The following is a 72,089-nucleotide window of genomic DNA, read 5'->3' on the forward strand; positions in this document are numbered from 1 at the left end:
ACTGATATTCCTACATTCTTTATGTGATCACCAGCTAATCCAGGGCCCCTCAAGCTGATGAAAAATCAGTCCTCTACTCGTTTTTCTTTTTCTCTTTCCATCCTCTTTCTCTTTTTCTTTCTCTTTCTTTCTTCCTTTCTTTCTTTTTCTTTCTTTCTTTCTTTCTTTTTCTTTCTTTCTGTTCTTTCTTTCCTTTCTTTCTATTCCTTCCTTCCTTCCTTCCTTCCTTCCTTCCTTCCTTCCTTCCTTCCTTCCTTCCTTTCTTTCTTTCTTTCTTTCTTTCTTTCTTTCTTTCTTTCTTTTCTTTCTTTTTCCTTTCTTTTCCTCTTTCTTCTTTTTCTCTCTCTTTCTCTCTTCTTTTTTTCTCTCTTTCTTTGCTTTTCCTTCCTTCCTTTCTTTCTTGCTTTCTGCTTTCCCTTCCCTTCCCTTCCCTTCCCTTCCTTCCTTTCTCTCTTTCTTTCTTCTTCTTCTTTTTTTTTTTTTTTTTCCAGAGTCTTACTCTATTGCTGAGGCTGGAGTGCAGTGTTGCTATCACAGCTCACTGCAGCCTCAACCTCTGGGGCTCAAGCTATCTTATCTTAGCCTCCCAAGGAGCTGGGGCTACAGGCATACACCACCATGCCCAGCTAATTTTTTTCTTATTTTTCTGTAGAGATGGGGTCATCTTATATTGCCTAGGCTGGTCTTGAACTCCTGGGGAAAGTGATCCTCCTGCCTGAGCCTCCCAAAGTGTTAGGATTACAGATATGAGCCATTACGCCCAACTAGCCCCCAATTCTTGACTTTGCCATGGATGGGCTGATACTTTTATAAATAAAAAAGGTAATAAAAGTAAAATATAAAAAGGACAAGCTTATTTTTTTATATCTGGATCATTAGACATAAAATTACCAGGTCCAATTTTGATAAACATTCATAAATGCTTCCTCCTAATATCCGTACTCCATCAATTACCTACTAGTCATACACATGGGTTCTCTTCCATGATCCACACCTTAACCGGCATAAATCTACCTCTTTGTTTTGGGTCCAGAAGTACCTTTTCTGATTGGGGATACAGTTGAAAAGAAATCACATAAATTATTAAGAGAAAAATAATACCTCAAGATTTTTTTGCCACGTATTTAGCATTAAAGTTAAGATTCTCTGACCACTGTACTCTACCCCAAACCGCACCTATCCCCACCACACACACACACACACACACACACACACACACACACAGACACACACACACACATACACACTCTCTCTCTCTCTTTTAAAATTATAAACTGGGCAAATTACTGAAACTCTGGGAAACATCATCTGTAAAATATGATTGGACATCACATCTATGAAAGTTCATAAGTACATGAGGATTTCATAAGAAAATGTCCATAAAGTGTCTGACTTTTCATAGGTGATTGGGAATGGAGGCTGTAGCTATTACCATAAAGATACAGGCTCAAGGAAAAATGAAGTTAGGGGTGAAGGGCTCTGAAATCCATTTCAGGAAATAGGTTTTCAAAGCAAGAAAGATGAGACCTGCTTGGTATGTCTTTGGGTCTTTATCACAGAGCTCTAAGTTCTTGCTAAGTGTAATCGAATTAATCTTGCTCATACTTACGGAGGTGTCTTGTGCTAAGCATAATGTGAGCTATTAGACCATTAACTACCAGCAGCCTCCCACTCTGTGACTCAGATACCTATCTGCTAGACTTCTTTACCACTTGAGAGTTAAACAAGTCCCTGGTATTTATGGTTTTTAAAGCACTTTTGGATGCTGGAGGATTAAACGCACTGTAAGAATGTCTAGCTTGCAATAATAATATCATAGCTTATTCTTGCAATGTTAAATACTCCAACCTACAGGATTTTCAGTATAATCTAGGCAAACAAATCTTTAAACTATCTTTCTTGTTAACTAAAAAATGACACAAATTTAAATTAATAACTGATATAGCAATAAAACTGCTAAAAGATAGGATTCATTGTACATTAAGCTCTAGATTCTTTATTTAGGCTAGGAATGATTATGTGATAATAGGATAAATGCTTTGCTAAAAAAACTAAAATACTCTGTATATCACAGAGGCATATTACATTTGTAGGGCATTAATTTACCTCATTATGCAATAAAATTTTTCTTTCTAAGTGAAATCTCAAGAAGAAATCAATTTGCTGAATGGAACTCAAGATATGTTAACCTTGGATAAGAATCAGCATTTGGCATAAGTTCCATGTCATCCAAATAGCTTTCTCTTGACCTTTAAAAAGAGGAAATGATTCTAGAGAAATCCTAGCACATCTTGGCAAAAATTCAAGCATACTATTCTACTCACTCAAGATGTTTTCCTTGAAAGAATCATGGCCTATCCCTAACACCTAAGGGCAATGAATAGTTTCAACAGAGTTGTGCTGCTCTAAGTCAAAATAGTTTATCGCTATGTCAAGAAAATATATTAAATTTTTATAATTTAGTAATGACTCTACAGTTACTGATTTAAAAACCAAACAAAATTTCATTTACATATTCTTTGACTACTAAGAAGACTACCTCTGGTTCCATTGTAGTAGCCTGTCGAGATGGCCATGGAAGTCACTTTAGTACAATCTACTTAGTTGTCCAAGTCAAAAGCCAAGACTTAGCTCATCCTTCTGTTTCTTTCCTTCATCCTCTCCACATCCAATCTATCACTCCATCCTGCCAGTTTATCTGCCCAATTATATCTCAAACCCATACATTTTTGTCTATCTTTATCAAAATCTCAGTCTCAGCCCTCATCATCTTTTTCCTGCCTGGAAGGTGCAATTGCTTCCTAATTGGGCTCCCAGCTTTCTGTCTTACCCTGTTATGGTCTATTCTTCATATAGCCTAGAAGGATATTTTTAAAATGTACATCAGATCGTATTGCTCCACTGATAAAGCTTCAGGTGACATTCTACCACATTAGAATAAAAATCTATGTCATTCTCTGGGTCAGGTCCACTTCTGCTTTTTATTTCATACCACTCTTCTCCCTTTTCACCATGATCTATCCAGGTGGGCCTGTTGCTTTTACTTCAGATACTCAAAAGTTGTTTCCGATTTATTTCCCACTGTTATTCATGTTGATGGAATACATTTCCCCCCAATTTTTGCAAGGATGGCTCCTTCTTATCAAGCAGGTCTTACCTCCAATGTTTTCTTCTCAGGAATGTCTCTGACCATCCTATATGTTGTGATCATTTCCAGTTACTTTCTATTCCATTATTTTCTTTGCATGACTTAACACTAAAAAATACCTGATAGCCCGGTTGGTTGGTTTGTGGTTTATTTCCCTGGACCAGAGGCTTCATGAGAATCGTGATTGGATCTGCCTTGTCACTCTGAATCTCTAGAGCCAGCACTGTGCCTGGCACTCAGGAGACCCTCAATAAATATTTGTTGAATGTCCTCCTTGACTAAAGCATGTGGATTCTGATAGGCAAAGTGCTGGCTGATGAAAGGGCTTTCTGACCTGTCCAAAATAGAAATATGAAAGGACAAATATTCAGCCTATTTGCATCATCTTAATAAGCCGTCATCAAAGACCTCTTTTAAACAAGCGAATTCATTTAGAAATGATTGGTTTGTTAAGCCCTTTGAACTACCTCTAGAGGCTTATGATTGACTGATGACATTTCACGCACCTTTAGAGAGATGTTCTTAATGTTACTACATTCTCTTGTGGACTATTTCAGCAATACGTTACTATTTGCCATTTTTTATTTTCACCCCATAAAGTACATAAATCAAAAAGAATGTTGCTATCATGGATGATAGACATTTTATCAATTTTTGCTGCCAGGATTAAAAATAATGTTTGGACTGTTCCCCCAAGAGATATTTAATTCTCTTGATAAATTAATGGCTGGCCCCTGACAGAATAAATGAAACTCTTCTTAATCTATGCAATTAAGGAAATTGGCTCATATATATGCTTGCTTCAGGATGCTAAAAACATAGGCAGTACATGGCCAGAAACATAGATTACAATCAGGAAGGCAACCTGGAATACTGGCAGCCAAATTCACTCCATTTGCCTTAAAATGTTTAAATACAGCTGATGTAAAATGGAAACTTCATATAGAGAAGGTGGTAGGAGAAACGTGTCACCCCAAGGTAGATGACATGAAGAAAATGAAACAGCAAAAATGCATTTCAATTTAAGATCTTCAAGTGGATTAAGTAGACTAGAACATATTTTGGATATACACATTTCATTTATTCTTAATTAGAAATCCCTTTGAGATACTGTTTCATCTAGGCCTCCATCAGCATTTTCTCCTGTCCCTTTCTTTATTTTTCTATGACTTCATCTGGGACATTCCTCCAAAGGTCAACCTCCTCACCAGAATGATCCACAAAATTTTTAAATGTCAGGGATCAATGACGGTGGGTGGGAGGGGAGGTGGCGGGAGGAGGTAGGGAAAGTGTGTAGATGCACCTGGGACTTGTCAGCTCAACAGGGGTGTGGGAGGAATGGAAAGGCAGGCTCAAAGAGGTGGAGAGAAGAGCAAAGGGCAGAATCTAGAGTTGGTGACTTCTGGGGCCAGAGGAAGCTGCAGCCTGACGTAGAGCTATGTGGAGCATACCCTTTACGCCTCCTTTCCAAGGGAGGCTGGCGAGATGCAGGTCTCACTAATGAGAAAGACAGTGCCAGAGTACATGGCAGGGGATGCAGCGGACACAGAAGGATGGAACAGACATGGGGATTTTCTAGCAAGGCACATTTGGAGTGTGCTTACCTCAGGGCACACTCTGAGCCTTCATGCAATTAGCGTGATGAAAAGAAAATTAGGAAACAGCCTAAAGGAAGTTTTATCTAATTGCCACTCCTGTCTTATCCCCTGTTCTTTGTAATACATAGAATTTGTTTGGTTGTTCTCCAGAATCTCTATTCTCCAGAATCCTGTAAGTATCTTTGTGCTATCAATGTCCATCTGATGTATTTATCCTCCTACTTCAGTTCCCACTGTCCCTCTGGCCTCTCCTTCCAAACTATTCATACTGTTGTTGGATGAATGACTGATACGTTCGCATTACCTCTTTCAGGAGTCTGTGTATTAACTACCATTAGATCCTTAAGTTAAAAAAATGTGGGAAAGTGAAAATGTAATGGGACATAATGGAACATAAGTAATACAGTCTACTTACTGTTGTTTACAAATACAGTGGTCATTTTCAAATGATTCATATTTATCCGGCATGAACCTAAAGTCTATTTTTAAAAAAAGGCATTGCAAGAAATGTCCATTTATTTTATTTAAATCAAACTCAATAATATGAAGCCTCCATCCCTGTTGAAAAATGAGATAGTCACTCTTAGACATTGCTACTCCTGTCCCCATTCTCTGACCTGACTCCTGATCAAGTCAGACCAAATACTTGGAAATGTATGTGATGCCCAGAAAGCAGAGTCATGGCCGTGAGCTGCAGGTGTCTTCCCTGTCCAGACTGGCTGCAGGCACATCTGCTGCTTCTTAGCCACACATGTGGCTGGGAAAATTTGCTGAGTCCCAACCATGCTCCTACTCCTCCTCGGGACACAGCAAGGGAGCAATGCAGGGAGAGACCCATGAGTGCAGAGTCAGGCTTCCCATCTGAAACATGCTGGTCATGGAGACCTCACTAGAGGGTATCTTTTCAGCAAAGACTGAAGGAAGTGAAGGGGAATCACATAGCGTGGTGGACTAAGAGCCTGCAAGCATGGCCGAGTGTGGTGGATCACACCTGTAATCCCACCACTTTGGGAGGATGAGGCGGGCAGATCATGAGGTCAGGAGTTCGAGACCAGCCTGGCCAACATAGTGAAACCCCGTTTCTACTAAAAATAAAATAAAATAAAAAATTAGCAGGGTGTGGTGGCGGGCACCTGTAATCCCGCCTACTTGAGAGGCTGAGGCAAGAAGAATCACTGGAACCCAGGAGATGGAGGTTGCAGTGAGCCGAGATTGCACCACTGCACTCCAGCCCAGGTGACAGCACGAGACCCCACCTCCAAAAAATAATAATAATAATTCAAAATAAATAAATAAGTAAAGCGCTAAAAGCCATAGGCTCTCAACCAAAGGGGAGATTCCTCCTCCCAGGGACCATGTTCAACTGTGTAGGTGTGTGTTTGGTTGTCACAATAACTGGTAAGGGGTGAGGGACAACAGAGGCACTCTTGTTGGTAAATAGGTGACAGAAGCAAGGAACCTCAAAATCCTGGGATGCACAGGACAGCCACAAACAATGAAAAACTCAAGAAGAATCCAACAAAAAATGCCAGTAACATCCTTGTTGAGAAACGGGAAGCAGAAAGCGCAAGTGAAAAGCCATGAGGCTAGAGTACTCCCATGCATCCCCATGCACATTTTTTGTTAACCTAAAACAGGACTCTTGTGGTCTCCACCCCCTCACACCTTCTCCAACCGTGCTTCAGCTCAGCAGCTCAGACCCAGTTTGCGCTGTGTGTCTGCCCCTTGGTTATGTGTGCATTTTATCCCAGCACTTGGAGTGCAACAGGGCTCAGGAGCTCCATGATGAGAGCACGCGTGCTTATCCTTCAGACTTGTGGGTCAGTTTGTTGGTGGTGATTCATTTACATAAAGTAGGAAAATCACTGGGATTTCCTACAGTGTGAGACCAAAGGTCCTGGGTACTTTGCTCACATGCAAAAATCGCTCTTTATCTGGAGAGTTATTTTGTAATGAAAATAAAATAAAATATAAAACAAAATAAAATAGGGGAAGTTCTGCAATAGGCAATACTCCCCAAGGATTTCATCCACTTTGCTGGGAATGCTGGAGGAAAACAGCTAACACTTTTCATAGGTAACTTAGACTCTCATTGATCAATTTATGGACTATATTTGTGAAGAAATGAAACATTTTGCATTTTCCATTTCCATATATATATATATTCATATTTTTTTTGACAGGGTCTTGCTCTGTCTCCCAGGCTGGAGTGCGGTGGCACGATCTCAGCTCACTGTAACCTCTGCCTCCTGGGTTCAAGTGATTCTCCTGCCTCACCCTTCCGAGTAGCTGGGATTACAGGCACGTGCCTCCACATCCAGCTAGTTTTTGTATTCTTTAGTAGAGAAGGGGTTTCAACGTATTGCCCAGTAGACTGGAACTCCTGGCCTCTAGTGAACTGCCCAGCTTGGCCTCCCAAAGTGCTTGGATTACAGGCATGAGATACCATGCTGGACCCATAATTTCTTTGACAATGAAATCATCTGGCATAATTGTTTTACAGTTCAGATCCTCGCTATAATTTTTTTTCTTTCTCATTTTAGTATAAGCTTCTAAAATCGTAGGATAAAAATATTAGGCTATACTTTAATAAATTTAACTTTTTTAAACAATTTCCTGGTGGCTTTAAAAATCCATTTAATAGAATCCTCCTGTGTGTTTGAGCTACTTTTTCTCCATACAATGAAATTGTACATGCTTATTAATAATTCTGTTGTTTTGCCACCTTTGAAGAAAAACATTAAGCATTACATTTTTATCCCACATTTTTATTTTATTTTATTGAATAGGATTCCAGAAGAGGCATCAAAAAATATTTGCCTCCAATTATGGTCAGAGTGCATTGCCTCACAAGGCCCACTAGCTAGCAAGCCATGCTATAACCTAACTCCAGCAACAGATTGCGATAAAGAGAGCTACCCTGGTTGACTGGATCATTGCTCCCTTAACAAGACTACTTTGTTGTAAATAAGGGAGCAAGGCCAGAATGAAGGCGTGAGTTGAAGTAGGACTCTCATACCTTCTCTCTGACCATTTCCTCACTCAAAGATATTTTCTGTCCTTTGGTAATTCTTTAGTAACTCTTGCAGAACTGGTTGAACAGAACTACACTTCACCAAATTTCTTTTCTAGCCCTGAAGGACATAACAATACATCTTCTCTAGCATGGAAGAAGGGCCAGACCTGCCTTTACTCTTTGCATAGTTAACCTAAGCTGAATTTATAATCAGTTCCTAGGATGGAATATTTAATGCTCACTGATATCCTAGGCAACAACTGTTCAAGGCACTTTTCAGCAGACTCTGAGAGACACCTGTAAATGCTTCCATGAATGATTTGGGTCACTCTGGACCTGGAAATCTAAACTGTGTCCTAATGTTTCCTATTCATATTGATTATAGCCACGTGGACACCATCAGAGAAGCTACATTCTTTCAAAAATTTAAATGTTCCTATAAGAGGGAATAGAAAAATGGATGTTTTATTTATTGTGTAACCCACTTCTTTTACCTGCGGGTTTTCATTTCATCCCTGGAGTAAGTTGTCAATGGTTTGCAGTGGAATGAGGAAATATGTAGTATTCTTTCTGCAGCATTTGTGCATCGTTCAACCTGTGGCATGTTTTGAGATTTGACATGATATCCAATATTGCCAAAGAGAAACCGCTAAGATATGACTGTGTCATTATCCTAAACATTGAGGGAAAACAGTTTCAATTAGGTCAGAAGTTCTTCAATAATACCCCCTAATTATCTCCACTTTTGAAGTTTCATTGCAATTAACTCAAACACTTATTATGGTGTTCATTCTCGTTTCTTTCTTATACCTGTACTGTTTAATTTTATGCTTGATCTTCTGAACTGGATTAAAACTCCTTTGAGGATTTTATCATTTCTGTTTTTCCACACCACCTGCAGTAGGAGGAAACTACTGCACATGCCCATGAAACGTGGATTAAATAAATAAAATCAAAATTAGCCATGAACCTACCCAGTATTGTTACTATTTCAAGAATTGTGAAGGATGATCATTACTAATAATTGAAGGTAGAAGACTTGCAGGTAGAATAGCCTGCTTAGGTAATATAAACTTTGTTGAGTTGCTCAGCTTCTAAATAAAATGCAACACACACTATTTTCATGAGCAAGAAGACTTTTTCCCCCAAAATGCTCACAAAAATCCATAAACATTATCCATTATCAAAATAAATGTTCCCTAGCTAGAACGTGGATCTCATTACGGCACATATCATTCTTCCTCTAGATAGAAATTAAATGTATCTATAATGTTCATATGTCAGTGCTTTACATGTGGTAAGTACACAATAAATGTTTAATTTATTTTCTAGAAATTTCTCATATTATGGCAATAAATTAAATGAATAATTTAATTTCTTTTTTCTCTCTTACTAGAATACATGCAGACTTTAGGGCTCAATGTATGGCCTTTTATAGTGATAATAAACTGGATTATCCAAGTGTAGCATGCCACCTGTGTGGAGAAAAAACAACCAATGACTTGGGACCTTGATGAAATCTTGCTTCTTCCCCAATCCCAGGATCTGAGTGGTGTGACCTATGCAAATTACCATAAGAACAGCTGGAGCATCATGGAAAACTGGCAATAAGTCCATGAGTATGGCAAACCCAGGGCTCAGAGAACTAGCCTTGGAGAGGAGATGAGTCCCAAAAAGAAGACATGTTGACCCTAATTACTCTGTCTATGATCTGAGATCTGACCTAAGTAGGTTTCATCTGACCACATTGGCAAGGACCCCAGCTTTAGGAGTCTCTGGACACCAAAGACAATTCTGTTGCAATTACAGAGATTGTCAGGGGTCCATTTGAGCTAAAATAGGGCCCTAGTCTGGGGTCTAGAGTAAGGGGTATGGGGTTCACCGTGCCATACACTGATTCTAGTAGCAGCTAACACCACCCAAGGTTATTTGGCATTCAAAATAGTGCACAAGCACAGTTGAGTATGTGGCCTCAGCCCCAAAGGTGAAGGTTAGTAGGTGATGCTACTGTTCAGTGACATCAAGTTATTGGGATATGACTCTTAATAATATCACATGGTAGCCTGTGATCAAGGACTGGGCTAAGCTGAGCAGGCAGTGCTTAAGTATAGGTAGTCTCAGTGCTTAAGTATAGGAAAAGCCAGCCCACTCAATCCTAGGTCTCTAAACCTGATCATATCTCAATACCTAGTGTTTCCTCTCAGCATTGCTCTTCCGTCCTTAAACAATCCTTGAATGGCCATCAGTATGTTATTTCTAAATCACCCTGCCTATGTGAAATGATTTCTCTCAGTGGCTAGCTTCTCAGCTTACCCCTAAAGTTTCCTAAAGGGTCGTAGCCACTAAATACCAGTAAGTCAACCTTGTCATAGATACGGTCATTTTCATGGCATATGTGAGAAATTGACACACAGAGATGATATGTGGCTTGTCACAGAAAAATTAGTTCCAGGACTAGCAATACAGTAAGGCCTCTAACGTGCTCTATCATGCAATGTTGCATTTTTTTTCCATTTCCAAAATGATTTTTTGCTTTGTCTATTTAAAAACCTCTTATTCTAAACTAGGTTCTTTCACTGTTTGTTTGATTCTTAATAAACTCTATCTGTAGCCAGCTTCAGGCTAAGTTTTCCCTGTAAAGGAGCAAAAGAAGTAATCACAATATTGGGATTTTTTTAATGAGAGAATCACCAAGCCAACCTAATTAAAGAAGGTCAATTAAACATAGCACTAAACCATCTGAAGTACAAAGAGCAATTTTCTGTTTAGAAATTCAGGATACAGCAATTACCTGGTTAATTTGACATGTAACCAGGATACAGATTCCCAAAGCACAATCCTGTTTCTTAGACTTTCAAGTAGTGTGGTTACTTTACACTCATTTTAACAAGCATTCGTTTGTGGGTTAAAATTTCTTTTGTAGGTTGCTTTGGAAACCACGTAGTTGAGTGAGATTCAAAAATCAGTTTAATGTAGTCTGCCTCCATCCTGTTGTTATCCTACCAAACCCATCTCTTGGTTAATTCTTGATTTAGCATCCAACTGGGAAGACGGTTAAAATTAATGTCCTTCAGAAGAAAGCAGTCAAGTAAAATCATTCTCAATTAATCCAGAAAAGCTTCAGTTTCTCATTAAGTGGTTCTCAGAATTTAGGGTTAAAATACTACCTGGAGATGTGAAAATTATATTAATTAGCAGGCTTTCCAGAAATTCAGTTGGTAAAAGGTGAGGTCCAAGAATCTGCATTTTAGTAAGAAGACACTAGTGATTTCTAGGTGCTGCACAGACTATATCTGGAAATATTCATCCTTTATAAAATGATGTATTAAACACCCTCCAAAACCTCTTTGTGCACCTACTTGTCCCAATACAATATAACTTAAATTTGATAGTCTTCTGTAGTAGAGAACCCAAGGATCAAAAGGCTATTCAGTTCTACCTACTGCTTTGTGATTTATCTTACAGAGCTAAATAGAAGGACGACATCTTGAAACTACATCACCTTAAGTTTATTCCTCCCTACCCAGACCAAAGTCCAGAGCCTGTATATTTGAAACCTAATCTCCTTAATCATGTGCGTCTCTTGACTTAAGGTTTTTATTTACTACTTTTCTATGTCCCTACAGAATTGATTACTGGGTGAACCATTTCTGGCTCTCTCCAAACATTGATTTCTGTGTGTTGTATAGAGTTAGACAGACCCGTCAGGAGTTTCAAGGATATTATACAGGTGGCTGCGTAACAGTTAGAGTTAACAGAGATGTGAAAGTATGTCCCACAGGGAACAGAGGTTTTCTTTTTTCAAAAACAGAGGATTGATGTAAACAGAACATTAGCGAAGCTTCTATTCTTCAGCAGGATTTCATTAAAAAAAAAGAGAGAGAGAGTGCACATATTTTTAGGTTGAGGCCTTCTGCCTCTTGATCGTGCAACAGAGATATATGAAAAATAAACCGATTCCTTTTCAGAGCCTAACAATAGTCAATATGATGAATTGAATAAATGCTACCCCAAGGACTGCTTTTTAGCCTGCTGCTCTTTTTTCATTCTAGCAAAAAAAATGCCTGCCCTCAAAGCAGAGCCCAGGTCAACCTTCACAAACTGGCATGAACTCCAAGCCCATCCCCTGAGCACAGAGAGTCCTGACTTAGTGCATTTGAAATGCAGGCCCATTGTGATGCTCATCTAACCCCTGAAACTGGGTCACTGATAGCTCTGCTAATACCCAAACAGCATTCAGTTCTGGGGTATCTCAGTGCTTAATGTTAGTGGTCTGGAACTCTCCAAGGCAGAGTTTCATAACTCCAAGCAAATTATTTTCCTACTGTGTCTGTAAATCTCTGAAACAAGCCACAAATTCAAAGAGCCCCTGGAATCACCCTTTGTTCTGGAATCCCTGAATTCCTAGGCCTTCTGAGTAACCACTACAGATTCTTCTTGAGCCCAAAGTGGTGTCTTAGAATGGCAAAGACACCAAGATTTTCACCGCCATATGAATATGCTCCTAACCAAAACAGGCCAGTCATACCTGTTCATATGACATTTAACTACCCATCACCCCAAATCATAGACCTATGAGGTCTCAGATGACATTAAACCCAAGAATAATCTATTGCTATTTAAATTGGATCATACGTAGCTCAAGGATTACCTGGTAATTGTACCAGGGAGGTACCTAAGCCCATAAGATTTAAGTGAGGCACAATTTTCTGCAACACAAAATTTGCTTTAAAAAGTATGAAAGAGTGGCTGTGCACAGTGGCTGACGCCTGTAATCCCAGCATTTCGAGAGGCTGAGGCTGGCAGATCACGAGGTCAGGAGATCGAGACCATCCTGGCTAACACGGTGAAACTCCATCTCTACTAAAAATATAAAAAATTAGCCAGGCACGGTGGCAGGCACCTGTAGTCCCAGCTCCTTGGGAGGCTGAGGCAGGAGAGTTGCTTGAACCCGGGATTTGGAGGTTGCAGTGAGCCCCGAGATTGCACCACTGCACTCCAGCCTGGGCAACAGAGTGAGACTACATCTCAAAAAAAAAAAAAAAAAAAAAAGTAGGAAAGAGGCCACGTGTGGTGGTTCACGCCTGTAATCCCAGCACTCTGGGAGGCCGAGGCAGGTGGATCATCTGAGGTCGGGAGTCTGAGACCAGCCTGGCCAACATGGTGAAACTCTGTCTCTACCAAAAATATAAAAAATTAGCTGGGCGTGGGTGGTGTGTGCCTTTAATCCTAGCTACTCTGGAGGCTGAGGCAGGAGAGTTTCTTTAACCCGGGAGGTGGAGGTTGCAGTCTGCCAAGATCGCGCCACTGCACTCCAGCCTGGGCAACAGAGTGAGACTCCATCTCAAAATAAATAAATAAATAAAAGTTAAAAGTACAGAAGAAAAGTACATTTTTATATTTATATTTAAATATTATGGAGTAGGGCACACAATTTGACTGGACTTTGTAACACAAAAATAAGATTCCAAAGAAAATTTTTGCTTGCATTGGTCTCTCAGGGCACTACCTCTTAAATACCTTAGGGAATATGTTCATTCTCTTCTGTCATTGAGGCATGTGTTTGGAAAAGTTGGGAACCACTATGCCAATATCCTCATTTCATAGAATAGAGAAAGTGAAGCCATGATTTGTTCGAAGTCAACAATCAACTGGTATCAGAACTAGCTATGTTTCCTTTGCATAGACTTCACTTGTATTATTTCTTGCTCAGTCTCCCTTGTTACATCATAAATCCTAGGAAGGTCATTTTTTTTTAGATTCTGTTAAGGTTTACATGCAAATAATTCCAATAAAGATATAAGACTGACATACTTTTTAAAGTCATGTATAATTAATATGTCTAATTATTTTCTTGAGTATTTTCACAGGAAAAGGGAGAGACAGAATTTCATAGTGGTCTGGGAGTGAACATACCTTTCTTAAGAATGTGTGTATGTGTGTGTGTGCTGTGCACGTGTGTAAGTGTAAATGTGAGTCTAGATTTCTGAGTTTTGCAGTAGAAATGCATTAGAGTAAGAGAAATATAGCATAAAATAAGGGGAAGCCAAAGCACTGAATACGCATTTCCCTATTTGCAATTGTGCACAATATTATAGCAGTTGTTATAACCCAAATATTGCGTACCTAACCTCGGCCTTTTCCTTGGAAAAATCATACCGTCTTGAGTGTTTCCATCACTCATGTGAAAATACAGCTAAACATCTTTCCACTTGCAGCTGCTCGAAGTAATGGATTATGCCTTTGAACTTGCCAGTAAACTTCACGGTCCTGGTATAAATATCAAACTTGTCAAACTTGCTTTCCATGGAAGCCCTATAATGAAAGGCTTATCTGTTTGGGGGGTAAGTTAATGCCTCAATGTTGCCTCAAAGCAAGAGCCTGAGAAAATTTAGGTTGTAGAGAAGTTCCTGCCAGCTATCAGGGTCATCTCTGGCCAGCCCTAGAGGCTGGTTTCACTAAAGTTTGGATCCTGCCACTCTTCTGGCTTCCACAAAGCCTGGCACTTTCCCTGTGAACTCTATGCCTTCCTCTCCTCTCCCCTTCCCTTTGAATCAGCACATCAGAGGATCAAAGGGGTCCACATGCAAGAGCTACCATAGAAAAAAGTTAGGAGGGTATCATGGGATTTCACCAGGGACCTAAGGGGTGCTTAATGCTGCCAGGCGAATAGTTGAACAAATACGGCTCAGCCAGCTCATTACCAGGCCTCAGGTGGCAGTCTGTGAGGGCCAAGGGCAATTTCTCTGAATCTGGGTTGTAAGGGAATAGCTAACAGTTTTCTTCTTTCTGGGAAATATAGATTAAAAAAAGAGAGAGAAAAAACCCTGAAACAAAATATCTGCAATCTGATAATGACAAAACCACATTTCAGTGTCAAATTGCAGAGGGTGAAAGAGTGTTTTTTAAAAAGAGGAGTTAGAACAGAAATAATATTATTAAAAGTAATAAGAGTGGCTTTGGAGCAATTGCCTTACTGATCTATTCCTTGCAAACGCTTAAGTCTAAATCATGTTTTCATCATGAAAAGCTGGCCTCCCGCGTGGATGGGCTGTTGATTTCTTGGCCATCCCTACTAGGTGCTGACCATTTGAGCAGCATCAAGAGTCTTATTGTACAGGAAGACCAGGGGTCTTTTGTTTTCTCCTTTAGGGTAGTTGAGAAATGATTTTCTAATGAGAACCTTCTGGTCTTCTTTAGACAAGAAACTTTGTGATCTCAGGTTTCCACACTACACCCTAGAAAAGGGCTGTGGGTTTTAATATGCTCTGTGGTACAGAACCCAAGGAAAAACTCAACGAACAATTGCTGGTCATCAGACAAAGCCCCCTGAACAAGTGTTTCTACCTGGCCCCACTAATAAAGATGCCCAGACCTGTTGTTTCTCTTTCTTTTTTCTTTCTTTGTTTCCCCCAACTTCTAGATCTGTGGCCAGCTGTATTGTAGTTAAATTTCAAAATACTCATTTGGCAGCTTTGTATAGTGGTACTATAATGTTTATAAAGCCCACGGTGCTAGTTTGAAAGTGACATGCACAGATACGCACTTTAAAGGGGGCATAAAATGAACAATATGCATTACCAAATGCAATACCCGGTATTAACCACATTCATATGAGTTTTGTATTTACTCCAATAAACCAGTAGTACCAGATGTAAAATTAGCCTGTAAAACTTTCCCTCTACTTTACCATCCACTATTACTACTCTCCAATAGCAACGTACAAAGGTGGCATCTTTCTTTAAAACAAGACGTTTAAGAAAAAGCTGTATAATACATACCACATGCAGCACACATATATTCATTATATACCACACATAGTAATATATATATAAAAATACACAACATATTTCACTATTTGTGATGTGTATATGTATGTATGTGTACACAACATATGTAAAATAGTTACAATAATTTTAATTATTGAGGAAATTGAATGAGGCTCTCTCATTTCCAATTTGACTTGCTCATGCCATATATTAAAGGGGTTTAAAAAGCCCTGTGTCCTTGAAAATTGTTCCCCTGATGTGTATCAATATTCTATTTTTGAAAGAGAACAATGTTTTTAAAGGACATTGGTGGTGTTTGCCCAGCCAGTGCACATTACTCATCCTTGAGATAAAACCATTGGAATTTTCCTTGAGGAAGCCACTTGCAGTTTAAGCCAGTTAACCCATCCCCTCCTCTGTAATCCGGGGCAGCAATGGGCTCAGAAGCCAGGCATGGATAAGCAGGTCACTTGGTCATCACTGTCAGCAGTTATTTGGTCTTGGATGGACATGTGAACCACACCAGGGTCATGAGCTGTGGTACAGACTTTCATTAGAACCTTTGGGAAGAGAAATCACTTTCATTATTAGACTCAAAGCTATGAAGATGCCTGCCTATTGCATGCATCTGGGACTGCAGAGGAGGCCACCCAAGAATGGAGCTTACCCATTGGAAAGCCCGGCTAAAGAATGGAGAGAAACCAGTCCCTGCGTTTATAAGTTGAGAGTTGGCTCCAAGTGTGCCAAAGGCCAGTTCTTCCATGGACTTTTCGGGTAAGTGAGTTGATAAATCCCTTTTGTTGGCTAAGCCATGTTAAGTAAGTTTCTCTCTCTTGCAACTAAAAGTATATTGACTAATACATCTTTATTTCATAAGTTCCAGTTAATTTTCTCAGAATAATCTGCAAGTTAAATATATTATCTTCATTTAACAAATTAAATATCCGAGACTCAGAGGAGAAAACTAAGTTAACTCACTAGTCCAAAACAATTAGTCACAGGAGAGAGACCTGCCTAACTCCAGAACCTAGGTTTTTAATATACATGAATCTAGGGTTTTAAGTGTATCTTTAAATGTGAATATATTTGAAAGGAGAAATAATTTAAGCAAGTTATAAATAATTTAAATCTTAATTAAATGAAAGATCTAAGTGTACTTTTAGTTCAAAAAATGAACTTCAAAGGAAGGGGAATCTGAAAGAAGGCCAGATGTGTGACTGTTCTGATGAGAAACACTTGGAGAAAGCAATCAGTAAGAGGTGACATTCACTGAGGGCACATAAATGAACTGATGTAATCCTCCCCCAAAGCCCATCAGATAGATGCTATTATTATCCCCATTGTGTAGATGGGGAAACCAAGGCACACACAGGTATAATAACATGTTCAAAGTTATGCAGCTTCTAGGTGCAAGCAGCCCTCCACATCTGAATCTTATTTTAATGTACATGGAGAAACAGAAGATGCATTCTTAAATAGAATTTATTACCTGTGCTAGCAAATGCTTGTAAATTACTTTGACAGAAATATTCCTCTAGAAATCTGCAGTCTCTAGAATATGGTTTGATAAACCACCTGATCAAACAAACGATTTTGCCTTTAAGACTTCGTCTTAAGAAAAACTTGCTAGAAGGATATTAAATGTTTCCAACACACACACACACACAAATGACAATTGTGTGAGGTAATGAATGTACTAATTACCCTAATCTGATCACTCACTATACATTATATGAATGGAAACATCATGATCTGTCCCATGAATATGTATAATTATTATTTGTCAATTAAGAAAGTTAAATTAATTATTTTAAAAAGAAAACCACTGTTCTATGGAAATGTATTATAAACCATTATTTTCCACCAACATATCTAGATGGATGGAAATTATAATGACAATAGCTGTCATCACTGAGAAGTTTATTTAGCAGATTCTGAAGTCCTAAGGTCTTTATATTTTAGAAAAAAAAAAAAAAGTGGGAGAAGTATCAAAGACTTTTCTTGCAGCCTAACTGCCAGAGATGTTACTGGAAGTTATTTGATAACTACAGACACAGTGCTGACTCTGGGGTAATCAATATGATTTTCAATAACTATTTAATATGACTCTTGAGAATTTAGGTAAGTTCTGAAAATATAAGAGCAAAAACTGTGTATGAAAAGGTGTATTCGTAGGTGACATATCTGCACTAGTGATCTCCAAACCTTCAGAGGGTTCATTGATAAGGAAGGGGTAAAGGTCACCTAAAATACTTCTCTTTAAGCAACATGGATTTGAGTGGTCCTGTTCTCTGTCCATTTTCAATGGTCTATGGCTTTTAGACAGCTATGAAAAGAGCTTTGTCTAAAGCAGATCTTTAGATGGTCCTATATGACCTCACCCTAATTTCCCAGAGACATTGGGTGACTTTTCCTTTGTGGGGAAGATCAGGCTGAGAATATCTTAAAAGAGGATAAAAAACATGCTGAAGAAATGAAGGGAATGTAATTCTTTCAAAACCTTGCCATAAAGCTACCTCCATGTGCTAAGAATAATTGCGCATTATAGATGCCTGCTACTTTCGGGTCTTTTATGTAAAAATAGTAACTTTCAAGGAGCGTATATAATGGTCATTTTAACCAGCTGGAGCAGGGTTCTTCATATTAAGCCCCGGCTGCCTGACCATGACTTCCTGGGACATAACTGAAAAACAGACTGGTCCAATCCATTGGCTCATGAAAATGCCTATAAATGCATTTTTTATAGACCTTGCTGCTTATGGGAGTGTGTAGGGAGGACATGGCTGAGACTTTACGAAATACCCCATTTAATTACTTGGTAATAGGGTAGAGTCAGTCTCACAAAAGAGGAATCATTACTTTAGAAATGAAAATAGAATTTTCTAGAACTCTCTTCTAAATATTTGGAATAACAACCCAGAGCCCCATATTGCTGTTTTTGCCCTGAAAGATTTTCCAAATATAAGGGAACACACTTCAAAATTCACAATTTTTTAATTTAAATATTTTTTTTTTTTGCAGAGATGACAGTTTCACTATATTGCTAAGGCTGGTTTAAACTCCTAGACTCAAGCGATCCTCCTGCTCCAGCCTCCCAGAGTTCTGGGATTACAGATATGAGCCACCACACCCAGCCCAAAGTTGATAACTTATTTCTCCATTTCATTATGAATGGCCATGTTAAAAACCAGAGTAAAAAAAGAGAGAGAGAAAAAGCAAAGCAGTGCATAATGGAATACAAACGTAGTGTGCTACAAAACAGTTCATTTACATAGACCCTAAATACATCTAAATTGTAATTTTCTTCTTACAAATACAATTTTTATGTTACCTATCAGTATAATAACTTACTATATAAAGTAGAATTCAAATGTTACTTGATAAGTCAAATTTTTATTGCTATTTTTACTCCCCCCAACTGGAAGTACTCATTGCCTATATGGAAAAAAACTATCATTTTGCTATCAGATCTTAGTGTTCGGGTGATATGCATTAATACTAACACTATACTTCACAAACTATAATACAGAATGAAACTCAGAAACAATAAGAGAAAAAAATGGCCATAACTACTCTATGCTATACCTGTATAAGCTTTCGTGTTATCCAGATTTTGGTTCTCCTTCATTTGTGTGGGTAATGAAGAACTGATTGTAATTGCATTCAGTTCATTGATGCTGAATTCAATCTTAGGTCTTAGGTCATTACCTGACTATTACACACTGGCATATGTAATGCTCTCTAGTGCTGCAATGGGTAGTCTTAGGTCTGCTGGAAGTCCGAATTTTTTTAATTTGAGTTTAAGAATTTCCCTAATGTCTTTATGAAATAAAGATTAATAAAACTCTGCCCTACATAAGATAAATCAAGCAAAGATAATTATATTCATTTAAATAATTTTTCATTAGAATAGCCTTTCACAGAAGAAATCAAAAGTACTTAGATTTGGTTACTAATAGGTATATCTAACGAATATATGACAGATAATAAAATATAATTTATATTAAAAAATAAATGTGTTAACATTGATTGCGAAACAATTCTGGCGTATCAAAGCAAACAATATGACAGAAAAGCAATATCCTTGAAATAATTTCTTGCTACCTACATTTTGGTTAGGATGTTTTCTATCTTTTTCCTCTTAAGATTTCTTCACGCATGCTGGAATTTGTTTTCAACTCTAAAATGAACCATTACTTTAATAACAGGATTTTTCTCAAAAAAAGAAACCTTAAAGTATCCACTTTTGAATGTACTAATCATAAAATAAATATGTATCCCTATAATTATACAACCTCTTTTCTTCGGTGTTGCAAAGTTTGAGTCTAATTATTTTTACAATCAAAAGATTAATATTTGTTGAATCATTTTGATGTTTGTCATTATATAGGGCTTCAAAGTAACTTTTCTTCCCTAAACCCACGTTCTCCACCTTTGTGTCTTTAGTACTTTTAAGATTGATGGTATTTCAGGATATACCAAAAATACTAAGATATATAATCTGCATTTCTATTTGGTAAACTGTATTATAATATTACATTTTTTATTCTCCATCATTACCTACTTTTAGAAGTTCTACAAGGTCCCTCAAATGTCAGTCAGAAGATATTGACAGATGTTCATCTCCCTTAAGCTTTCAGAATTCAAGAACAGATTATATTAAGTTCTTTTACCTTTGAACATTTGATGATGAGTTCCAAGAGTTTTAGCAATTTCTATTGTTTTTAGTAGCAGGTAACCTGCTCCATAGAGAATGCATTTTCATTTTGACTCCACATTCTATTATAATGTTAAAAATAAATTTTAGTTGAAAAATTGAATGTTAATCTTTAGCAAAAATTCACCTGCATGCGGAGCCACCATTGCCAGAAATGTAATTAAGGTGACAAGAAAAGGAAAGTCACCTCTACACACAGCTGATCTCACATATGTGCAGTCAAAGATCACTGCTTCACAATTACTCCCTGCCTGGTACTGATAGTAATATGCGACTGAATACCACTAATATTAAATTAAACAAAACAAAACTGTACCTTAGACTAAGGTATTTCTGCTTTCTGAAATTCCCTTAACGTCCCCCACATTTCTTTTTCAGATTCTGAAATTTTCAAGGCCTTTGTATTCTTTGGCAAAGGAATCGTTCTCTCCTACAACCTCCTCTAGTGCATTTTATTTCATGGTTATTTATGCATCTGTCTTATTTATTCGAGTAGACTGTAACTGTTGAAGCATGCATGGAGGACTGTGTTTCTCCAGCCGCTTTTAGTCTGGCTTTCTGTGCCAACATATTCCTGCATAGCTCTGAGAGTTTCACCAAAATTCATTCACTGCAGAGGTATAGGTACTACCATTAGCTATACTTTGTTAAAGTGGCCATCTTACAGAGTTAGCAAACACAGAGATTAGTGAGAGTTCTAATCATGAGTCGCTTCTGCTGTATGTCCGAGGAAATCCATTTTTCTTTCTTCCAGAATAATTATAGTGAGAATGTTCTGCATGCCAAAAATGTTCATTCTTAGATATAAAGACAGGTTATGAAGAAGAGGCAGAATTCATATTCCTCCTTACAGTAGCACACAGCAAATGCTGTTGAATGAGCGATTTAGTATCTGTTGAATGAGCGATCATATAAATTACAGTCTCTGTGTATTCATGATCTATTGCTGCATAACAAATTATCCCAAAACTTAGCAGCTCAAAAAACAGCAAATATTAACTCATACTTTCAGTGGGTCAGGAAACTGGGTGTGCTTTTAGCTAGCTACCTCTGGTGCAAGGTCTCTGATGATGTTGCAGTTACCCTGTCTTCAGGGCTTACAGTCATCTCAAGGCTCAAATGGTCCTGAAGGATCTGCCTTCAAGCTCACTTACATGATATTAGCAGGTTATAGTTGGATTTAGGGCCTTTGTTCCTCATCAAGCTGTGAGGAATCCTCACAGCATTAACAGCTTTGCTTCACCCAGCGTGAGTGATCCAGAGAGAGGGAGCGAGAGAAACTTCAATGGCTCAAGATGGAAGCCACAGTCTATGTTTTTTTTATAACCTAATCTCAGAAGTGACTTTTCACCATTTCTCCCATATTTGATATCTCGGAAAGAGACAGTAGTGTAGCTGACATGCAAGGGGAGGGGAATGAATACTAGGAGATAGGGAATATTGTGGGAGTCTTCTAGAGGCTGCCTATCACAAAGTACATGTGACAAAATATTGCTCTATCATGCTGAATATGATACACTTACCAGAAATGGCTGCATGTAGCTTGGAGGTCAAGAGAAATAAAGGGAAAGTGGCTTAGCACTTCATATCTGTATAGGCTATCATGTAGAACAACTTGTTTTCCACCTTGTTTGACTTCAGAGTGTGTTCTTGTTCAGGCTTATTAAAGATGATTGTTAAGGACAATGATCTACCACTTAAGCTTCACATTGATAGCATCAATTTTATTTATTTATTTTTATTTATTTATTTTTTTAGAGACAGAGTCTCACTCTGTCACCCAGACTGGAGTGGAGCAGTGCAATCTCTGCTCACAGCAACCTCCACCTCCTGGATTCTAGCGATTCTTCTGCCTCAGCCTCCTGAGTAGCCAGGACTCCAGGCATGCACCACTAAGCCTGGTTAATTTTTTGTATCTTTTTTTTTTTTTTTTTTAAGTAGAGAGGGGGTTTCACCCTGTTGCCCAGGCTGGTCTCAAACTCCTGAGCTCAGGCAATCAGTGCTAGGATTACAGGCATAAGCCACCTTGCCAGACCAATAGCATCAATATTTACCAGTGACTTCCATTTTTAAAAGCATATTTTATGAGATGGTATAGTAAAAATTCCAAATACCCAGTGGTACCCAGTGAGATGAATAGAATAGAACAGAATAGAATAGGATAGAATAGAATAGAATAAACAATTGTGTTTCAGTTATTTGCAGTCATTAATTATGGGAAATCATTTGATGTAGTATCTTTTTTAAAAAAATCAAGTAAAAAGAAGAGAATTATTATCTTCTTTTTTACTATTTTTACTTCAACTCTTTTTCTAACAATTTCTTGAGTACAGCTCAATGCAAACGAGGGGGGAAAAACTTCCTACTTCAATTGTTCAGTTTGCTTTTATTAATTGAAATATCAATACAATAGAAACAACTAGAATATTCTTATAGTTGCCACATTTCGTGATATCTTGGAATTAGCCACTGAGCATTCAGGCCTGAAAATGGCTCTTAAAAAGAATGCCTAACAACGCAGAACAGCCAATGGAATGTGTGGAAATCAGGGAGGAGCAAATGCAAGTACCATGGAAGGTTTATCCTCTCTCCTTCCTGAGCAGTACATCTTTCTGGGAACTTTCAGCAATAGCCATGGGTGACAAGAGGAGTCACCCGTATGCAAGGGGAGTGGGTGCCTAGAAAATTAAGGCTGCATGGAGCACAGAGCCTCAGATCATGGCCTCCATCTTAGGTGAGAAAAAAACAGACTCTCGACGAGTTGCTCAAGATCACATGCAAGTTAGTGTTGAAGTTGCCAGCAAGTAGAAGCTCCCTCACTTTCCAGTATCCCCCACAGTACATTGCAATCACCAGCTACCCTGAACACTCCAGCTGTCTCTTTATTTGGCTGCTTTCTGAGTGTCCTCTCTCCGCTTCCCAGATCTGAGTCAGAAAATCTCCAGTAGTTAGGCCTCTGGGTAACACCCACTCCACTCTCTGCCTCTGCTTTTACTTCTGCCAACCATCCCAGACCTAAGAATTTATGAACTCAGTGACAACATAATTCCTTTCAAAAATGCAGACATTGAGCATACATAGATTTATACCCCTGTATCTTCGCAGCAAGCAGGAACCTGTAGCTAATGATTGACTGTTCTGCACTGAATGTGCAGATTACTCCAGTAGAAAGTCATGGAAGACACATTTGGGAAGAGGACAGGCATTTCTGTTCCCTTCTCATAGCACCTTTCTGGCTTTTTTACTGTCTCCTTTTTCATGTTTTTTATCTCTATTGTTCTTTCTACTTATTTGACATTGATTGATAATTTGCTATTGATTGATAATTTGCTATACATATTGGGAAGTGGAGATTCTTGTGCAGCTGATTTGGGAATCCAGCTTCATGGAGATCTTATAGAATAGTCAGTAAGACTCTTGACGCAGAGTGCCTAGGTTCAAATCCAGGCTGAGTCTCCTATTAGCTGTGCAATGATGGTTCTTCTTCCTCTGCTATTGTGAAGACTGCACAAATATGTAAAAGCTTTTAACAGGGCCTGTTAAGAGTTAGCTATTCTAATTGGTCTATTATTGCAAATTACCCTATAAATTTAGACAATCCCTAGGGCTAGGGAGGGACATAGACCTGAGCAGAGTAGATCAATGACTGAGATTAGAACGCTGAATCACAAAATAATCACTACTTTGACTGACTTTACCTAGAAAGGAAGAAATGGCTTTTTGTTTGTTTTGTTCTTCCGTAGGAATGGTGATGTGAAGTAGAAATCAAGGTGCATAATAGAAATATATTTTTAAATTACTGTTGTTATCTGAATTTGTAAATTGTGAAAAGATTACAGTTACTACCCATATAATCACAACAGGGTGGAGTAAGACCTTAACTGGGGATAGAGTAGGAAGTTCAAATGTAGAATAAAAGACGTCTTCAGGGGAGATATAACTTCGCTGAAACCAAGCAAGACTAGGGGGAGACATGAGGCAGATGATCCAGGTGGAGAGTATCCCTTTTGTTCAGCTCAAGAAGTGACAAAGAGATTGGCAATCCCAAAATGGGTATATTCGGCAAGGCTGCAGGTGGTACCTGGAAGGAAGCCTGTTAAGGAGCTAAGACTGGATATGTAAAGAAAGGCTACATCATGAGGGGATTGATAAAGGTGTGTTAAGAAGCTGGGACTTGACTGAAACAATGATCTTGAGTCTTTAGGGGTTGATAGGGTTTGGCTCTGTGTCCCCACCCAAATCTCACTGTGTTTTTGTTTTTTTGTTTTGCTTTTTTTTTGAGATGGAGTCTTGCTCTGTCGCCAGACTGACTGGAGTGCAGTGGTGCGATCTCAGCTCACCGCAACCTCCGTCTCCTGGGTTCAAGGGATTCTTCTGCCTCAGCCTCCCAAGTAGCTGGGATTACAGGTGCATGCCACCACACCAGGCTAATTTTCATATTCTTAGTAGAGACAGGGTCTCACCATGTTGGCCAGGATGGTCTCGATCTCTTGACCTCGTGATCCACCTGCCTCAGCCTCCCAAAGTGCTGGGATTACAGGTGTGAGCTACTGCACCCAGCCCAAATCTCACTTTTAATTGTAATCCCCATAATTCCCACGTGTCAAAGGTGGGACCAGGTGGAGATAATTGGATCATGGGGGCAGTTTCCCCCATGCTCTTCTCATGATAGTGAGTGAGTCTCGTGAGATCTGATGGTTTTATAAGCATCTGGCGTTTCCCCTGCTGGCACTCATTCTCTCTCCTGCCGCTGTGTGAAGAGGTGCCTTCTGCTATGATTGTAAGTTTCCTGAGGCAGCCCAGCCATGAGGAACTGTGAGTCAATTAAACTTATTTTTTATAAATTATACAGTCTCAGGTATTTCCTTTTCCTTATAGCTATGTGAGAACAGACTAATACAGGGATTTAAGCAAAGATTTATAAAGTTACTTCAACTTTAAATATTTAAGTTTTATTTTTAACTGTTTTCCCAGTGGACAACTCTCCTCATTGTCTACATAGATATATAAAATATATATGATTATATATTTATATATAGTGTATTACATATATTTATATATAATATTTTATATATATATTAGCAGGGCATTGTATGGAAGGGGCATAAAATGAAAGAAGGGAAGAGCATCTATGGTAGGTAAAGAGAAAGATTTCCGGGAGTTGTTTTCTTCTTCTTCTTTTTTATTTATATTTTTATTTTTATTTTTATTTTTTTTGGAGACAGATTCTCACTCTGTTGCCTAGGCTGGAGTTCTGTGGCATGATCTCAACTCACTGCAAGCTCCACTCCTGGGTTCACACAATTCTCCTGCTTCAGCCTCTCGAGTACCTGGGACTACAGGTGCCTGCCACCACACCCAGCTAATTTTTTGTATTTTTAGTAGAGACAGGGTTTCACAATGTTAGCCAGGATGGTCTTGATCTCCTGACCTTGTGATCTGCCTGCCTTGACCTCTCAAAGTGCTGGGATTACAGGTGTGAGCCACCACGCCCGGCCCTTCGTTTTCTTCTTTTAATGAAAACAATACAATCTTGTTTTTTGTTTGTTTGTTTGTTTTTCCACCTCTGTTCAACCAGTGCTTTTTGCAAAAATAAAGTGAGCATCCTTTGACTTTTTGAAAGTCAGAGTTTCCAAGGGAGCTATTGCCAAAAGGAACTGAGAGAAAGAGAGCTTGATTCCTTAAGAAAAGAATGTATTGGTAGAGAAAGAAAATAAAGCATTCCACCCATATTCTCCAACAAAAACTTCTTTTCCAGCTTTGACTTGTTTTGCACTCTCTTATCCTTTCTCCCCAGCATACAAACACACATATATATATATATTTTTACATGAAGCATTTGTAAAACATTTGGTTCCAGAGATATTCAAACACATTGAGTAAAGTGATTACCTAATATCTTGATTTTCACTCTCATATTCTATCAGAAGACTTTGTGATTATTCTGTGACGATGAAGAGAAACAGAAGAATTTAAGACCAAAAACTAAGCTGTCTCTTAATCCTTGAACCACTTCTTACTCCATTCTTTTGAATATGCTGGTAAAGAGATGGAAATGGATCCCTTTAGAAAGGGCAAAAATGATTTGTGGAAAACATATAAAGAGGTTGGAATGGACATTCCAAACATCTTTAGTCATTTCATACTTTATGTTCTTTTTAAAAAGGCAGAAAAATCTTCTTTGGAAGAGAATGGACCATTCAAATATGGTCAATAGCCATACGATTTTATTATCAAATTTGAGTGTCTCAGAAAGTGTGAAAACCCATAGGATAGAAGGGGGAGTGGTCAGAATCTTCTTGTTATCTGTAACAGTCTCTCCTCCTTGTCTTCACTGCATGTCAACCCTGAAAGCAGCAAGGGACCCTCATTTTCTCAAGGCAAAAATCTATGAAAATCAATTACTATATTTAATGATCATTTAAGGTGTAAATAATGTCATTGATTTTTTCTTAATATTCTTTATTTTAAATTGTGTTTGTAAAAGTTCTCTCTCATATCTACCTATGTGTTTCTCTGTTTGTAGCTTTCAAAGTTTTCAGTTTAACAAAATTCTCCCAACTCTGAGTCCATAAAGTCTGACATGACTCAACCTTACATCTTCAATCATAATTGTTATGAGGTATCTAACCTACCCTATAGTGCTTTGTAAACACTCTCAAGGGTTTAATGGATAGTTGAATTAACCAGATTATACCTTAAGTATGTTTGAACTGAAGGGAGTAATCCAGTCTTCAAGTGTACATTCCTCCTGTCAAGTCTTTTACCACCTAGACACAATGTCACATGGAACATCAATGTAACCAGTGTATCAACAAGTAAGCATATAATTGCTTTTTCTGAAGCAAAGAGAAAGGACTTGGGACCCTGGCTGTTTGGTTTTGACCTTTTCATCCTCTTTTCTCAAGGACTGTCTTGCAGTTTAAGGCTATTCACGACCCCTTAGGAAAGCACAAATCTGTTTCAACCCATTCGTTTTATTAGTGAGGAATCCATGATCCAAAAGAGTTGATTCTTGTAACATCGCAGAGACAGTGGTTACCAAAACTAAGATTTTCACTCAGGGTTTCTAAAGTCAAATCTTGGCTTTTTCAACTATAAGATCCTGGATGTAGAAACCATGGTTTTTAAAATTTATTTTTAGTCTTCTTGCTCATTCAAATCAAATTGTGAGTATGACATAGGCTATTTATTAATTAGATGGGTGTATTTATCAAATCGGACAGAGCTAAGTGAACCGTTAGTGTTGGGGATTTAAAATTTAAGTAAACAACAAAGGTATGAATGGAATTGGGGGACTGGCCCTAAAGCAAGGAGAGGGGCTGATTATAAAACTCTTGTGCCAATATTTCTCAGAACGGTACTAGCATTGTCTAGATTCATAATGATGCACTATGTTCCCAATAAAATAGTTTCCAAAACATTATCTTGCTCATTCTGAGGTATTTCTTTGTAACATAACTTAATTATACTATCTAAGGTAATAAGAATGCCAATAATGTCAGACATACTCATATCCAAAAATAAATACAAAACATTTTAAACTCAAGTTTACATGCCTTTTGGATTAGCTACTATTTTGGGATTTTTTTTTTTGGATTGTTTCTCCTCATTAACACTGATGATTAAGGACTAATGATAAAATTAGCTGATGGGAGAACATCACATGTCATAATAAATTCTTTCTGTGTTTTGTAACAAAGACTACACTCAAATGTTAACTTGTTGAAAAGTAGAAATTATAGAAAACCGCAATTACATTTCACCAGAAAAGGAATGTAGTCATGTTTTGCACATCTAAATCCAAGTGCTTTAAAAAAGCAGTCATACATAAATATACCAAAAAAATTTTAAACATTGTAATATAAATATTTATTGGCCCAAACAATTGATTTTATCTAACCTTTTCAGGTGTTAGAATTGTAAATATTTTGCAATTACCATGGCACCATTTGGAAATCAATTTGGATTATTACTATTGAGGCCATGTGTTTTGGATTTTCAAGATGAGTTCTGACTTCCAGGGCAGTCCTGATTGCCAATATCCTGTCCTGTTATTAGGCCATGTGTTCCACGAATGTACACAATATTTTTTTAAGGAAAATATTCACTAAGTTCCCAGTTCAGTTGTTTGGATAATAGATCATCATTCCCATTCTCCCATCTTGGAAGTCCACTCAAGCCAGAGTTTATCCCAAAGCTTTGATACTCCTCCAAGGACAGTGAGGAGGACAACCTGAACATTCCAATCCATTGTGGGAGAAATATGAGACATCTATTTCAAACTATAACAACCTCAGAGGCTCAGGATTCCACAGGGTAAGAGCAGCAGACGCAGACCCATTTTCAAACCAAAGCTTGCCCTTTTCTAAAGGTAAGTTGTCAAGCTGACTTTGGTCTTTCACGGACCCAAATCCCTGGGATGGTGCTAGAAGCCATTTGGGTGCTCTAGGAGAGGCTTATTAGTGCTTCCACGCCCCATCCCCCACTTTTGTAGTTAAATTGCATACAAAGACTGCAGAGTCCAAACTCTATGGTTGATGAATGTCATGCAGCTGGAAAGCATAAGAGAGGTCAGAGTTGGTTGCCATTGGGGTAAGGTTGTCCTATTTTCATGTAAGCAAAAAAGATGACTAGGAAAATATGAAACTATTGTTCATGCAGAACTAATGCTAAACTGAAGAAACTTCTTTAATAAATAACAGAACTTGTCAGTGGTAAAAGTCTCATCTGGCAGTTCGCATGACTTTAAACACTGTTTAGCCACCCACATGTCATAAGCAATTATCAGTAGATGAGAAAAATGGTGGCATGTTTTCTTAATGTATGTGTGCGTCTATGTATGTGTGCATGTGCGCGTCCCTATCTTTAATCCATTTAAAAACTAATGAGTATAAATGTACTGTAAGTAAAGCACTTACATTCTTACTTTTAGAAGCAAGGTCTTCTTCTAGGTTGGCCAAGCTGGAGTGTAGTGGCTGCCATTATCCTAATTCACTGCAGCCTCAAACTCCTGGTCTCATGTGATTCTCCCACCTCAGCCTCCCAAGTTGTTGGAATTATAGTTATGAATCACTATGCCTGGCTCCTAAATGAATTCATTTTTAAACATCGCCAGACAACACCAGGGGAAATAAACAATACTAGAGTTCAAATGCTTACTTGATTTGGGGTATTTTCCAGATATGTTAAATTTGCCTTCACCTTGATATATTAGTCCGTTCTCCCTTTGCTATAAAGAAATACCTGAGACTGGGTCATTTATAAAGAAAAGAGGTTTAACTGGCTCATGATTCCACAGGATGTACAGAAAGCATGATGCTGGCATCTGCTTGGCTTCTGGAAAGGCCTCATGTCACTTACAATTGTGGCAGAAGGTGAAGGAGAAACATATATATCACATGTTTGGAATAGGAGCAAGAGGGTAGGGGAAGGTGCTACATACTTTTATACAACAAGATCTCATGATAACTCACTCATTCACCATCATGAGAACAGCACCAAGGAGATGGTGCTAAACCATTCAGGAAGGACCAACTTCATGATCCAACCACCTCCCACCAGAACCCACAACCAAGACTAAGGATTACCATTTGACATGAGATTTGGATGGGGACACAAATCCAAACCCTATCACTTGGTGAGTATCGAGGAGTGGGAATGCCATTGGATGAGATTTTGGTGGATGAACAGTTACTTCCTCCATGAGTTAGCCATTCTCAAAGGTGCTCTAACTGTTACAGAATCCTCAAGTACCCTTTTAACAAGCCTCCCCAAGTGGTCTCATGATCCTAAAGCTCTACGACCCCATTGGCAGAATTTATCTTGGGCTGTGGCTATGCAGCTGGTTACACAGCTGGGAAACTGGACAAAAGAACCGTCAATCAATTCATTTTGGCTATTTCCGTGATTACCAGTAATTGCTCCAGCTGTACTGATGTATAGTGATCAATATTCATTGTAAAGAGGCAAAAGTGGACAGCATGGATGCCCCTTTGTCTTTTTATTTCACACATGTTGTCCTGGCACATATACATATAATGATTCATTCAACTAGCAGCACCTAGCTTCTAATTTCCCCTTGCAGAATGCCACTGTTGACTATCAATGACATTAAAAACAAAGCAAAACAAAACACTCGAACAACTGGGTGCCTTAATTAATGCAAAGAATAGTTTGGAGGATAGATGGATGGATAGAGAGGATGGCAAAATGCCAGTGGTCCAACATCTGCAGTGTTTAGATACTCAAAGTTGCATTCCAGCAGGTCAGTTGAGTCCTTGAATCTACCCAAAAAGCTGGATGGTAAGATGACTAAGAAAGTGAGCTACAGTGAGGACTCCAAGGAATCCCAAATACCATAGGACAATGAGAGATGCCATCTTGTTCTTATCCTTGGGCTTTGGTCAACTGTACTCCTGAAGGAGAACTACCCTCTTTCTGTGTCTCCTTTGTCCGTATTGAACAAGTTCCTTAGAGATGGCTTTCAAAAGTTTGCATGAAGTGTCAGCCTCAAAAATGTAGAGGCCAATTGAGACCATTGCCAGGCCACTCAGAGGTTTCCAATTTTTTTGTTTTTTCTGTTTTGGCAGAGGAGGGGACCAAAACGGGAAGAAGGGCATCTCCTGGGGACCCTGGAAATTGGCCTTGAAATCTGAACCCATTTTTATTCTTTCTTTGAGAAGACCAATGAGTTTTTGCTAACATGATTCTTTGTCTCTTATCTAAGGGCTCTTGGGTCTGTTGAATGAAAGATTAAATTTCTATCAGAACATTTTAAAAATTAGGTGAATGGAAGAATGTGTGAATGATATCAGATATACATATAATCAAAAGTATCTCTCTATAGGTAGAAATATGGAAAGTTTTGGGTTCGAATTTCCTTTTTAAAATAAAACATTAATTTCAGTTAAATGTCATAATTGTATTCTAGAGAGCAAAACACAAATGCTTAGCTATGCCAAATCTCCCTTTTATGAATTGTCTTCACTGTCTAACATTCAGCTGCTAATATATTTTTCTCCCCTAACTGAGCTCTGCTCAACAGCATTAGGTTTGGGCTTTAACTTTTACCTGGACTCAGTATATGTTCTACATCAGTCACTTCATCACCTAAGGCTTCAGTTATTTCGCTAATAACAAAGGTTTAACCTAGCCTTCTCTAGATGCTAGGAGACTTTAGACCAGAAATTACTTATAAGGTGGGGGCATAGTAATTAATTTTGTGTTAAGAGCTCTTGAGACATGGCGCTTTACTTCACACTCTCTCCTCTTCATAATGGATATTTACTTCACACTCTCTCCTCTTCATAATGGATATTTTCTTCCACTATAGAATGGAGGCCATGTAACACCAGGTATTCTCAGCAAATTACCATCTGATTCAATTTAACAAGAATGCAATTGGTTATAAGAGAAATGCATAATATTAATCCTCATTATTACATAAACCTTTCTTTCTTATGACTTACTTTCACATATGTTATCTCATTTTTATTCTCACAATACCTTATAAGCTACTAATTAGGTAATGCTCTACGATTTGCACCCTTACAGAGTTTTTAGGCTTTCAATTACAGGACTGGCCCAGGTTCTACTTGATCCATTTTTCTTAGTTTGGTGTTTTCAGAAAAAGCTGGTGTTTGGCTCTAGTTATGAACTCAAAGAGGAGCAGCAGAGCAGCTTCTGTGAATAAGCCTGGGTGTAGGTCTGGCACGACCTCTTGGGAAATTTGAAGGAAAAAGTAACTTTTTCTCCCCAGATTTTAGCTTCATCAGTTGGAAAATAAAGGCATTTGTCCTGATGATCCAAAACTCCCTTGTAGTGCTTTGTGATTCTTTGGAACTGATGACAGAGCATAATTTAAATTATGTGTATTGGCCAGGTGCGGTGGCTCATGCCTGTAATCCCAACACTTTGGGAGACTGAGGCAGGAGGATCACTTGAGTCCAGGAGTTTGAGACTGGCCTGGGCTTCATAGTGAGATCCTGTGTCCATTTTTAAAAAATAAAAAAATTAACTGGGCATAGTGGTGCATGCCCATAGTCCCAGTTACTGGGGAGGCTAATGTGGGAGGATCACTGAAGCCTGGGAGGTTGAGGCTGCAGTGAGCAGTGATTTTGTCACTGCACTCCAGCCTGGTAAATAGAGTGAGACCTTTTCTCAAAAAATGAATACATAAATTTTCGGTGTTAAAGTTTCAAGTTATTTCAAATACTGATCATATTTCACTTTTAAATTATTAATACTCATGAATTCCATTGTGGCTAAATCCTTGGTGTGTTCCTGGTCCTTGGTTTGATTCATGTTACTCCAGATGGGGTAATAAACAGAAAATCTGGAGTCTGAGCTGGATATACCAGGATGCAGAAAGGTCTTTTGGTTGGAAGACTATTATTAATGTTAACTGGGGACAGGGTATTGCCTTTTAACTCTATGTGAAACACAATGTTAAGGATTTCATACACTTTATCTCATTTAATTCTTTAGATAACTCTCCAATGTGCCCGTCAATATTCCCATTGTAAGGGGAAACTGAAGCTCAGAAAATTTAGATTACTTGTGAAAAACCACACAGTTATTGAGTGATGGATCTAGGGTTCAAACTCATGTGTGACTGATTCTAAAGTCAATATTCTTTTTAATTACCTACCACTGCATACTTAGAAATTGAAAAGCACACACAACTGCACATGTATACACACACATATATACACATATATGTACTCCAGAAAATGTGTCTGCATAAAAGTAAATAAATGCTTAATTGAGAAATGGGTTGCATATATGAATGCAGGCGACAGTGTTCCTGTCTGTCTGGTGACAGACAGTGACCTGGTCTGTACTGGTTTTAAAGGGTCTAAACAAAGTTGTATGACCCTAACCCTTCCCTCCAGGTGCCAATGAGTCTGTATTAGTCTGTTCTCATGCTGGTAATAAAGACATACCAGAGACTGGGTAATTTATAAAGAAAAAGAAGTTTAATGGACGCACAGTTCCACATGGCTGGGGAGGCCTCACAATCATGGCAGAAGGCAAAGAAAAAGCAAATGTATATCTTGCATGGTGGCAGGCAAGAGAGCATGTGCAGAGGAACTGCCTTTTATAAAACCATCAGATCTCATGAGACATATTCACTATCATAAGAACAGCATAGGAAAAACCCACTCCCATGATTTAATTACCTCCTACTGGGTCCCTCCCATGACATGTGGGGATTATGTAAGTTACAATTCAAGATAAGATGTGAGTGGGGATACAGCCAAACCATATTATGCTGCCCCTGGCCTATCCCAAATCTCATGTCCTCAAATTTCAAAACCAATCATGCCTTCCCAACAGTCCCCCAAAGTCATAACTCATTTCAGCATTAACCTAAAAGTCCACAGTCCAAAGTCTCATCTGCGACAGGCTCCCTTCCACTGATGAGCCTGTAAAATCAAGAGCAAGTTAGTTACTTCCTAGATACTATGGGGCAACAGGCATTGGGTAAATACACTCATTCCAAATGGGATAAATTGGCCAAAGCAAAGGGGTTACAGGCTCCATGCAAGTCTGAAATCCAATGAGGCAGTCATTAAACATTAAAGATCCAAAATGATCTCCATTGACTCCATGTCTCACATCTGGTTCAGGCCAATGTAAGAGGTTGGCACCCAGGGCATTGGGCAGCTCTGCCCTTGTGGCTCTGTGGGGTACAGCCCTTTTCCTTGCTGCTTTCATGGCCTGGCATTGAGTGTCTTCAGCTTTTCCAGGCACACAGTGCAAACTGTCAGTGGATCTACCATTCTGGGGTCTAAAGGACAGTGGGCCTCTTCTCACAGCTCGACTAGGCAGTGCCCCAGTGGGGACTCTGTGTGGGGGGTCCAACCCCACATTTCCCTTCTGTACTGCCCTAGCAGAGGTTCTCCATGAGGGCACCACCCCTGCAGCAAAATTTTACCTAGACACCTAGACATTTCCATACATCCTCTGAAAACTAGGTGGAGGTTCTCAAACCTCAATTTTTGGCTTCTGTGCAACTGCAGGCTCAACACCACATGAAAACTGCCAAGGCTTGGGGCTTGCACACTCTGAACTCACTACCTGAGCTGTACTTTGGCCCCTTTTAGCCACAGCTGGAGTGGCTGGGACACAGCATATCAAGTACTTAGGCTGCACACAGCAAGGGGGCCCTGGACCTGGCCCACAAAACCATTTTGGCCTCCCAGTCTGCTGGGCCTGTTATGAGAGGGGCTGCCACAGAGGTCTCTGACATCCCCTGGAGACATTATCCCCATTGTCTTGGTGACTAACATTCAGCTCCTTGTTACTTATGCAGTTTTCTGCAGCAGGCTTGAATGTCTCCCCAGAAAATAGGTTTTTCTACTCTATTGTATCATCAGGCTCCAAGTTTTCCTTACTTTTATGTTCTGCTTTCCCTCAAATGCTTTGCCCCTTAGAAATTTCTTCTTCCAGATACCCTAAATCATCTCTCTTAACTTCAAAGTTCCACAGATCTCTAGGGTAGGGACAAAATGCTGCCAGTAGCTTTGCATAATAAGCATGACCTTTGTGGCAGCTCCCAACAATTTCCTCATCTCCATCTGAGACCACCTCAGCCTGGAATCATTATCAGCATTTTGGTCAAAGCTATTCAAAAAGTCTCCAGGAATTTCCAAACTTTTCCACATCTTCCTGTCTTCTGAGCTCTTCAAATCTCTAGGAAGTTCCAAAGTTTTCCATGTTTTCCTGTCTTCTTCTGAGCCCTCCAAACGGTTCCAATCTCTGCCTGTCACCCAGTTCCAAAGTTGCTTACACGTTTTTGGGTGTCTTTACAACAGTGCCCCACTCTATGTGGTACCAATTTACTGTATTAGTTCATTCTCACACTTCTAATAAAGATATACCTAAGACTAGGTCATTTATAATGAAAAAGAGATTTAATAAACTCACAGTTTCACATGGCTGGTGTATTAGTCCATTTTCATGCTGCTTATAAAGACATACCTGAGACTGGGCAAATTACAGAAGAAAGAGGTTTATTGGACTTATAGTTCCATGTGGCTGGGGAGGCCTCACAATCATGGCAGAAGGTAAAAGGCACATCTCACATGGCAGCATACAAGAGAAGAGAGCTTGTGCAGGCAGACTCCCATTTTTAAAACCATCAGATCTTCTGAGACTTATTCACTATCATGAGGACAGCATGGGAAAGGCCAGGTCCCATGATTCAATTACCTCCCATCAAGTTCCTCCCACAACACATGGGAATTCAAGATGAGATTTTGGTGGGGACACAACCAAATCACATCATTTCAACCTTGGCCGCTCCTAAATCTCATGTCCTCATATTTCAGAACCAATTATGCTTTCCCAACAGTCTCCAAAGTCTTAACTCATTTTAGTATTAACTCAAAAGTCCACAGTCCAAAGTCTCCTCTGAGACAAGGCAAATCCCTTTCACCAATCAGCCTGTAAGGTCAAAAACAAGTTAGCTACTTCCTAGATAAAATGGGCGTATAGGCATTGGGTAAATACAGCCATTCCAAATGGGAGACATTGGCCAAAACAAAGGGGTTACAGGCCCCATGCAAGTCCAAAAATCCAGCAATGCAGTCAAATCTTAAAGCTCCAAAATTATCTCCTTTGACTCCACATCTCACATCCAAGTCATACTGATGCAAGAAGTGAGCTTCCATGGCCTTAGGCAGCTCCACCCCTGTGGTTTTGCAGGTTACAGTCCCCTTCCTGGCTGCTTTCACAGACTGGTGTTCAGTGTCTACAGCTTTTCCAGGTGCACAGTGCAAGCTGTAGGTGGATCTACTATTCTGGGGTCTGGAGGATGGTGGCCCTCTTCTCACAGCTCCACTAGTCAGTGCCCTAGTAGGGACTCTGTGTGGGGGCACCAACCCCACATTTCCCTTCTGCACTGCCCTAGCAGAGGTTCTTAATGAAGACCCCACCCCTGCAGCAAATGCCTGGATGGGCATCCAGGCATTTCCATATATCTTCTGAAATCTAGGCAAAGGTTCCCAAAAAGTCAAGAATTGGGATTTGGGAACCTTTGCCTAGATTTCAGAAGATATATGGAAATGCCTGGATGCCCATCCAGGCATTTGCTGCAGGGGTGGGGTCTTCATTAAGAACCTCTGCTAGGGCAGTGCAGAAGGGAAATGTGGGGTTGGTGCCCCCACACAGAGTCCCTACTAGGGCACTGACTAGTGGAGCTGTGAGAAGTTCTGTGCACTTGTGGACTCAACACCACATGGAATCTGCCAAGGCTTGGGACTTGCACCCTCTGAAGCCATGGCCCAAGCTCTATGTTGTCCCCTTTCAGCCACAACCAGAGCACCTAGGATTCAGGGCACCAAGTACTTAGGCTGCACACAGCATCACAGCATGGGGAGCCTGCTTGGCCAACGAAACCACTTTTTCCTCCTAAGCCTCTAGGTCTGTGATGGGAGAGGCTTCCATGAATACCTCTGACAAGCCCTGAAGACATGCCCCATTGTCTTAAGCATTAACATTCAGCTCCTCATTACTTATGTAAATTTCTGCAGCCAGCTTGAATTTCTCCTCAGAAAATGAGATTTTCATTTCTATCGCATTGTCAGGCTGTAAATTTTCCAAACATTTATGCTCCGCTTCCCTTATAAAACTGAATGCCTTTAACATTACCCAAGTAACCTCTTGAATGCTTTGCTGTTTAGAAATTTCTTCAGATACCCTAATTCATCTCTCTTAAGTTCAAAGTTCTACAAATCTCTAGTGCAGGGGCAAAATGCCACCATTCTCTTTGCTAAACATAACAAGAGTCATCTTTGCTCCAGTTCTCAACAAGTTCCTCATCTCCGTCTGAGACTACCTCAGCCCGGATTTCATCGTCCATATCACTATTAACATTTTGGCCAAAGCCATTCAACAAGTCTCTGGGGAGTTCCAAACTTTCCCATATTTTTCTGTCTTTTCTGAGCCCTCCAAACTGTTCCAACCTCTGACTTTACCCAGTTCCAAAGTCACTTCTAAATTTTCGGGTATCTGTTCAGCAGCACTCCACTCTACTGGTACCAATTTACTGTATTAGTCTATTTTCATACTGCTGATAGAGAAATACCAGAGACAGGACAATTTACAAAATAAAGAGGTTTACTGGACTTACAGTTCCATGTGGCTGGCGAGGCCTCAGAATGATGGCAGAAGGTAAAAGGCACATCTCATATGGCAGCAGACAAGAGAAGCAAGCTTGTGCAGGGAAACTCCCATTTTTTAAATCACCAGATCTTGTGAGAGTTATTCACTATCACGAGAACAGCATGGAAAAGACCTGCCCCCAAGATTCAGTTCCCTCCCACCGGGTCCCTCCCACAACAGGTGGGAATTCAAGATGAGGTTTGCATGGGGACACAGCCAAACCATGTCAGCTGGGGAGGCCTCACATCATGGCAGAAGGTGAAGGAGGAGCAAAGGCATGTCTTACATGGTGGCAGGCAAGAGGGAGTGTGCAGCAAACTGCCCTTTATAAAGCCATCAGATCTCATAAGACTTTTTCACTATCATGAAAACAGCATGGGAAAAACCTGCCCCCATGATTCAATTACCTCCCACCAGTTCCCTCTCAGGACACATGGGGATTATGTGAGCTACAATTCAAGATGGGATTTGGGTGGGTACATAGTCAAACCATATCAGAGTCAAATTAGCTACCAATATCAAGTTTTCATATTTTTTTCCCTGCTACCTGCAATAGAACACAAATACAGAGGTGTGAAAGATATCTAATACATTTTGCAAATATCCACCATTTGTGATAACCAGCTTCCTCTTGTAGTGGTGGGCAGAATGTGAAGCATGTCTCCTTGAACAAGTTGCTTGTAGATGAAAACTGACTTTGTTTGTAATCTGGTGACTTCACTAAAGTAGATGTTCTTTTTCAAATGAGAACCATCTATTTGTTAGAAAAAAACCTGATTTTCCTTAGAATAATATTTTTGCACAAATAGAATGATCACGAGTTGATTATTTGAATAACTAGAGCAGAGCAATAAAATTGTCTTTAAAAGTTTATGCATAGCACCCAAATTCCCCCAGAGTACCTATTCTATACTGAGTGGTTATGAGCCATCGACTGACCAGAAACATATCTACCTTACTGTCTTATGATACAGCTACCATTTCTTTGCTTTAAGAATAAAGACTAGTTTCATTTGGAAGTTATTACCCCTTAGATGACCAAATCCTGACCCAAGATGCCTAATACATACTCTGCCTTTGAAGCATGATAGTTAGTTATTTCCCCATCTGCATATCTTTTTATAAAAACTTCTTAAAAGTCTGTCTAGTTATGACAGAGACCAAGATTCCGCAATGTAAATGTGCCTCATTAATCAACTCGATGATTTGGTGGAGTAATGAACATTTTGCTATTTGACATCTGGTAGTGATTTACAGTAACAGTGACAGGAATTCCTGTTTACAGAAGTGCACATGTATAATATGATTCCTTTTGGTGTATAAAAAGCAATCTCCCTGCTGCTTTTCTTGGAGAAAAAATGGTGGGAGCAAGGGATTTATCAGGGTGGGGTTAAACCTTAAACTTCATGTAGATTTATAAGTAACTAACCAGCTTAGAGCAAAATGTTGTGTGAGCTTTGTAATGTGTAAAATCTGGTGTTTATGTAAGCTCTCAGGCTGGCTCAATACCAGTTACTGTTGAGTGATATCTAAACATAAAATAATTTCTACATAAACTGTGGGTTTGTAAAAATGTAAGCACTATATTTGTGTGTAGTCTGAAAGAAGGTATTCTTTGAAATAGATTATTAGTGTAGGGCATGATTCCACCCACTGTATTTTTGTGAGTTTTTCTTTTCTTTTTTCTTTCTTGGAAGACTGATTTGGGACTTGGGTCTTTACCAAAAAGTCAACATGTACTTATACAAAACTTGATATGTGATACACTGACTAAAATGAAGTTTATGATTTACTTTAAGTCGACCTTGCTACTGTTCAATGAAAGCTTTAAATGAATGCATAATCATTAGGAATGTGTGGCCTTCAACTAAGCTATTAGAGTACAGGCAGTCTTCTCCGTAGGATTATCTTACCTACAACACCGATGCTATTTTAATGATTAAATATATAGGGAAAAAAATCACTGGGCTGGAGGCGGAAAGAAAAATGAGATTAGAAAAGATTTTCAAATCATGAGAATTAAGCATTAATGGGTAGTTGTTTAGACTTAAGAAATGCAATACTGTCTTCTAGAGTGGTAAATGAAATTAGGTATTTATCCCTTTTAACAAATTCCATATGTAATGAATACATATGTCAGTGGGGCAGTTATGATGCTTTTTCGAAGAACTCTTTCAAGACTTCCTTGCATAGTCAAACTTCTTCGCAGTCCTCTTATAAGAGTCACTTCTAGTCATTGAGAGTGGCGTTTGACATCTAGAGAGAGGAAAATCAAAACCAGAAGGCAAAAGTAGGGATGGGGTGGTTGGGTAATATTGGCAAGGAGAGACACCACCCCATACATGACCCTGGATTTGAGGCTAAAAGACAAGCCTGGTGGTTTCTCTCTAATTCCTATCCACATCCTACTAACTGAGGCCAAAGCTAGCAAGACACTTCCTGGTGGTTAGTGCTTTGGAAAGAGAACGGTTTCTTGCTACATCAGTGGTGACTGCTACAGTTGCAATGACAGAATCCCATCTGAAAATGGCTTAAGAAAAGAAAAGTAATATATTATCTCATCAAATGGAAATCTCAAGGGAATGGCTGTCTCGGGGATTTGGGATTTGGAATTCACACATTTTCTTCATGAGTCAGTTTCTTGCCGTCAGCGTTCTCTGCCTTGCCCTGTGTTGTCTTCATCTTCAAGACCTACATAGTGATCCCAATAACTCCAGGTTCACATTCAATACATGCCTTAAAGCCAAGCAAATTTGGGCTTCAGTCCTGCACATGTGTGCTTTTGTGGGCCCAAATATTACAAACATAAGAAGCTCAACTTTAATAAAGACACCGGGGTACTTCCTCACTTATAGTTCCAAGCTGAGCTCTGGCACAATGCAACCTATGACCTAGACATCTCTTGTGACTAAGCCTCTTCAGGCCCCAGGGAAATGCTTCCCTCTATTACCCCAAGACCATGATCAGCTGCTTCCAAAGGCTGTTAGGTATGTGGGTTGTTAGGCTGCTGACCCAAGAGGTGGGCACTGCTTTGTAGTCAGGGGCTATCTGAGCAGCAGATGCACTTAGGTACGAGGGAAGACAAATTCATCAACTTGTCAAATCTTTTCAGAAAGCAGCAATAGAGTACTTCTCCCATAATGAGATATCCTTCTCAGGTGGTGCTGCCTGCTCATTTTATTGCTTCTCTTTGTATTTGCATCCGTAATTCTGGAAGAACACATGACTTAATACAATTCTTAAAATAGTTGGATACAGTGGCTGAGAAATATTTTGCAATATTAAACAATTCAGTTCTTCTTAAATGTGTACATATTTAGGTTCAGATAGAACGTAAATGAAGTAGGATACAAATTCTTTACAAGGATCACTGGATGGACATTGAATGCTAAGATAGTAATAGTTTTATTTCTATGAAAGGTTTGATAAGATTTAAATAGGTTTCAAAAAATAACAAAAGTTAACTTTACATAAGGCTTTTCATTTAAAACTGTATAAAAGTTAATTATAATTTATCTTTTAATTTTGTTAGATATTTTGAATATTTTAGAAAAAATGTGAAAATCACAATACAATTAACTTTGTTAAATTTTAATTTTAACTTATACTTTTTATTAAGATACACACAGCTATGATATACTTTGGTTATAGTTACATATTATCCTCAATCTTTTTAGATCACTAAGAATAACAAGTAATATTTTCTTAATTTCTAGTCATATAAAAATAGCAGAATTAAGCCTATTTTAAAAATTTTACCATTATGAAGGTATGGTTTTGTCAAGATAGCAAACTAGTACATGTTTTATTTAATCATTTATTATGTTGAGGTGTAACTTTAAAATATGTGTAATGTACATGTCTCCATTTGTATCTCTAGCCCAGGCTCTGCAGACATTTAGGGAGGGTCTGAGCAAACCATTTCAACACCAAGCCCAGCAGAAGAAGTGGCCCTAGAAAGCAGTGAAAGAAATTTTGCTCAAACATCAAGTTCTGGAATTGAGTTTCATTTGTATCAATTGGCCTGAGGTAGTCAAATTTCTATTAATTTTTACCTGTCAAAGACCTGCTTAATATTGCAGTGTGACAATAAGTGAGTGGACCGGTAGTTTTAGAGATCTTTAAGTTTTATAGACTAAGAAAAGTGTGAAAATTTCTGACACATGATTTTAGAAAAAAAAATTAATTTGGCTGAAAAGTGAAAATACAGACCTTAAACTATGCTTCCAGACACTACCTGCAGAGATTTATTTTCAGTTACAGAGGTTTTGTTTTGTTATACAAAGGTGAAAATAAAAACTAGGAACCAAAAAACCTAGAAATGATTCCCACATCCTAATGGTTTCACACGCGACTTTCTCCAAAGGTCACTCTCCGCTCAGAAGACTGCTGGTTCCTGTGCAGACACAGGACCAATAACTAGATGTTTCTCTTACTGCACACATAATCAAATTATCTCTAAGCCTAAAAATCAACGTTAATCATTTAGAAACACAATCCAGCAAGATATCTGATCTCAAATAGTATACAATAAAAACAGTTCCAAAGGACCCCAAATCAAATTGAAACTTACTAATAATTATGATACCATATTACATTTTTTAAAGTTTTATATGTAATTTTTTCAGAGTCCTCTGACATTTATCATCTTATTCGATGGCAATTTGGACAATGTAGTAAACTACACTGATTTGTTTTCCTTTTCAGTTAAAGGATAATGTTGCCCTAAGAAAGGTGGTGGGACATTTCCTTAGTTTTCTCTACAGTTTAGTAGTTTTTTGCTTTGTGAATGTTTGTAAATGTTTTGATTCACATGGATGTAGTCCAAATGGATGCATGGCAGGGGTTGAATTGTTTCAGCAACAATGTTATGTTGTTTTCTCATATATAAATAACTAGTCATACCCTTTTTCGATTAAGGGACAAGTATTGGTACCTAAACTGACAAGCTAAACTACTTGTTTAGTAGTCTCCTATGATCTTATGGTGAAGATGAATCATTTCCACTTCCATAATATGGAATTGATCAGAAACCAGTCAAAATGAAAACAAAATTGATCATTTTCACTTATAACATTAAAATTGTTATTTTTGGTCTATTTTGCTTATGTCTAGTGTCCCTGAAGACTAACTAAATGAAACAACTTGGAAAGGACAACTTACTGGAGGTTGTTAGTACTAGACAAATACTAACAAGAGGGCTTGGCATCACATGACTAACATCAGTCATTAAAGGTGATAGACAACCCAATTGAGCTCTTTGGCCTTTCAAATCTTCCAAGGCGCATATTTACTCCCAATGACTAGAGGTGGGTGTAACTCTTTAACCTACCTGGCTTATATGAATCACTTCTCTTTACAATTGAAATCAGCTTTTACATATAAAAGCGTGTTTCTTTTAAGGGCAAAGATCACTGGATTCATTCATGTATTTACTCATTCTCCTAGGAAACGTTTCTTGAGCAGCATCCTATTCAGCTAAGACCGCCATTCCTCAGGTAAGTCACATGCACTAAAGCTAGGTCAACAGGGAGCTGTTCCTTTTTTCTTTCTTTCTTTGAGATGGAGCTTCACTCTTGTTGCCCAGGCTGGAGTGCAATGCCGCAATCTTGGCTCACCGCAACCTCCGCCTCCTGGGTTCAAGTGATTCCCCTGCCTCAGGCTCCCAAGTAGCTGGGATTACAGGCATGTACCACCACACCCGGCTAATTCTGTATTTTTAGTAGAGACGGGGTTTCTCCATGTTGGTCAGGCTGGTCTCGAACTCCTGACCTCAGGTGATCCGCCTGTCTCAGCCTCTCAAAGTGGGGAACTGTTCTATAGGCACGTTACTCACCCATATCCAAGCCCTGGCCTTGAAAAGAAAGCAAGGATTTGGGTTGAAACCATATGCATAATATTCCATTGAAGTTGAAATTTACTTGGGGTTTCTGTCCACGCAACCCTCACGAGGATCTTTCCAATTCACCTTTTATCTCTTCTTTATCATCTCCAAAGGAAGATTCTGGGGTTGCTTCCAAATCTCACACTAAGAAGGTTATTGTCAACCAAGCCTGCCATTAACATGATTTGTAAGTGAAAGGACAAATTACAAAAAAAAAAAAAAAATTGGCCTTTGGCTTACAGTATATTTTATTATTTGTAATAATAACAACAAAAACATTAGGTGGGTATTTAATATGTTAAAAACTCAATTAAGATATACCGTTTAGTCAATTTATTTTTTGAATTAATTTTCTTGACCTATTATACTTCCTACTGGCCAAGGAAACTGAGTTCCTCCTCTAGCCCTTAATTTCTTAACAAAATTGCCATCAAAGCAAGTACCAGAATGGTTGCCTTTGCACACACTGTCACTTTGCTGGAGCCAGGTGGGAAAATTTGTCTTTGGACTCTGTAATGGAAAATACTAAACTGGCTCGTTGTTAAACGGCAAAAGCATTTATTTAAAAGATATGGGGATACTACAAGCATAAGCCTCAAAATCAGTGTTTATAAAGTAGAGGACCTCACACCAAAATACTTCATTTCTCAGATCTGTCTCATCTCTTTTCTTTATAGGCACCGCCAGCCTCCCACTCTTGCCTTGAGGAGCATAGAGTTTTGCATAGCTGTGGACCTAAGGCCAGTCACAATAGAAACTGGTATACACTGGCTGAGCAGCTGCCTGAGAGGTGAGACAGCGCCCAGTAGATTGCTCACAAGGCTGGACTCTGTTGCTCTGCCATTGTGGCACAGGGTCACCTTGAAGCACTTCCAATACACTTCTAGTGTGTGTGAAGATGACCCTCTTCAATCAAGAAAATTTGGGAGTGAAATTCCCCTGTTAATTCAACTGATCTCATAATGTAAGAATATGACTGTGCTGAGTCAAAGTTCACAGTTGCTGTCTAGCTACAATCCCAAAAAAGCCTCCAGCACTTTGTCTCGTCCACAATAGCTTTTCAAAACATAACTGCTGCCAGCACTTTTCTTATTAGAGGAGGGAACACACTGCAGAACGTCTTACCCAGTTCCAGGCAAGTGGGGGGTACTGACTCACAAACAGTGAAGGGAATGAGTAAAAAAGTAATCTATTTTGGCTTAAATAAACTCCTATTTGCATGGTCGTTCTAGGCTTCTCTTTAAGGGCCCCATCTTTCTTCATTCCAGACAATCCCCTTCATCCCTCACCTCTACCTCCATCCCATAACACACACACATACACACTCACACCACCACTATGGCCACCACAAACAACAGAATAATCTATTCGGCTAAACTCTGTTAGCCTGTGTCTCAATTATCATCCTTCACTGTCCTTGGGCCAGAACATACTCTGACATCTCTCAATCCCCCACAACAGCCTTAGAAGCATCTTGTTCCCTAAGCATTTCCCAGGGTTGCAGGACACCACCCTTGCACACTTGTAGGTAATCCCACAGACCCCAAGAATGTCAGAATGACACAAAGCAAGTTCAGATCAATGTTCTCCATTCTCAACCAGATTTTCACAGTTTTGTACAAAACAAAGGACCCTTTCTTTAATGTCAGTTGAGGCATAGTGGGGACTTGTTTTCTCAGGGTTGTGGACCTCTGACCTATTTAGGCAAGAGATAAGTAAACAGAAGATGAAAGAAAAGTTTACAGAACCTCTACAGACCCTAGGGATGTCCCCAAAGGAACTTCTTGTTCCTGCTGCCTGTGCAAAAGGAGGTTTGGGGGAAGGGGAGGGAAAAGGGAAGTTGCTTGCCTTATACTCAAAGCTAGAGCAAGGCATTCGCTTTGACTTTGCCCTGATGCTTTGGGTTCACTTATGCGCCCCATTCATCCCAGCTTCCATCAGTTGCAGATCAATTTCTAAATTGTTCTGGGAAAGCCACCTAATGAAAACTTGTCAGTGAAGAAAAATGACTAGCGTCAGTTCTAGCCCTGACTCGTGACCAGTTACTAGTAGGAGTTTAATGCTCCTAGGGTTTCCCTTAGTGGAATATCATATACACCACCTTTCTAATGCACAGGGTAGTGTGAATTAGCTTTTTGAAACTGCAGGAGAGCCTATAATTTAAGGACTCAGGGCCATAACCACAGCAAAGGAAAGGATTAGGGTTAAAAATAGAATGGTCCAAAAATACCATTGGAAGCATTTGTACCTAGTATCAAGATTTTGCCAAAAGAAAGAGCAGCCAGTATACTCTCAACACGTCCTTAGAGAACATTAAATTCAGAAACACAGCTTTAGATTTGTCGATAGGATACATAAAACCCGACATTCTGTGGCTATAATTAAATCACTTTAAAATCCCAATCTAAAACACAATAACACATTTTTCAAATCATTTTGTCATATGAAGAGGATGGGAATACTTTAAAAGTGGATATTTGGAAATTTTGTGTTTGAGCTAGTTGGTGAGTTCTGCCAGGAGATAGGTAAATTGCTTACAGGTGCAATTCCATTGTATGCGAATAAGGTATTTCTAACTCCACCTAGACAAGCAACTAGAAAATGTTGGAGGAGTTATTGTGAATTGAGTGTGGGAGGTGCTTCATGGATCTGCTCTCATTACTAAAACACATTATGAAAAGCAAGTCAGTTTGCATATCCTGATGGCAGAGTCAGAGGACAGGGCTGGGAGATCCAAGGTGCCTTCATGCATTAAAAAAAAAGCTATAGATTTAGGATCTTTACTAAGAAAGAACAAACACAAACAGTCCACAAATTTGACGGTAAGTGTAGTATAATAAATATAAGATTCTCGCAGTAATTCTAGGCAAGATTCTGGTTTCCTAATTTTCTTTGACCTGGTTATTCCTACTGATTACATCACACTAAAATGCACTGAAACTCCATATTTAGGGAGTTAACCCTGACTGTTCATTGCAATAGCCTCCTAACTGGCTTTGCAGTTTTCCCTCTTGTTCCCCTAGTGTTACCACACGGAAATAAATCAGACCACACCTTTCTACTGCTCATTAGATCCAGCCTCTTACCTTGTGTTTGCAATGCCTGATCTTGCCCCTGCCTCCTTCTTCCAGATTATCTCCCATTCTCTTCCTCCTCCCTCCCTCATTTCTAGGCATCCTGGTCTTCGTCATATTCCGAAGAGACATAGAGCTAGTTGGTACTTGCCTTGTCCCCTGCCTGAAGTGCTCTTCCCCGAGTACTTTCACACAGCTTTCTTATTTCATCCAAGTCTTGGCCGATTGTAACTTTCTCAGGGAGCTTTATTTGGCTTTCCAAAGCAAGAGCCCTTCTGCCACCTCTCCTCCCTCTCTAACACTTTATCTGTCTTTTTTTTTTCCCCCTTTACATCACTTATCACTACTGGACATTAAATAATAGATGTATGTTATCATTCAATATTATCTTTATCTCCATTAGAATGTCAAATTCTGAAAGGGAGGAATCGTCTCTTATTTTTATTCACCACTGTATTCTCACTACCTAGAAAAGTAAGAATCAGTAAATGTTTGTTGAAATGGAGAAACATCCATAAAGAGTGAGAAAAGAACTCTGAAAGAAATAGGTAAAAACTAAAATGTTCATAAAAATAATCCTATCAACTTGTGCCTCCCAAATTCGCCAGATCATAGAAACCGTTTCAGTAGCTTAAAACAAAACAAAACAAAAACGTGAAGATTTAGGACCCATCTCAGGCTTAGAAATTTCGGGACTTCAGAGGAAGGCCCCTCTGTCTTAGACTGCTCAGGCTGCCATAACAAAATTCCACAGGCTGAAGTCTTAAGCAATAGAAATTAATTTTTTCACAGTTCTGGAGGCTGGAATTCCAAGATCAAGGTGCTTATGGATTCAGTTTCTGGTGAAGTCTCATTTCCTGTCTTGCAAGCAACCACCTTCTAGCTCTGCCGTGTTCACGTGGCCTCTTTGTACATGTGCAGAGAGAGAGAGAAATATGGCGTCTGCTACTCTTCTTACAGGGACACCAGTCCCATAGGATTAGGGTCTCATCCTTATTCCCTCATTTAACCTTAATTAGCTCCCTAAGTGCCCTATCTTCAAATATATATTATAGGTTAAAGCTTCAACATATCATTTTAGGGGGACATAATTCAGTCCATAATGCTCTTAAAAGCTATATATTTATATCAAGATCCAAAGTTCCTAGGTAACTTTTATGGCCATAAAAGTCTGCGAAGCAATACTTAAGAATGAAAACAACCGCCCCCCCAGCCATATGGAAAAACAGTCCTGTGGTTCTTTGTGTTTAAATCAGTCTTGCAATAAACATCCTTAGAAAATGATTTTAACATTAAGTTAAGATTTGCAGTGTATTGAAAGAAGAACTCTAAAGATATGAATGGTAGTAACCAAATTCTAATCCTTTTCTTTTCTTTTTTTTTTTTTTTTTTTTTTTTTTCCGGAGAAAGTCAAAGTCGTTCCTCAGTTTTAATGAGATTTACCTAAATGGTCTGTTGATTAAAGAGTCTAAGCAGGGTGCTAGTGATGGGGGCAGGAGGCAGATACATTCTAGGCAGGCAGGGGTGGGTCCCTGGAGAAACCCCATCCTCAAGCTGAAAAATGTGAGATCATGGCCCAAAGTGAGAACTTAAATCCCTGTTTTCCCGCTCATATGTTGCCTTTTCCTAATCCACCCATGGCCCCTCCCTCGGATCACACAGTCAGGAGATGGACACCATCCCGGACAACATGGTGAAACCCTGTCTTTACTAAAATACAAAAAATTAGCCCAGCGTGGTGGCGCGTGCCTGTAGTCCCAGCTATTCGGGAGGCTGAGGCAGGGGAATCGCTTGAACCCAGGAGGCGGAGGTTGCAGTGAGCTGAGATCGCACCATTGCACTCCAGCCTGGGTGACAGAGTGAGACTCCGTCTAAAACAAACAAACAAACAAACTCCAGAACCCAGCCGACAGAGAGGAGAAGCATCTGGATGTTGGGGACTGCAGCTGGATGTCAGAGAGAAGTGTCTTGATTTCAGAGGGACAGCTTGACAGCATAACTTTGGAGAAGAATCCAGTGGGAGTTGGCTGGACTTCAGGGGAAGATTACCTTCCTGCCCCATCCCTTTTTCAGCTCCCCTTCCCACTTTCATCAGCAAAAAAATTTACCATCTTCCAATTCATTCATGCACACTCATTTTTTCTAAATGCTGGACAAGAGCTCAGGAGCCACAAGTGTGGATACAAAGCTGCCACACTGGTCCTTTGCCTTTGCTGGCGGAGGGCAGCCACCTCATGTGAAAAGGCAGAGCATCCACTGGGCTGTTAACACCTAAGCTGTCTGTGAATGGCCAAGCTAAAAGAGCACTATAACACTCCCTCTAGGGCTTCAGAGGTTGCCGGCATCCCCACGGACACTGCCACGGGGCTTGCAAGGATTTTGCTCCTGCCAGCACCCAAAAGTGCTCGCCCAGCTTCTGCACCTACTCACCTGCATGTTTCCTTCCATAAGTGACAGAATGTAGCAGGTCCCAGTGATTGGAGTTTGCCCCTGCCAGCACTGAAGCAGCCAGCTGGTTCCAGCATTTGTGCACTCCAGTTCCCGCCTTGTTCGCTTGTATGCTACCTCCCGCAAGGCATTGAGAGCTGCAGGGCTGAGTATGCAAGGCACCCCTGTCACAAGTCTCATGAAAGGGTCAGGAAAATATACTGCTTCACTAGGGTGACAAAGGTGGGGCAAGTAGACAGCTATTGTTCTAACGCTCAGCATTTGCTAGAGAAGTCTAAGTACTAAGGCGTCTGGTCCAGTTTAGGCCAGCTTACCACTTCTATTGCAAATTCAATTTAGAGCTTACCTCCTCTCAGGCCCGGACTTGGACAGGGAAGGGGTTGCGTTTTGACGTTCTACTGCTTCCCACCACCCCTGTTTTTTAAAGCTCCTCAGGGTTAAAGGAAGGTGAAGAGTAAAAGGACAAAACCATTTTTCATTAGGTGGATCTCGTGGTCTTCCTGTGGCTATTAATGCACCTCTGTGTGACAATAACCTAGGTACTGTCTTGAGGGAACCTAAGTGAACTGTGTAAGGCAGTGAGCAGAACATGGTGGGGGTCTTCCTACTTCCCAGTTCTCTGCTGGAGAGATATTCTATGTTTTGACCTCTTTCGAAATCCCCTTAGCTTCCGCCCCTGTAGATACACTGTTATCACTTGTTATTATGATTCCTTCATCTGTATTTCTCAGTATCTTAATGACTGATGGAAGATACAGGCGGCCGGGCGCGGTGGCTCAAGCCTGTAATCCCAGCACTTTGGGAGGCCGAGACGGGCGGATCACGAGGTCAGGAGATCGAGACCATCGTGGCTATCATGGTGAAACCCCGTCTCTACTAAAAAATACAAAAAACTAGCCGGGCGAGGTGGCGGACGCCTGTAGTCCCAGCTACTCGGGAGGCTGAGGCAGGAGAATGGCGTAAACCTAGGAGGCGGAGCTTGCAGTGAGCTGAGATCCGGCACTCCTACCTGGGCGACAGAGCGACACTCGGTCTCAAAAAAAAAAAAAAGATACGGGCAAAACAGGCCAAGTAGTGAAAGTCTAGAATGTTTCACGGTGGAATTTTCTCTCTTTCTACTTCCTTTTCCACCTGCTCAAATAGACAAAAAGGGGACAAGTTGGCTTCCCAAGCTCGAGTACAACCAGGAACTGAGATGTCGGCCTCTTCCAGCTACAGACACTCCTCGTCCCATCAATGGTCTTTCTGGAGCTTCCTCTTGCTCCCATCTGGGGAAAATCCTGACCTTTCCTTCTAGGCCAAGCCCTCATTAAACTGTCTTGAAATTCCCTCTCTCCCCTGTATCTTCTGATTACGTACGTGTTGGAAGGAAGGAGGATGTAGCAGAGCTGTCTGGTCACATCTTCAGAGGCACAGGATAGGCTTAGAAGGCACTGGCAGTGTTATTTTTAACCTTATATCAGTGGTCCCTACCTTTTTGGCACCAGGGACTGGTTTCATGGAAGACAATTTTTCTACAGATGGTGAATGGGGGTAGAGGATGGTTTCAGGATGAAACTGTTCCACTTCAGATCATCAGGCATTAGATTCTCATAAGGAGTGTGCAACCTAGATCCCTCGCCCATGCAGTTGACAATAGAGTTCACACTCCTGTGAGGATCTAATGCCACCACTGCTCTGCCAGGAGGTAGAGCTCAGGGAGTAACACTCACTCACCACCACTCACCTCCTGCTGTGCTGCCTGGTTCCTTACAGGTCACAGATAGGTACCAGTCCACTGGCCAGGGTTTAGGGATCCCTGCCTTACACCTTGAGCTGCAATTCTGAAACAATGGGAAAAGTCCAGTTCACATCCACTGTCAAAAAGTTTCATGAGGCTTACATGTTTGATACATAGTCGCAAGTTTCTGCCAAAGCAGACTCTGTATAATGTGTCCTGTGTCACTGAGGGGCTTCCGGAGGCTTCTAATGGACCGCTTAGTGGCAGGTTGTTTATTTTTTTTTTCCTTTACACAGTAAATAAACCCTTGTATAGACTAAATTTTAAAATTCATCATTATCTTCTCCCAGTTTTAAGATTTTTTTCCTAATTCCTTTCCCATGACATTTTGATACCACAGATACACTTTCTAAATTTTATGTAATAACTAATATTTTCCCACTTCCCCTCCCAATAACTGGTTTTCACTTCCTTGGGGCAGTATTGCCTCTATCGAGAATTCATGGGGTAAAGTAATAGCATTGAAACAGCAGATTTCAGAGTACTCTTAAATATCATATTGTTTTATAAAGCTCAATTACCATAACTCTTATCCAAGGTAGTTGTTAAAATTTTTTAAAGAAACACTTCAAGTCCGTTCTGAAGCATCCTCTTGGATCACACAGGAAAGTTCTTAGTTTGGGAAAATTATAATCACCAAAATGTGTCCCTAAACCTAGTCCCCCATTACCTGGGCAAGCTCTTTCATAGTTTTTCCTCTTCAACTTCTATTTCAGCCAAATAAATAAATAAAATCCAAGAATGATAAGCTCTTTCCCTCAGGAGATGTCCTTTTCATACACACTGGACTTCATTCAAATTTAACTTTTGAGGACAAGGTCAGCTGTATGTTTCTTTTGACATGTAAGTGCTACACTTTGTCAAAGCCTAATTCTCTACTTGAGTCTGTTATGTGAGAGAGGGACATAATGTGTGATTTTCTGCCTTCACCTTAACTGTAAAGGTGAACCTCAAATTTCAATTAGAAGTAATAGTCTATAAACTTCCACATAAAAATGTACAATTTTTCTTTCCCAATACATAGTCTTATTCTTTCTCATTAGAGAGCCATATTGAACAATGGGGCTTTGCTTGTACGTCGTAATGAAAGGGCCATGCCTGAAAAAAAAAAAAAAAAGCCATAAAATGGCAGCCCAAAAACAAAGGCTTGAGAAATTTATATAAAGATTTGCGGTTTTAGCTGGACGCAGTGGCTCAAGCCTGTAATCCCAGCACTTTGGGAGGCAGAGGCAGGTGGATCACAAGGTCAGGAGTTCAAGACCAGCCTGGTCAAGATGGTGAACACTCGTCTCTACTAAAAATATGAAAAATTAGCCGGACATGGTGGTGGGTGCCTGTAATCTCAACTACTCAGGAGGTGGAGGCAGAGAATTGCTTGAACTGAGGAGATGGAGATTGCAGTGAGCCGAGAACATGCCATTGCACTCCAGCCTGGGTGACAGAGCAAAACTCCATCTCAAAAAAAAAAAAAAAAAAGATTTGGGGTTTTATTGTAGTGTTATACATGGTACCTTTTAAATTTCTTCCATGACGATAGAGAGGAAAATTGGGGAATAATAGACTATTCCTTTATTCATATACTCTCCTTACCTCTTACCTGTCACCACCCAATGTCATCAGCTAAGCATTCAATTGTAAGAATAATTACAAAATTAGGAGTTAGAATTTGGACTTGTATAGAGTAGTTATATCTTCTATAAAAAGAAATCCAATGGAATAAAATATGAAAAGCTGAATAAAAGATAATAATAAAAAATTAAGAATGAGAGAAAATGCCAAGAAGTAATCTTCTTGTTTTTATAATACACTGCATTCAGCTACAAGTAACAGAGAGCTTCAATAGCTTGATAAAAAGGAGAATCCCAGAGATAAGGCATGGTTTGGTGACTGGCTCAATAATGGTGCCCTGGACCCAGATTCCTCCTACCTCTTTGGTTTGCCATTCAGTCACAGAAGCTACTTTCCTCATGATAGTAAGATAGATGCTGTAGCTCCTGGCACCCCATCCAGGTTTGAGAAGGACAAAGTCAGATTCTTCCTTGTGTTTCTTTTTATTAGTCAGGAAAAGCTTTCCTGGAAGGTTCCTAGCAGACTTCCTTTTATGTCTTCCTGGCTAGATTCTTATCATGTGTCCATGCCTGAAACAGTAATTGTCCGAAGTGTGTAGGGCCACTATGAGTGGGTTAGAAAAATTCCGTAGGGCCTGCAAGTGGGAACAACTTCCCAGTAAAACCAAAGGTTAAGCAGAGGAGGATGGAAACCGAGATAACTTTAGAGCACAGCCAACCAGAAAGAGGGATGGAGTGCGGGGCTGGGGGTTAGCAGTTGGAGCAGTCACTGGGTCACCAGAATCTGTTCTGTATTTCTAATTCTATTTAACAGAAATAGGTTTCATTTCTCTCTTGAAAGACTTTAAGCCACAAAATGTTCTGGAGCAGTTTTACCTGTTTCATTGAACACTATAAAGAGACAGCCCCAATTTTTTTACTACTGAAGTTCAGTGTCCATTGTCAGTACCTTGGTGAATGTAAAGCAAAGTTATAATTTAGACCTTCTGGCTAAATTCTGCAGTTTTGGTGTAGACTCAAACTACCCTCCTTGAACTCTCCAGCAATTTTTGCTACTGATCTCTTTCCCAGTCCATTCTCCTCAATCTTTTTGTAATTCTCCTTTCTCTGGGTTTTCATAACCATTCACTGCCTTCCCACTTTCTTTGTTTCTTTGGTTTCACATCGCTGATCTGTGATCATCTTCTCCCTAAGACCAAGCTCATTGATCAGGTTGCTCTGTCTCTGTTTCTATTCCTTTGGAATTTCATGTGCTTTCAGGGCATAAAGGGCCTCTTCTATGAAGCATAGCTTGGAAATTCCTAGTTCAGTGTTTTATATTTCTTTAGAGAAATTCTCTCAAATTCAACTTGGCTAAAAGTTATCACCAAATCTTTCTCCCCAAACTAACTGGTGACTCTGAACTCAATAGTATCATCATTCTGGTGTACTCAGACTCAAAACTTCATATTGTGATTGACTCATTTTTACTTTAGCTTCTGGGTATCAGGTAAGTCCTACTGATTTATTCATTTATTTATTTTCTGCTGAGTCATCTCTCACATTGGCTTCTTAAATGAGATAATGCATATAAAATACTTAAAGTAAGAAATTGATACAGATTTGCTGTTATTATAATTGTACAGAATAGTATGTTGGGTTACTGAAAAATCCTCCTGTTTCTACTGTATTTAATTTCTTTCTGAATTCATGGTTCACATCTCCTTAACAATACTAGTACCATATTATTCCCTTACTTAAGTTTTTTTTATTATTTAGTACCTACCTGGCACTATCATTTCATTTCAGTATCTCAACAATGCTATTCATGATCTTTTATTCCAAGATTAATCTATTGACTCCTCAGTAAATGTCTCCTTTCACAGAGTCACTCAATTTTTTATTTCTTCTTTCCATCTTGCCTCCCTAACCCCACATTCAGGGGTTAGTGTAAATTGGGAGTGTTTAATCTACCTTCCTCTGTGTGTTGGTGTGAAAACCAAGCACCATATAGTTGCCCAGGGTCAATTGATTACTGCTGGAGTGACAGAGCCTTGATTCAAACTCAAATGCTCTGTCTTCTCATTCAAAGCCCTTTTGAATTCACCACATCTATTGCAGCATGGTATTGCTGCTGGTATATTAAATTCATGCTCAATTAACTCTGCTGTTCATTTTTCACATCAATCCAGCCTTCCTGGTGTCCTGAAACTTTTGACCCAAAACAGAAGATTTTTAATGAAGACTCAATATTTTTTAATTGTGTACAGCTCAGTGTCTGAGTCAATCAAGATCACATCCTCCATGATGTTCTAGGTACTGGGCAGGACTTAGTAACTACCTGCTAACCTAATGCCCACCAGAACACAGGTTTAGCATTCACATTAGTAAGTCACGGAGGACATAATTTTGTCTCACTTATACTTAAAGCAAACCAGTGAATCCAGCCATATATATTTCTTTTCTTTCTTTTGTTGAGACAGAGTCTCACTGTGTCGCCCAGGCTGGAGTGCAGTGGCGCGATCTTGGCTCACTGCAAGCTCCACCTCCTGGGTTCACGCCATTCTCCTGCCTCAGCCTCCCGAGTAGCTGGGACTACAGGTGCCCGCCACCATGCCCGGCTAATTTTTTGTATTTTTAGTAGAGATGGGGTTTCACTGTGTTTGCCAGGATGGTCTGGATCTCCTGACCTCATGTTCTGCCCACCTTAGCCTCCCAAAGTGCTGGGATTACAGGCGTGAGCCACCACGCCTGGCCCAGCCTCATATAATTTAAAGCAACTTTTCTGACCATGGAGTCAGCACTATGTTTAATGTGGCACATCGTCATATATGTAGCCTGAAAACACTTTTACAATGACTGAATATATAAACTTGGAGTGGGTAGAGATAATAAATGGCCAAAGGCTTAATCTGCAATCAGGAATATGCTTATCAACAGCTTCATGTTTTTAGTGGATGCATCTATAGCTTTGGCCTTTAGTTTTCCCTAAAGAATGCAAAGACAAATAATTAGGTCCTTGTTATCGGAATCCATTTTTGTGGTTTTGTGTTTTTTTTTTAATGAGACAGAGTTATGCTCTGTCATTCTGCCATGCAGGCTGGAGAGCAGTGGCTTGATCACAGCTCACTGCAGTCTCAAATTCCTTGGCACAAGTGATCCTCTTCACCCTTTTGAGTAGCTGAGACTACAGGATGTGCCACCATGCCCAGCTAATTTTTAAAAATTTTTTTGTAGAGGTGGGGTCTCGCTATGTTGCCCAGGCTGGTCTTGAACTTCTGGCCTTAAGTGATTCTCTCGCTTCAGCCTTCCAAAGTGCTCGGATTACAGACATGAGCCACCATGCCCAGGTGAATCTCTATTTTTATATCAATATCCTCATTTACATCACAGTCTTCCCATGTGAAAAATAAGGGAAGATGCCAGTTTAAGAGAGAAAAGTAGTGATGGGGACATGAGGTAAGAGAACTGGCAGAAAGAACAGGAATAGTCTGTTTTAGAAAGTTTAAATGTGGAGCATCAGGATGAATTCAGACCTTATACATGATCTTGTATTAGATCCTGATACCTCCAACCAAGAAATGGGAAATATAAGATAACCAGTGTAGTCAATATACAATAAGTTATATGCAGGAGAGACTAAAGTTAGAAACAAAAGCAAGAAGACATGAATGAAACAACATTTTAATGTTTAGTTCTTTTTGGTAATATCTACACAACAAAATCATTTCTCAGCATTTTCTCATAGCTATGCATAAATGCTAACGTTGACTATGTGATTGGGGAGAAGACTCAGAGGACTTAGTGGTTCAGAAGTGAACAGGAATTATGTCCAAGCTGTGGTCAGCAGTACAGAGTCAATTGCCCTAGAATGATACCAAGTGCAAAATTGGTTTGCAGATGAGAAACTAGTTTCTCTTAAACCAAGAGAATAAAAATTAGCCATTAGACCACATCTTCTGCTGATCGCATTGTTCTGTCCAGCTGATGTACTCGGTGGCATGTAGATAAGATTCTGGTATCCTTGTTTAAATCCTCATACATTTATCTGGCTTCATTCTTCGTTCATCTGTTTAGGACTATTTGGCTATTAATGAAAACAAAACTGTCTCCTGAGATAGAAATTGTTTTCAAACAGTCTCTAAACTGACTCTGAATTTTTGTAACTGCCTCTTCTGTTATTCATATCTTTGACCCATTTTAAGTACATCATTGCCCCAGGGGAATTACTATCTCTTATTATGACATAAGATCCAATTATCCAATGCATCAGTATCACATAGGAGATAACATATATGTTTTCACCTTGAATGTTGCTTTAGGAATATTGACTTGGTTTCCTCTATTAAGGAGACTAATAGGATTCTCTTCTAAAAGTAGTCATTTATAGCATAATTACTTTCCCATTCAAACCCTCCTCAGATGTGTCATTTGTTCTCTTAATACAAAGCAGTTATTGAACTATTATTGATATAATTAAGAGTATTTCAGCTTCTCCAAATTTAATGATAAACTCCTAATGATCATTATAAGCTACTAAAATCAGCTTATAATGTGTTTCATTTTTCATAGTCCATATAATCCCAAGACATAGAGGATCAATTAACTTTAAAATAAGTTTAATAGAAAAGGTCTATTGATATTTTAATCTTGCTGTCTGAAGTTACCATATTTATTTTGTACCCCCTGAAAAACAGCATCATTCTGATCATTTTCATACAAATAAATTTCTCACCAGAATAAAAGAAAACCTGTGTCCCCAACTGCCTTGCTTGGTTTGATCTATCACACTCTTCTTTGTTTTAACATAATATCTAGCATTTCTTAACTGATTTCCATCCCAAGATCATCTCTACTAACTTAGAAATGATTTGGTTGTAAAGTAACATTTATTTGAGAAGTTTCAGATGCCTGGATGAGTACATGTGAGAGATGTGACCAAAAAGGAGAGAAGGATGGAAACTGAAATAGAGAAGGGAGGTGGTCATCTGCATGACAAAGGTTCTTGGGAGCAGCAGTTGCTTAAATCCACCTTTCCACTAGCCTCCCTCCTTAGGATAATTTGCTTTGCTCTAATCTTTTTGAATTTGGAGTAGAGCTCTTGAAGATCTCTGCACCTCTGCAGTCCAGGGCCCGGGTTTATGAAGAGTACACATTTACGATTTGTTTGTGCAATCTGTTCACTGCACATCTCTGGCCTATAATGATTGCTCAGTTAACCACTGTACCTTTCACTTCAAAGTATGGCCATCACCCCTTTGGAATTCTCCACTCAAATTTGTCCATTGACACCATTTCCGCAAGGACAAAGCTCATATCACTGGGAGTTTAGGCTTTTGATGGACAAAGAAGGACAACAATAGACCTCCCTCCATGGAGCCCAGTGACTAGAAAGAAGTCTGGTCTAGCCTTAAAATGCAGGAATTCTTTAGCCATCCTGTCAAATTACATAATGCATGCAAAATCCAAGATGCACTTAGGAATGTTTATACAAGTTAGTGGTCATCTAACAACTGAACAGGCACCTTCACCACAAAGATGAATGGAAACAGATCCTGCACTTGAGGAGCAGTTATTCTAACAGATTGCAAGAGGTGCCTGGAATATGATCAGCACTCTTATATGTCTGAGTTAAAATAAAGTTAAGTACCTAATTGTTCAAAGTGAAGGGAGAAATTACAGCACCCTAGGTTTATCAAGGTAAACGTCACAGAGGAAAGAAGAAAGTCAGTGTCAAAAAATGAACAAGATGTAGAATTAGTCTATAGTTAATTACACAGTCAGGATTTAATTCATTTCACTAATTACTCCTCAGCTCCTCTACTGCTTGAGTGGTTTACAGTTGCTAATATGATAGCCTGGCTCGGGTTGCGTGTGTTTCTACATAAAGCCTGTGTTAGGGTCTGCTATTAGGTGATAAATGTAAGTGGATTCCTCTCTTCCTGAGTGTGCTGCAGAGAATTTACCATGCCCTGGGAATTAGCAAGTGAAAAACATTTTTTTTTGTTTTAATTTGTGAGGCCAAGTGAGGAATGGAATCAGGGTTAAATCCAAACAAAGCTTGACCCTCTCAGTTTTGAAAATCTACTTGTCGCTCTTTAATCATTGAGTTCTCAAGATCATGGATTGAACCAGCAGGACTAAAAGTCTGATGAGCTTCAATTACAGGTATCTCCAAAATTTATATCACTTGTAGTATACCTCTATTGAGAATTATCCTAATATTTTATGTTGATTGGTATGTGTAAAAGTCTTTATGTATATTTATATTTTTTAACAACACAAATACATGCTTCCTAAATTTATTGGATCATGTGCCTACTGTGTTGTTTAAAAATAATCTTATCTTTATAAGAACTCTATAAGTATTTATATTCTCCCATTGCAAAGGAGAAAACTGCTCATTCTACTTTGTCCTTACAGTTTCTGCAGAACACAATGTCACATGCATGCTTTGGATGAGCATGAGCTTCAGATAGCATGTTGAAGCCATATGTCTCCAAGATGATTTTTGCATTTAACCACCCTGGTCAACAGTGTAGGTTTTATTCTCCCCCATTAGCACTGGCACCCAGTGGGGCAGGAACTTAATGAATGTACATTGATTGAATTAAGAGATGATTATATTCTCTTAAATAGAAGCACATTTTTTTAAATGCCCCTTAAATCCTACAATGAGAGCCAATAAAACAAGCTGAGCAATCTATGCCAGGTTAAAGTTTCCTTTGCTTCCCTTAAGTAACCCCAAGAGAGCAAAATCTCTGTGATTCAAATGGACTAGAAATTCATGGCAGAAACGGCTTCATCCTTTACAGAAGCCTTCTTTTCTTTTCTGAGACGGAGTCTCACTCTGTTGCCCAGACTGGAGTGCAGTGGAGTGATCTCGACTCACTGCATCCTCTGCCTTCTGGGTTCAAGCGATTCTCCCGCCTCAGCCCCCAGAGTAGCTGGGATTACAGGTGTCCACCACCACGCTCAGCTAATTTTTGTATTTTTAGTAGAGATGGGGTTTGACCGTGTTGGCCAGGCTGGTCTCAAACTCCTGACCTTAGGTGATCCACCGGCCTCCCAAAGTGCTGGGATTGCAGGCATGAGCCACTGCACCTGGCCCAAGAACCTTCTTTTCTTATGGGCACCTCAAGGTAGCTGGGCCTTTTACATGTTATCCTTTAAAATGCAAAAGAGAACACAGGTAAACAAATCTTGACACAGGAGTCCATTTTTCTGCTTACAGGAAATATGCATTTCCAGAACTCTTTGAAACACATTGACACCTCCTTTTACAACATTCTCAGTAAATAAACTGTCTTCGGTAATTTTTAAATTATAAGGCCACATAAGTGGACTACTAAAAGGGGAACTGAGAGAAATCTTGTGTTGCATATTCTTTTTCTTAGCTTGTATTCTCCTTTCAAAAGCTTAAGATACAATATTTTCCTATGTGAGCTCATTAATTCCTTCCAAGGAATGAGCAATTTGCAGGATGACCAAGGAAGCCACAAAATGTGGGAATCTAGTTTATGAACAAATGTATTGACCTTAAGATCAGTGTTTTAGGAAAGATACATAGTTGCTTCTTAGAATCATTTGGCAACGTTTCCTGGCATTTTAGTCCATTCCAATGAAAAAAGGCGTGTGGCAATATAAAAACAACAGTACCATTAAAGATAAGTAGTCCTGAGCCTCACATTCCTACAATAATAATATTGGCCTTTTGCCTCGGCTATAGCAAATGTATTAAATATTCATGTTGATGTTTATTTTCTAAATGTAAAATGGAATTAGGATAACAAATAAAGTCTACCATCTGGTGATAATATTGGTTATATATTATATTTTTTTGTTTTGTGGGCTTTTATACATTTGATTCAAGGTAGCTTACTGAATAATGCATAAACGTCTTTAAAAATGCATTTGAATAGTTAAGGTTACATTTGGTTGTCAGGGTCTCCTCTTGAACTAAAAAGTAGTGATTTTCTTTTTGTACTGAACGAAACGATGGAGAAGATAGCCATTAAAAACCTAATTGGATTTGAGTCAAAATATTTTTATGATGTAGATTCTATGTAAGTGAGTTCACTTTCTAAGAAGAAATCACAATAGTCTCTATAAAGATTGGGTTTCCTGAAGCTTCTTCTAAGGAGAGCTTTGTGTGTGTGTGTGTTTGAGATTGTGAGTAATCTAAAAATAATCTAAAGATCTAAGAAATAGGCTGTATTTACAAAATCTAAAATTACAAAATGATATATAGCTATGGAGAATGACATATCTATTTGTTATAGTTTTGCCTTTTGGAAGGGATCATTTTTATCTTTCTATTCATCATAAACTAGTGGTACATGTATTTATACTTTACTTCGGAGGCAGAATAGATATTAAAGGTTTAGCTACTTTCTTTAGGGCTTTCTAAGTAGTGACTGTCCATAAAGCTGCCACACTCTAAGTTCTGATTTTCAGTTCTAGATGCTCAGGAACTTGATTGTGTAAACATACCTTGCAATTTTTCACGTTTGGTGGTAAACCGTCTTTAATTAAGCAAACTCATAGAAGATGGATTAATAATGCGAAATCCCCATTTATTAATTTCCAACAAGAAACATAGGCACAAATTAGACTCTGGGCCAGCTACATTATTGGTGGAGCTCAGTGCAAAATGAAAACATGCAGCCCTTTGTTTAAAATGATTAGGAATTTCAAGGTAGTGATGGCAGTGTATTAAACCAAGCACAAGGCCCTTCTACGAGAGGGGACCTTGTCCAGCTGAGCAGGTCACATGCTCATGAAGCTGGCCCTGATTAAACTCATACATCTGTCAAAGATTGCTTCTAAGTATAGAAATAGGGTAGAGGGATTTGGATATATACCTGCGTTCCTGAGAACACTAGTTGAATTACCCTTTCCAGCGTTACAGTGTGTGGAAACACATTAGCACTTCCTACTGTTGGTTCATTTTATTTAGCTCACTGCCCTTCTGCTGTAGCGAGGCAGGCGCTCTCTCCATCACGTTACAATCCAGTTGAGCTGCTAACAGCTTTTTGCAAAACACCTCATCTTCTTAATTGGATTCAGTAGATGACCTAGTCTCATCAGCTGCACTTTGAAAACATACCTAAGTGTACATTATATTTTATACATAATGGTCTGGCTTTTAGTAATTTCCATTTCAGACGATTGTCTTTCTCAGTCCTATCCTTGGACCCAGAAGAAACTTAAAACAATCCTCTCTGCTCTGACCAGGCTTTATGTATGTATTTAATATGTCTTTATTGAGTACCTGCTATGTACGCACTGGGTACTATAGTATTTAATATTAAATCACACATTTTTCACTGAGAATAAACACATGTGTATTTGTCTGTTATGTTGGGCATATATATTAGTTGGGACACTTTTGATTACATTAACAAAATCCAACCCAAACTACCCTAAAAATAGATAGATAAAAAGAAATAAAAATAGATGGATGGATGGTGAAATGGTTTGGCTGTGTCCCCACCCAAATCTCATCTTGAATTGAAGCTACCACTCGTCCCATGTGTCTTAGGAGGAACCCATTGGGAGGTGATTGAATTATGGGGCTAGATCTTTCCTGTGCTGTTCTCATGCTAGTGAATGAGTCTCATGAGATCTGATGGTTTTAAAAATGGGAGTTTCTCTGCACAAGCTCTCTCTTTGCCTACTGCCATCCATGTAAGATGTGACTTGCTCCTCCTTGCCTTCTGCCGTGATCGTGAGGCCTCCCCAGTCACATGGAACTGTAAGTCCATTAAACCTCTTTCTTTTGTAAATTGCCCGGTCCCAGGTATGTCTTTATCAGCAGCATGAAAACACACTAATACAGATGCATAGACAGAGGACAGATGGATGAATAGATAGACAATAGATAGATGGAGAGATAGATAGATGCTTTCAAGTTTGGCTGATTCAATAGTATAAAACATGCGATTAGAACCTCCTCCTTCTCATCATCCTACTCCTCCTTCTCCTTCTCTCTTATTCTATTATCTCATTTCTTATGATCTGGATTTATTGTCAAAGCAGGCTCCCTCCATGTGGTGGCAAAAATAAACTCAAATACCGCCAAGCTCACGTGCCAGAGGGAGAGAGCATCTCCTTGTTTGAGCATCCAAAATGATTATTTCCAAAGTGCCCATTGGCCTGACTCAGGTCACATGCTTACGCTGAAGGAGTCAATGCATTCTGGGGCCTGGCATACTATTATTAGCTATCTATGAGACCATGATTGACAGCCTCACTGGGAAGTGAAAGGGCAGTTTACGAAAGGAAAAAGGAGAGGTCTGGTTACCTAAGAAGGAGGAAGGAATTCTGGAATGGTAAAAACAAGAGATGTCTCCTCCAGCATGACTATATTAGAACCCTATGGCGGAGTGTAAAGAGGGCTTAAGATTTGAACTCTGGAGAAAGTTATTTGCTACTAAGAAAGTTATGTGCTGCTGTGTATGGGAATGGGGTCAAATCACTGTGGTGAGAAGAGCAAATCATTTTGATTCCTTAGGAAAAACATGAAACAAATAGACTGACTTGTTACATGATTCTCAGAAGAAACTCCAGAAAGTTTACCATTCAGGATAATCAAGCTACCAATTTTGTCCAATCTCACCTCATATGTAGAGAGACAATATGTGAGTTTTTGAACTTGGCCAAATGTTTAACTCATAGAATCTAGAGTTCCCAGTCTAGAAAATGGCCATATATGCTTATTGTACAGCCTTTCACCAAAGACAGAAGGAGATACCTCCAGAGTGGAAGATAGGATTTGGGTTTTGATACCTCTAAAAGTTGCATTATTTCTTGTATGCCTCTCTAACTTTATTTCTAAATTCCCAATAAACCATGTTTTTCCCACTTCTCCTGACTGGCTATGAGAAATGCCCAGAGTTGTTCACATGCTTCATACCAAACACAGTTAGCATTGTACAGAGTTGATATTTCCAAGTACTTATAAATTCTTTTATTGAATTTTATCCTCACAATAAACTTTGAATAGAGGTAATAGTATTATTATATAATGCTAAGGGACTTGGTTAGAGGTAAACAGCTCTCATAAATGAACTTGTGCACAGGTATTATGATAATTGATTTTGTCATCATTCCATTTCTGCCTCTCTTCATGTAAGACAAGGTAGAGCAACATTAAAAAGCTGCTGTACTCCACATACAAAAGATGAGCTCATATCTCTTTCAAGCACCACTCCTTCCACCCACACCCACACTCCAAGAGTTTGAAAGTGCACTCTGGCCCGTATGACAACACATTAGAAAAAATGTCTCTCTTGTGTATATTCTTTATCTGTGGGGTGATGGACCCTCAAGCTTGTCTCCAAAACTCTTCAATTGCATCAAGCAACACTTCCAAGAGCCATGGTGACAGCTGATGCTTATCCTATTTGAGCCGAGAAGGGGAGGCACACTTTTCCTTCTGCTCCTTTGCAGGGATGCTGGAACCTGTTTAGGAGATGGTAGGTCCCATCTCATGTTTATAATTTTAAAGAGACACTGCAGTCACTGAAACCCTGAGATCAGTGAATCATCCCCAAATCACTGAGAAGTAACAGTTGCAACAACAATTACAGCTTTTTGCAAAACAACAACACCACAACCACCACCAACAAAATTAGTACCAGAAGAGACTGCCAGCTCCAGCATCTTATCAATACTGCTGGGGTCATTTCAGCATGGTCTAAATGCTATTGTCATCTTGGTGTAGAGTCTCAAAGAAGGAGGTTTTTAGGGATAGGGGCCACTGCATCAAAGAGACAGTGTTGACATTGGGCTGATGACAAGGGCTGCAGGAGTAGGTTCGTACTGGACAAAACAAAGAAATTCTCATAGTGTGGATTTATCACAGACATGACACTGAGAGGGAAGAGACAGAGAGACAGAGAGAGTTTATGTATGTCATTTTTATTTTTTTTAAACTTCAGGTGTAGAAGAGGAACTGGATAAAAGTTAAATAAATCATATGGAGTTAAGTCCCAGGAACCAACTAAGGAAAATTTAAAATAGCAAGATCCCTAAATAGAGTGTCAGGGCTGTCTGCAGCCTAGGGTCCTGGAGACTAGACATTCCAGGGAATCTACTGGGGCCCTAAGAAGGCTTTTGTTTTCTCCCTTAATGGATTCTCTCAGCACTTAAATAGCCCTAAATATCTCTAATGGCATTGATGTTCCCAAAAGACAAGTTGGCAGTTATCTATGAGCAATCCTCTTTTCAGAATGGTGTGGTTCTTCCCTGGTTGTGTTCCTCGCAGCTCTGAGACCAACAGGGATGCCATCTTGGCTCCTAAAAGAAGGACAATCTGTGATTCTATCTCAGAATCTTTTGCTGAAGCTTGCTCAAAACAGTCTCCATTTGTAAAATGTCATTAAAATAATCTTGTTTGCAATAAATAATGATATCAGAAATAGCACAGCTACTAATAGTACAGGTTTCGGGTATAATTTAATCCTTTAAAAAATAATTTTTTCACTGCTTCCTTATTCCTACCAACACATGTGTTTTTTAAATGTTATCTTATTTTTAAGACTTGTCAAACCAAAAATGCTTCAATCCAACCTTTCTACCCTTCAAGTTCAGACATGTTCCCCATCAATCCTTCTTTTTCTCCCCTCACTCATTCATTCAAAGCTGCCCTAAGGCAAAATTGTGAAGTCTGTGGCACTTGCCTGCAGTGCCCCTTTATCCCTCTTTCATCACTTTTCTCTGCTTTTTTTTTTTTTTTTTTTTTTTGAGACGGAGTCTCGCTCTGTCGCCCAGGCTGGAGTACAGTGGCCGGATCTCAGCTCACTGCAAGCTCCGCCTCCCGGGTTTATGCCATTCTCCTGCCTCAGCCTCCCGAGTAGCTGGGACTACAGGCGCCCGCCACCTCGCCCGGCTAGTTTTTTGTATTTTTTAGTAGAGACGGGGTTTCACCGTGTTAGCCAGGATGGTCTCGATCTCCTGACCTCGTGATCCGCCCGTCTCGGCCTCCCTTCTCTGCTTTTTTAAGAGCCCTTGCCTTCCCTTCCCTTGGGCATTCAGTGTTCTTGAACTTTCTGGCTGTGAAGAAGCCTCTTCAGTAGTGACAATCTAGTCATTATCCTACACTCAGGACGGCTCATTCCAGGATCCCTGGAGGACAGCAACAATAGGATCAGACCCTCGGAAAGCCTGTTGCAAGCTGTGAAATCCTGGGCAAATAATCACTCTGAGTCTCACTTTTCCCATCTGTCCAATGAAACAATACTTGCTTCAAATTCCCCCCTCACATCTGGAGTCCTCACCCTCTACTTGCCCTCACCTCTTTGCTTCACCAGCTCTCTTTTGGGTGGGCTCCCCCTTACTCTTTACCAAGTTTCAGCTTAAATTTTATTTTGGGGAGATCTTCCCCAACCAGCCTAAGAAGCTACTTCCCTTCTACTCTAATGGACTCAATTGGAAATACATAATTATCTCATGTTGTTTCATTCATCTGTTTGATATTAACTTTTTTTTAACAGTCTGTCTCCTCTACCAGACTGTAAGCTCTGTGAGGGCAGGTGTCCTATCTTCCTCCAACCTCACTGCTACTCCAGACCCTAGCACAACACAGAGTACTTGGCACTGGAAAGTACCCAATACACATTTGGTTTACCCTCCGTGAGCATGTGCAGAAATAAACTAAGGTCACCCAAATCAGAACAGAGTCATTTCCTTCAGATTGTGGTAGAGCTAGAGAGTCAGTCACCTTCTCTTGTGTTTTGCAGAGACTCAAAGGCTGATGGAGTAGGAGGATTTTATAGTGAAAAAAGGGGAAGACATTATTAAGCTCTGATTGGAGGGTGTCAGCATAGGGAAGCTGGAGGTGGGTGTCTTACGTGATTGGTTTGAGGAGTATATTTGGCTTTCTCGGTTGGTCCTGAGTTAAGAGGGGTGGCAAGGAGTAGACCAGCTAGCATTCATCGACCAAATCTGGATGTTCAGGGCTGATTGTTGTGGAGGTTGAAGGTCAGAGGTCTATTGTCACATGTGGTCTGGCCATTTAGTCTCTCATAGGATTCCTCCTCCTTTCTTTCTATACCCAGTGCATAACCTACTCTTTCAAACAATGTACAAAGGGAATATATTGATTAGCTTAAAATAAGCTGTTAATATATGATAATATATCCATGCATATCCATTTCAAAGAGAATTGGCATTTATTAGAGCTATCAAGGACTCAAACAAAGGAATGGATAAGAATAATGAAGACCAGTGAGAAGAGCAATATTTAGGAATTGGTTTCCTATTCAAATTGCACTGCAGGAACTGTCCTGCTTAGTTTTCTCTTTAAAATGTACAAAGGATAATGGGTTAATCTCTTAAAAGGAATAAATCTCAGTTATGGGAGACCAAAGAAGAGACTTTTGATGGCTGTGCATTAACGCGAGGACACACCATGCACATTGTCACCCCTAAAGTCCCTGTGTCCCTGGGGCCCTGTGTATGGGGCCCATTGCCCCTTATCGTTTCAAATCTAGGCTCAGCCCTTCAAGACACACACCAAGAGTCATCCCTCTCCAGGCAGTCACTGTCAACAGTTCCTCTGCTGTCCTCTAAATTTCTAAATTTATCTGTGTCACTCAACACTTTAATGACACTTTGCAGTGGGATACTTAAGTTCATGTTTTTTCTTATCAGCTGAATTGGAAGTTTCTGTGACTTTTGTGTATCTACCACAGAAACTATAATAGATACACACTCAATTGATTCAGCTATATAAATGCTTTCCTCTATTAATAACCATAGTAAATCAATAGACATTAACACTTAAAAGAAAAAAAAAGAGATTATTTTACCTTGCATATGTGTGGATAGCAATGCATAATATTTAACTACATGGGTTATGGATTAGGCTGGTGTTTGGAGCCACAAGAGCTAAAACTGGGCTACCATTTTGTAAAATGAGGATAATAATATATGTCCTATGCAGAACATACTGTATATAAAGTATTTGAGACCTAGTAAGTAATCAATAAACATTCATTTTTGCTATGCTATTTAAAATTAACTAAAATTATATGTTAACATTTGTTATAAATAGTTTATTTATAATACATATATAGTTCTAAAGGTTGGGTAATTCAAAAAATGTTTGGATTATTTTTGAAAGTGTTTTAATGGACATGAAAGTTAAATTGATTAAATCTGTAGAGAATATATTAATATTATGATCATTTACTACAGTTTGAGTGCCAATCCAGAAGAGTCATGGTCTAGCAATAAAAGACATGTGGCAGTGGAGAGGTATCCTTTTCTTGCCTGTCAAGCAAAATACTCACCAAATGACCAAATGAGAGTTCCCTAAAAGAACAGAGGTCACTACGGTGTGGTATAAAAGCTTCAACTTGGAATCAAATCTACCATGACTCAAGATCTACCGTTTGCTACCCATGTGACTTTGGGTAAATTACATATCTTCATTAAATCTTTTATCTCATTTGTGAAGTGGAGATAATGAATTACATTTAACTCAGGAAGAATAAAACACAAATATGAGGGGATTTCTGTTTCTGACTATAATTGACATGGTTGCAGCAGAATAATCTGGCACCAAGAATAACTGAGAAAGTCAAATAGAATATATATATGTGTGTGTGTGTGTGTGTGTGTGTATACACATACATATATAAATCTGTGTAGGCATTGGAAAATTGTGTAGGAAACCAAAATGTGAGGGTGAAGATCCCAGGAAAAAAATGCAGGTCATTAAGATAAGCTCAACTTCTCCATACTTCTCCTCCTCTTGGGGCATTTGTTAATTTTCGGTATGAGTGGTGGTGTGAGAAGCCAGGCAGACAGCTGCCAAAGGGCAGGGGAGCCAGCAGAGCTTCTGAAAATATCATGAGGCTTGGAAGACAAACACTGGAGTTCAGGCCAACAGGAAATCAAGGGCTTGAGGGACCAAGATCATGGAAAATAAAGAGGCATGGGGAAGTCAGCCTGACAGTCTTTGGTACTCTCCATTAGACATTTGCCAATTCTTTATTGAGCAGTGTCAGGGGTTAAGAAGCTAAGTAAAAATTAGCTGAAAAGGAGAAGAGAGTTTTTGGCAGTCTCACAACACTGGGTAAACAAAAACTGGAATTCAGCACTGCCAAGGAAAAGAGGTCATAGTAAACACTCCAGTCTTTTGGTCTGGACCATTGGCAAGCTTCACTCTAGGAACTGGAAATAAACAAAAAAATACACCGAGACTTAAAGAGATGGCAAATTAGCATTGGGTCACATCATGGCTATAAGAAGATAAACCCTTCTCACTTAGCAGTAGGATAGGGTGAATCCTTGTAAGAGAACATCATCTAAACTCTATCGCACTTATTATAGAAAATGCCTGGCATTCAACCAAAATTGCTATTCCAAAATCAAAAGACAACAGAAACAGAGTCACAAGTTAACTGGATAGAATTTTCAGATGTAGACCCTAAAGTGACTCAAATAAACAACTTCAAATAAATAAATGACAAAATGCAAATTTAAAGAGATCAGAGATCTATCTCAATGTTTAATAAAAAATGCCCATGCCTGCAAAAAGAGAATAATGTGATTGACATCAATGGAAAAATAGGCAATAGAAATAGATACAAATGAGGCAACTCTTAGATTTAGCAAAGACTTTAAATAGTTATTAATATTTTCAAGAAAATTAAGAAAAAGATTAATAGATAAAAATAAGAATTTCAACAGAGCAAATATTTAATATTTGCATATTAAAAATCATGCTATATTATATGAGATTTTTTCTTTAGAATAGGTCCATGCTTTCCTCTAGTAGACTGAAAAAGTGGGAGCTTATCACTTTGATCTAATTATGCACTCAGTTGAGGGCATCATTGCAAAGTTAAGGCTCGGTCTACCTCTGTTACAGGAAAGGGGTCTCAATCCAGTCCCCAAGACAGGGTTCTTGGATCTCACCCAAGAAAGAATTCAGGGCAAGAATTCTCACAAAGAAAAAGCAAGTTTATTAGAAAAGTAAAGTGGTGAAAAAACAGCTACTCCCTAGACAGAGTAGGACGTTCCTGAAGGCAAGAGGAGGAACATGTCCACCCTAGGGACAATGCTTGTATGTATAGGGAGATGTGCTCTGCTTCAAGGGTTTGTGATAAAGGGTTAATTTTCTCAATTACCATATTTTGCAAGAATCGATATTATTAACTTTAAAGCAAAATTAGGAATGCCTTTGTTCTCCAGATATCAGGATATCTGGACACTCCCAAGTCTGGGTCTGTTTCGTAAACATTATATTAATTTGTTCCCTTAACCATAAGCATCTAGAGGCTCAGAATGCCTAACTTTCTGAAAAAGCAGCCCAGCAAGTCCAAGCCTCATTTTCCTAGGCCTTACTCAAAATGGAGTTGCTTTGGTTTGAATGCCTCTGACACCTGTGATTCTTCCATATTTTTGAAACATAACCCTGGGACTGAGACCAAGGGTATTCATAGGCGCCCAGCCCCTGGTGGGTCCTGCACTCTCACTGTCATCTACTCAACAGTATGGGGCTAAGGAACATTCTGCTCTACTTTTTAGATGTTTTCAACATAGCTCTTTAATTTCCTATTCTACACAGCTTTAGAATTTGACAAATGTGTTGAAACACTGGCTGTGTGTCGGAGGACTGTAAAGTCCCCACTTTTGTCTTTCCAGCTTTAGAGAACTGTAAAAGTCTCACTTGTTGGCCATTCCCAGCCTTTCTCCCAGAATAGATCTTGGATCCCTGGCCTGTTGCCCACACCAAGAATCTGCAAATCTTTTTAGGAAAAAAGGCGGCTACAAATGATTAACTCACATTTCTTCATTTGTCCTCTCTTTGGAATCTCAGTCATTCTAGTTCTTATTGTTTCAGCAACTTTCTGATGCCTTTAAGCAAATTTTTTGTTTTATTTTATGTAGGTTTTGAGATGATCTTAACAGGAACATTTGTCTGCCTCAAGCTACTCCTTCCTGCTTGATTAGATAATAATGTCAAGTGTTGGCAAGAACATGAGGCAACTGTGACTTTCAAGTTTTGTGACTGAGTGTGAATCAGTACAACCATTTTGGAAATTGGCAATAATATTCATGTCCCATTGTGACATAGCAATTTTCCACTAAGGACTATACTAACCCACAAAAATGCGTCTATATATTCACCAAAGGACATGCACAAGAGCCCCAAACTGAAAACAGCTTAAATGCCCATCACAGCTGAATGGATATATAAATTGTATTATATGTGTTCCAAAAGGAGAAAAAACTACAACCACCGTGATGGTTAATTCTATGTGTCAATTTGACAGGGCCCAGTTGTATCCACATTAAGCATTATTTTGAGGTGTCTCCAGGAGGATGTTTCTGAATGAGATTTACGCTTGAATTGGTGAACTCAGTAAAGTAAATTTCCCTCCCCAATATTGATAGGCATCATCCAATCCATTGAGGGCCAGAATAGAACAAAAGGTGGGAAAAGGAGGAATCTGTGTCTTTTGCTTCCTGCCTGCCTGGTGAGCTGGGACATTGGTCTTCTGACCTTTGACTGGACTTACGTTCTCATCTTTCCTGGGTCTCCAGCTTGCAGATGGGACTTCTTAGCCTCCAATGTGAGGCCGTTTCTCATAATAAATCTCTTCATACACACACACACACACACACACACACAGAGAGAGGTTCTGTTTCTCTGGAGAACCCTAATGCAACCATATCCAACATGATGAATCTCACAATGTTTAGCAAAAAGCTAGACATAAAATAACACTTGACATTTAAAAAGAAAATTGCAAACAGGAAAACTTCATATCCACAAGGAATTATTATTGCTGACACGTACACTTAACAATGTAAAGAATATTGCTTGGCCCTGGAAATTTTATTCCCTATAAATTTAACTCCTAATAATTTTATGTACTTTCAGTGAAAAATCCATAAACTGAATTTTAAAAAATGCAAGATGAAAACAAAAATATAATGGTTTTGAGATAAACTTAGTAGTCAGTATCAAGACCCTCTGCTATCACTACCACAAGTTGCTTTTTATTTCTCTAAACCAAGAAAGCTGCCAATGTGTTCAACATTCCACAGCTTTTATCTCTATGGCTCAAATGCAGAGCTGTATATTTTTGCATTTCTTTGGCCCGATATATGTCTCTCAATTTTGTCACTTATGTTTGAAAGCGTCAAATCCTAATTTGGACTGCTTATCTTCAATCTGATAATTGTGGAGTTTAAGGAATGTAGTGGCTATATCACATGCCTTCTCTCAGTGTTTTGACAATAACAAGTATCTTTTCCAATGACCAAATGCTCCTGATTTCATTCTGTGATAAGGCCTCACAGTACTGCAGTTTCGTTTTTTTTTTTTTTTCCTGTGCAATATTACTTTTACAAAGGGAATATTTTGAAAAAGATCTAAGAAGACAGAAAGACCTTGACTGAAGTTAAACAATGCCAATGTTTATCCATAGAAAGGACTTAATATAAAGGACTACAAATACTTGAACAAGTCTCGTAAATAAAATCAATTATATATGAAGCTGGTTTTTCTCAAAAAAACAAATTCTTAAGTTAGGCATGTCAGCATGCTTGGTAAAAGCAACTTGTCTGAACCTCATGTGGAATTATTGCACATGAGAAGTTAAATATTTTTGCAGCCAGACATTGAACTTACTGCTTCACACATCTGGAATATCATTTCCTAGACATACTGATTTTTTTTTTCTCTTAAAAAAAGGAATGTCTCCACATTGGATGATTTTTTTTTTTTGTACAGAACTTTAAAAAATATCTATTTCTTATAATTTCAAACTGACTGAATAGTTGCAAGACTAGCACAAGGAATTTCTATATATCCATATAGTCACATTCACCAATTATCTACAACAAACTTGCCCACTTGCTTCATCATGTTCTCTCATGTGCACACACATGCAAACATATATGCGTACTT

Source organism: Theropithecus gelada, chromosome 12 (assembly GCF_003255815.1).
Source record: "Theropithecus gelada isolate Dixy chromosome 12, Tgel_1.0, whole genome shotgun sequence".
Classification (NCBI taxonomy): domain Eukaryota; kingdom Metazoa; phylum Chordata; class Mammalia; order Primates; family Cercopithecidae; genus Theropithecus; species Theropithecus gelada.